Genomic DNA, 72089 nt, shown 5'->3' with positions numbered 1-72089 from the left:
TGCTGGATTTCACTCCTTTAGCTTCTACAACGCTGTGGATTACATAGACAGGCCTCATCTACAGCATGCTCTTACAGGCACATGTTACATATACTGTATATGCAAAGAAATATTACCTTGGCGATGGCCATGAGAATACAGCCACAAAGTCAGGACTCAAGGTGCAGTTTCGGAAGCGAAAACCTGGAGTGAATAAAAATAAAACTGCAAAAGTCGTATCTTGTACCATGACATCATCTGTTCATTGTGCCTGCATGGTGACATCATTATGTTTATTGTCTGTGCTGTGATGTCACACTGTACAATTATTGTATGCATTGATTGGTGTATGATATGCATCTCTGTACTGTAATCACTGTTGGTATTATACTATACTGTAACATCAATTGTCTGTTCTGTATTATCTCTGTACTTAGACATTACTGTGCCTCCACACAATCCTGTCTCTGAGCTCTACAGGCAGTTTTTTCCTCGTTGTGGCTCAGTTTTTGCTCCGATATGCATTGTCAGTTGTGAGATCAGGGGTGGATTGGCCATAAACCTTACTGGGAAATTTACCAGTGGGCCGATGCCCAGGGGGCCAGCTGAGCCCTCCTCACAGCCGGCCAGTAGAAGTTTTGGGGATTTATTTTTTGCTGCTGGCAGTATTTTGTGATGGACTGTGGTATTTGGCTCTGTTGGGGTAGTATAATGTGCTACAATATGGTATTGCTGGCCCTGCTTTCCATCAATTTGGACCGGACAAAACGGGGCCACTTTTAAAAAAAATTCCAGGGCTACTTTTAAGTTCCCAGTCCGCCCCTGGGTGAGATCTTATATTAACAGGACTGTGTCTTTCCAAATCATGTCCAGTCAACTGAATTTACCACAAGTCACTCCAAGCAAGGTGTAGAAACATCTCAAAGGTTATCAAGAGAAATGGCAGGCCCCCAGTATTCAGCAAAGAATCTGAATCCTTATGTCCATGTGAAAATGTTGGTTTTTCCTTTTTGATAAATCTGCAAACATTTATCAAGTTATCACTTTGTCATTAGGGGGTATTGAGTGCAGATTGATAAAAAAAATATATTTGCCGCAACATAACAAAATGTGGTATAAGTAGAAGGGTCTGAAGACTTTCCATATGCACTGTATGATAATAGATAGATTGTGAAAACATAGCATTTTCATGCAGCCGCCACTAGGTGGAGCGCAATACAAAGAGATTATTACTGCTTCCATGGTAGTTGTATTAGTTCCTATGCGCTGAGCTCCCCCTAGTGGTGGCTGCGGAAAGCCAGCTAGCTTTGCAATGTTAGAAAAGCAGGAGATTATCCATGTATTTTTTCTGGTTTAAATACATTATGAAATATGGTGTTCAGAAGGAGCACTATATATGTCAAACACCTGCCTGGTGCAGTTTTTTTCCGACATAAAAGTCGGATAAAGTGGGTGAGGCCAAAGGCAACTTTTTTTTATTATTATTAATTTGCATTCAATTAAAATGTATTCCACTTGATAAAAAAAAATGTAAATTCTGCAGAAATTTGGGTGTGACTGACGCACATAGATTGGGAATCTAGGCGCAGGGGGAACATACTGAGTTTTGCTATGGGGCCCTATGAGATCTAGGGACACCCCTGGATAGATAGGTAGATTTAGCATTCTATGAAATTGGAATCTGCAATGATTCACGTGGCTTGTAGTGGAATATTCCTTTCTCTATCAGTCACACATATCAGTCATAATAAGAAGCAACAAATGACTTTTTGGTGATAAACCTCAATTAAAAAGATCAGTGACCGGAGCTTGGAGTTTGCACTGCGATTAAATAGATTTATCAACAGAACACAGTCTTGGCAGGACGTCACCAGGAGACAACACCTCTTCAAGGACAGCTGAAGGATCACCTTCATAAAGTTGTTTTACAAGGATAGCCACTGCTCGGCTGCAACACGCGTTTAAAGGGGACCTCCCACCTCTCCAGATAGGTCTGTTTTAGTACATACATTCCTTGTAACAACTCTAGAACATCTTTTCTTAGAACTCTGGGCTGTGTCGCTTCTCTATTACCCCTCCTAGAAATGTATTACTAAGGCTACTTTTACACCGGCGTTTCTGGGTCCGTCTGGGAGATCTATTTCAAGGCTCTCACAAGCGGCCCAAAACGGATCAGTTTAACCCCAATTAATTCTGAAGCGGCTGCAATTTGCCTCCGTTCAGCCTCCAATCTGCTCTGGAGGCGGACACCAAAACGCTTCTTGCAGCGTTTTGATGTCCGCCTGACGATGCGGAGCCAAACGGATCCGTCCTGACTTACAATGTAAGTCAATGGGGACGGATCAGTTTTCACTGACACAATATGGTGCAATTGAAAACGGATCCGCCTCCCATTGACTTTCAGTGTAAGGCTACTTTCACACCTGCGTTAGGTGCGGATCCGTCTGGTATCTGCACAGACATATCCGCACCTATAAATGCAAACGCTTGTATCCGTTCAGTACGGATCCATTTGCATAACTTAGTCAAAAAAAGTCTAAGTGGAAGTCAAACTGATCCGTCCTGACTTTACATTGAAAGTCAATGGGGGACGGATCCGTTTTCAATTGCACCATATTGTGTCTATGTAAACGGATCCGTCCCCATTGACTTACATTGTAAGTCAGGACGGATCCGTTTGGCTCCGCATCGCCAGGTGCGGAGCCAACCTGGCGATGCAGCGTTTTGGTGTCCGCCTCCAGAGCGTAATGGAGGCTGAATGGAGCCAAATTGATGCATTCTGAACGGATCCTTATCTATTCAGAATGCATTAGGGCTAAACTGATCCATTTTGGGCCGCTTATGAGAGCCCTTAAACGGATCTCACAGGCGGACCCAGAAACGCCAGTGTGAAAGTTGGAACTGGCCGCCGGATCCGCCGATCTGCTGCTGACTGAAAGCATTTGTGAGACGGATCCGGATGTGGATCCGTCTCACAAATGCATTGCAAGGACGGATCCGTCTCTCCGCTTGTCATGCGGACAGACGGATCCGTCTTGTATCTTTTTTCACATTTTATGCGCATGCACAAGGATGGATCCGGCATTGCGGTACTTTGAATACCGGATCCGGCACTAATACATTCCTATGGGGAAAAATGCCGGATCCGGCATTCAGGCATGTCTTCAGTTTTTTTTCGCCGGAGATAAAACCGTAGCATGCTACGGTTTTATCTTTTGACTGAACTGAAGACATTCAGAATGCATGGTGATATGCCTGATCAGTTCTTTTCCGGTATTGAGCCTCTGTGACGGAACTCAGTGCCGGAAAAGAAAAACGCTAGTGTGAAAGTGCTCTAAGTCAGGACGGATCCATTTGGCTCCGCAGCATTTTGGTGTCCGCCTCCAGAGCGGAACGGAGACTGATCGGAGGCAGACTGAGGCATTCTGAGCGGATCCTTATCCATTCAGAATGCATTGGGGCTAAACTGATCCGTTTTGGACCGCTTGTGAGAGCCCTAAAAAACGGATCTTACAGGCAGGCCCAGAAACGGCAGTGTGAAAGTCAAAACGGTCCAGTTTGCATTATCATGAACCAAAAAAAAAAAAGCTATCCATTGCTTGCCCATTGTGGGCACGGCATCACAGTAGCTACTGCGCATGCATCGGCCAACGGCGAGAAACAGCGGCGAAGAGGCGGACCAGAGACACCCACAATGGGCATCGCAGTACGCATGCCCCGGCCAAGCAATGGATAGCGCAGTTGCGGGATCTCGCTGCAGAGAAGGAGGACGCAAAGGAAGAGCGGGGCGGGGATATGACGAACAGAGGCCGAACAGCCTGGGCACCAATGAGGTGAACCCCTCCCTGGGCACTTGCGAGCCCTAATTTACATATGAATAAAAGTCTGTTTTTGCCTTGGGGGAACTTCACAAGAAAACATCAAAGGTACCATTAGAATCATAGACTGCTCTGCTAGAGCGCTATGTAAGCGGTCTATAAGGTCAAAATCTGGTGACAGACTCCCTTTAATGATACAATCAGATACAACAGCCGCAGGTGCCCTCCAGAACTCAATGGTATCACCATCCTCAGGACGGTGATGCAGTTGAATACTGTGGCGAGGGCAGCAGTATTTTGTGCTGCACTGTAGTATTTGGTTCTGCTGGGGCGTCCTCTGTCATTCTGGACCCACCTACAACATAGGGTCACTTTTTGCCTTTTTGTCCAGGGCCATGTGGGTATACCACAAAGCTAAAAGAAGGAAAGGTGTACAGGCAAATACAAACCAAAGCAAATTAAAACCATCGATATAGAGTGCTAGAGCAATATCACCATGTAAGCAGGCCTATACACCATATACACACAGCTTTTCCAGTATACTGAATTGCAAATTTGACTACATATGCTATGGTACAGCTCTTGCTCAGGAACAGAGCTATAGGGTTCTCAGCGGTCTTAATTGAGACCAGTCCCCGAAGCAAGGTTGCCAGTCGTGCACCACCAATTATGTATCGCTGTCCTACAGTTAGGTGATGCTGCGGCGCAAGGGAGCAATGTCTCCTTGCCCTACCTTTCTGATAGGCTTCAGGAGTGTACAGAGGAGACCTGCACTGCATCACTGACAGCTCCATCGAGGTAAGTATTTTACGTTATTGCTTTTTATTTGGTACCATGATATTGGACCACCATGGGGAGGGGGGGACAGGAGCACTATGGGGGCATCTACCGGTGGCACTATATAGGAGTATTTTGTACCGGCACACAAAAGGGGGCATGTTCTTGTACTGAAACACATTATGGGGGGGGAAGCGCTATGGGGACATTGACTCTACTGAGGTCCCCAAGAGGGAGCTTGTGCACACTATAAAGGGGTATTTTTTGTACTGTGTAAGGGGGTATTTTTTTGCACTGGCGCACATCATAAGGAGTATTTTTTGTACTGTTGCACATTATAAGGGGGTATTTTTGTACTGGCAGACATTAGGTGGCATTTTTCCACTGGCATATATAAGGAGAATTATAACTACTGGGAAACATGATTACTAGTATGGGCACTATGGGGGCATTTTTACTTCTGGGGCACAATGAGGTACATCATTATTAGTATCGGGGGCACTGTTAAAGGGAACCTGTCACCAGGATTTTGCGCATAGAGCTGGGGACATGGGCTGCTAGATGGCCACTAGCACATCTGCAGTACCCAGTCCCCATAGCTCTCTGCGCTTTTATTGTGTTAAAAAACAGTTTTGATCCATATGCAAATGACCTGATCTGTGTCCTGTATCCGGAGATGAGTCCAGCGGAAAGGAGCCCAGCACCGCCCCGCGTCCTCCGAATCACCTCCTTGCTGGCTGACGTCACAGAGCTGGAGCGCCGAAATCTCGCGATGCGCGAGCTAGCGCATGCGTAGTTCGTTCCCTGTGCTGATGCCAGCACAGGGAATGAACATGATGCCGACACTGCGCATGCACTAGCTCGCGCACTGCGAGATTTCGGCGCTCCAGCTCTGTGATGTCAGCCAGCAAGGAGGAGATTAGGAGGACGCGGGGCGGTGCTGGGCTCCTTTCCGCTTGACTCATCTCCGGATACAGGACTCATATCAGGTCATTTGCATATGGATCAAAACTGTTTTTTAACACAATAAAAGCACACAGAGCTATGGGGACTGGGTATTGCAGATGTGCTAGCGGCCATCTAGCAGCCCATGTCCCCAGCTCTATGGCCAAAATCCTGGTGACAGGTTCCCTTTAACACCAACTGCACTCTGTTAGACAATTATTTCTATTGGTGGGACTTTGTGGAGCACTATTACTGTAGTGGGCCCCCTGGCAAAGTATCAGCTTAGCGCAATTATTTTTTGGGGACATTATGTTTACACTATTAGTGTCAGGGATACTATTTACTGTTCGCAGTTATTAGTTAGGACACTGTGTGCCAATACTTATTGAAGGGGGCACTATCTGTGTGGTACTAGTATTTTCAGGGGGGACTGTTTCTGCAGTATAGTATTGGGGAGCACAGCGGGCACAGTGTTGGGCGTTGGCAGGATGGGGTGTTCAGAAGGTTGTAGGATGATGGAAAAGTTGAAAACTAAGATGTCTGTTTTGTCAAACTGCAGAGACAAGAGATGGCTGAAAGAAATCATCATGGCGGTCAGGTCTGAAAGGAGAAGATGAGGGAAGAGAACATCTACATCAGAGGAGACATCACTGCATGTAAGAAGTATGTGGTGCTGTATTACCCTGTATGTTTTGTGGCGCTGTATGTAATGTTTTCCAAGTATTTCTTGAACAGTAGGGCTGGAGGAAAGGGGTCAGGGTGAGAATTTTTCATGAGGGGGCGCCATTTCAATTGTTGCCTTAGGCCTCATACACACAACCAGTGTTTTGGTCTACATCCGAGCCACAGTTTTTGCGGCTTGGATGCGGACCCATTCACTTAAACAGGGCCGCAAAATATGCGGACAGCACTCCGTGTGCTGTCCGCATCTGTTGCTCCGTTCCGTTTTGCGGACAAGAATAGGCAGTTATACCAATGACTTTCTGCAAAAACTTCCAAGTTTATGTTTTAATTCAGTAGTTCTGAAAACACTTTCTAGTACTGCTTCTTTAAGAAAAAAGTAGAATTTTTATTTTATTTTATTTTATTACGTTGTCACAGATTTTTCTGCCAACGTGGTAGTCATGTGTTCTCCTGCTGACCATCCCATGTGGAAGCTGGAATGACACAATATTAAATATAGTAAAACTTTCAGGTAAAAACCCCTGTAACTGTGCAGACGTACAGTCCTGAGCAGGTATTGACCAACCGTGAAGAAATATGACACATCCTGTTACCTAGAAAAACTTTCCAAGAGAGCAGCAAGCAAACAGAGTCCGCAGGAGGTATGACACACGGAGCTGTAATTATCATCACGAACTTCCCACTCACTCCACGCATGGATGCTCGTCAGGACCCTGATCACGTGCTGCGCTTCCTGTCCTCCAGGCACATGAAGGTGACACAGGAGAGGGCACCGCATACAGTGAGTGCATGTGTAAGCTTGTCTGCGCCTGGCCTAATACTGGTAGAATTCATAACCGAAGCACAGACTGGGAAACTTAGGTCTTAGACTAAGGGCTAATGCCCACGACCGTGCGCCGCCCGGGCCTATATTATGGCCTGCAAACACCGAATCTGCAAAATACGGGTCCCGTACGTTCTGGCACCGCATCACGGATGCAGACCCATTCACATGAATGCGTCCGCAATCCGGAAGCTCGGTGCGGAACGGAGGCATGGAACCCCACGGAAGCACTACGGAGTGCTCCCATCAGGTTTCTGTCCGTGCCTCCGCACCTCAAAAAAGTAGTACATGCACTACTTTTTTGCGGTGCAGACCATCAGATGCGGATCGCGGACCCAATTCAAGTGAATGGGTCCGCAATGCGGCAGCCCCAAGGTCGGTGCCCGTGCATTTCGGACCGCAATTTGTTTACCTTACTGTATATTATGTACTGTTTCCATTGCATAGATTATCTTTCTTCCTGATTTTCGGTTTGTAGCTTTTTTTTTTTGCTCCCATCCTCATATGTAAACTATTGGCTGTGCCTTTCGTGGTCCATTAACATGACGTTATACATAGGATGCCTAGCTTCACCCACACGTCCATTTATCAGTCCTTCATGGTACTGCGCAGAGTCGCCAAAAGCGTCCTGCGCATGCCCAATGTACTCCTGCTCCGTTTCTTTATATGCAGCTTTCGGGTTATGTTTCACTGTGCACATTCCCAACGCTTCCTAGGAAGTGTGCGCAGCGAAACGTATGCCCCAAAAGCTGCATATTAAGACTCGGAGCAGGAGTATATTGGGCATGCGCAGGACAGTTCCACGGGTGCCTGCGCAGATGATGAAGTCCGGGTTTGGGTCTGGGTACCAAACATGGCGATTTTTCTCACGCACGTGCAAAACGCATTAAAACGCTTTGCACTCGCACGGAAAAATCGCGCATTTTACCAGAAACGCACCCGCATCTTATCGGGCCCTCACATGCCACGCTCGTGTGAAAGAGGCCTTTAAGCTGGATATCCACCCTAGAACAACATGTCACAATAATTTACGACCGAAGTTGAGAAACTTTGTAAATGATTACTTTTCTGATCTTGTACATATCTGATTCAGATTTAAGGCCTCGTGCATACAGTTGTATTACAGATCCATGCAACCCACGAATTATACGAAACAGTAATATGCCACATATGGATGTGTATGGGGACCTACTGTATCTCCAGATCCCTTCAATTTCATGCTTTATTTTTGCCTGATTCATTCATAGATCCATACTAACCAACATGGCAGCTGCTAAATTAAGGACAAATAGCCCTCTCCCTGGGAAGCCCCTCAAATCGGATAGGCTGGCCATAAACCCCACCCTTTTAGGCCTTTTTTGCTGCGATAGACACTGCAAATTTGGGACTATTGGCATCTATGATGGATCCAATAGTAAGAAGAATGCGGCATTCTCTATCATGCATTGTATTACGGAGAACATGTGAATGGTGGGTGTGCCAATGTCCTATGTGTAGGTAGGTGGTGCCTGTGTCAAATGCAGAATCGCCATTGTATTTGCCATGTAAAAGTATTTGTCCTATGTGTGCGTTAGCTCCATGTACCCTATATGTGTGTTGTGGAAATTTTATTATGCAGACATTTTATTTTAGGATGTGTGTGTGTTTTTATAGATTGTCATCTGTCTCCCTGTGTCGGATTTAGCCAAAGAGCGCTCTAGCAGGGGGTACTTTGGTTGAATCGGGACCAGTGGTAAAACCGTCAGTACGAAAACCTTCTCATGGGCTTGGAGACTTGTTCTCAGTGTGTAGGGGGGCGTTTGCCAGTTTGTAAGCACTAAGTGCAAGCATAGGGCTTCTTCCCTTCAAATGTCTATACACATTAGAGAAGTGAAGCCTGCATAACGAGAGATACATATTATACCTCTGCTGCGGCTTTGCTATCCCTTTCTGGATACATATCTGCTTTTAAGACATGCATATCTGCCTTGTCGGTATACTCGTACCGTATACTGACAATAGCCTTAGCAATGTCTCGCAGATAATCGCAAACCTATAAGAACCAGTAGAATGATCTTTATTAGATACTGATCACTTTTGAGCAGTATTGAATGAGGTCCATGCTGACAGTGGTGGGGGGTGGGAGGCCACCTGGCTGGTCAGACAATGGACATGACTCATCCTTTCTTATACAGGGATGGGGTGTGTGCATTGTCTGGCCAGCCACATTGATTGCCCCTCCCTGTCCTTTGACATGTCATCACTTCCTGTATGTTATCACTTCCTGTATCCTTGTCTTGGGCCAGCCCCTTTTACACCTTTTGTGAGTAAATAAAAGGAACAGACTGGGCAGGGAGGGGAGGAGTGCTCAGAATTTCAAGCGAGATGGTAACACTTGGGTCTGTCTCTGACTGCGGCTAAGGGAATAGGGATTTACCTTTTTCCTCACACAAACTTTGATGCAAGCTGATTACAACTATTAACCACTTGCCGCCGCGCTAACGCTGAAAGGCGTCATCGCGGCGGCTCTCCCAGGCTACGCTAACGCCAATAGGCGTCATCTCGCGTGAGCCGAGATTTCCTGTGAACGCGCGCTCACAGGAACGGAAGGTAAGCGAGTGGATCTCCAGCCTGCCAGCGGCGATCGCTCGCTGGCAGGCTGGAGATGTGATTTTTTTAACCCCTAACAGGTATATTAGACGCTGTTTTGATAACAGCGTCTAATATACCTGCTACCTGGTCCTCTGGTGGTCCCTTTTGTTTGGATCGACCACCAGAGGACACAGGTAGCTCAGTAAAGTAGCACCAAACACCACTACACTACACTACACCCCCCCCCCCTGTCACTTATTAACCCTTTATGAACCACTGATCAGCCCATATAGACTCCCTGATCACCCCCCTGTCATTGATCACCCCCTGTCATTGATCACCCCCCTGTAAGGCTCCATTCAGAGGTCCGTATGATTTTTACGGATACATGGATCGGATCCGCAAAACGCATACGGACGTCTGAATGGAGCCTTACAGGGGGGTGATCAATGACAGGGGGGTGATCAGGGAGTCTATATGGGTGATCACTCCTCTGTCATTGATCACCCCCCTGTAAGGCTCCATTCAGACGTCCGCATGTGTTTTGCGGATCCGATCCATGTATCAGTGGATCCGTAAAAATCATACGGACGTCTGAATGGAGCCTTACAGGGGGGTGATCAATGACAGGGGGGTGATCAATGACAAGGGGGTGATCACGCATATAGACTTCCTGATCACTTCCCTGTCATTGATCACCCCCCTGTCATTGATCACCCCCCTGTAAGGCTCCATTCAGACGTCCGTATGATTTTTACGGATCCACTGATACATGGATCGGATCCGCAAAACACATGCGGACGTCTGAATGGAGCCTTACAGGGGGGTGATCAATGACAGAGGAGTGATCACCCATATAGACTCCCTGATCACCTCCGTCATTGATCACCCCCTTGTAAGGCTCCATTCAGACGTCCGTATGATTTTTACGGATACATGGATCGGATCCGCAAAACACATACGGACGTCTGAATGGAGCCTTACAGGGGGGTGATCAATGACTGGGGGGTGATCACCCATATAAACTCCCTGATCACCCCCCTGTCATTGATCACCCCCCTGTAAGGCTCCATTCAGACGTCTGTATGATTTTTACGGATCCACGGATACATGGATCGGATCCGCAAAACACATACGGACGTCTGAATGGAGCCTTACAGGGGGGTGATCAGTGACAGGGGGGTGATCACCCCATATACACTCCCTGATCACCCCCCTGTAAGGCTCCATTCAGATGTCCGTATGTGTTTTACGGATCCACGCATCTATGGATCGGATCCGCAAAACACATACGGACGTCTGAATGGAGCCTTACAGGGGGGTGATCAATGACAAGGGAGTGATCACGCATATAGACTTCCTGATCACCCCCCTGTCATTGATCACCCCCCTGTAAGGCTCCATTCAGACGTCTGCATGTGTTTTACGGATCCACGCATCCATGTATCGGATCCGCAAAACGCATACGGACGTCTGAATGGAGCCTTAAAGGGGGGTGATCAGGGAGTCTATATGGGATGATCACCCCCCTGTAAGGCTCCATTCAGACGTCTGCATGTGTTTTACGGATCCACGCATCCATGGATCGGATCCGCAAAACGCATACGGACGTCTGAATGGAGCCTTACAGGGGGGTGATCAGTGACAGGGGGGTGATCACCTCATATACACTCCCTGATCACTCCCCTGTCATTGATCACCCCCCTGTAAGGCTCCATTCAGATGTCCGTATGTGTTTTACGGATCCACGCATCTATGGATCGGATCCGCAAAACACATACGGACGTCTGAATGGAGCCTTACAGGGGGGTGATCAATGACAAGGGAGTGATCACGCATATAGACTTCCTGATCACCCCCCTGTCATTGATCACCCCCCTGTAAGGCTCCATTCAGACTGTCTGCATGTGTTTTACGGATCCACGCATCCATGTATCGGATCCGCAAAACGCATACGGACGTCTGAATGGAGCCTTAAAGGGGGTGATCAGGGAGTCTATATGGGATGATCACCCCCCTGTAAGGCTCCATTCAGACGTCTGCATGTGTTTTACGGATCCACGCATCCATGGATCGGATCCGCAAAACGCATACGGACGTCTGAATGGAGCCTTACAGGGGGGTGATCAGTGACAGGGGGGTGATCACCTCATATACACTCCCTGATCACCCCCTGTCATTGATCACCCCCCTGTCATTGATCACCCCCCTGTAAGGCTCCATTCAGACGCCCATATGTGTTTTACGGATCCACGCATCCATGGATCGGATCCGCAAAACGCATACGGACGTCTGAATGGAGCCTTACAGGGGGGTGATCACCCCATATACACTCCCTGATCACCCCTCTGTCATTGATCACCCCCATGTAAGGCTCCATTCAGACGTCCGTATGTGTTTTGCGGTTCCGATCTATGTATCCGTGGATCCGTAAAAAACGTATGGACGTCTGAATGAAGCCTTACAGGGGGGTGATCAATGACAGAGGGGTGATCAGTGACAGGGGGGTGATCACCCCATATACACTCCCTGATCACCCCCCTGTCATTGATCGCCCCCCTGTAAGGCTCCATTCAGAATTTTTTTGGGCCCAAGTTAGCGGAAATATATATATATATATATATATATATATATATTTTATTTTCTCATATTCCACTAACTTGTGTCAAAAAATAAAATCTCACATGAACTCACCATGCCCCTCACGGAATCCAAAATGCGTAACATTTTTTAGACATTTATATTCCAGACTTCTTCTCACTCTTTAGGGCCCCTAAAATGCCAGGGCAGTATAAATACCCCACATGTGACCCCATTTCGGAAAGAAGACATCCAAAGGTATTCCGTGAGGGGCATATTGAGTCCATGAAAAGATTGACATTTTTGTCCCAAGTTAGCGGAAAGGGAGACTTTGTGAGAAAAAAGAAAAATAAATAATTTTCCGCTAACTTGTGCCCAAAAAAAAATTTCTATGAACTCGCCATGCCCCTCATTGAATACCTTGGGGTGTCTTCTTTCCAAAATGGGGGTCACATGTGGGGTATTTATACTGCCCTGGCATTTTAGGGGCCCGAAACCGTGAGAAGAAGTTTGGGATCCAAATGTCTAAAAATGCCCCCCTAAAAGGAATTTGGGCCCCTTTGCGCATCTAGGCTGCAAAAAAGTGTCACACATCTGGTATCGCCGTACTCAGGAGAAGTTGGGCAATGTGTTTTGGGGTGTCATTTTACATATACCCATGCTGGGTGAGATAAATATCTTGGTCAAATGCCAACTTTGTATAAAAAAATGGGAAAAGTTGTCTTTTGCCAAGATATTTCTCTCACCCAGCATGGGTATATGTAAAATGACACCCCAAAACACATTCCCCAACTTCTCCTGAGTACGGTGATACCAGATGTGTGTCACTTTTTTGCCGCCTAGGTGGGCAAAGGGGCACACATTCCAAAGAGCACCTTTCGGATTTCACAGGCCATTTTTTACACATTTTGATTTCAAACTACTAACCACACATTTGGGCCCCTAGAATGCCAGGGCAGTATAACTTCCCCACAAGTGACCCCATTTTGGAAAGAAGACACCCCAAGGTATTTCGTGATGGGCATAGTGAGTTCATGGAAGTTTTTATTTTTTGTCACAAGTTAGTGGAATATGAGACTTTGTAAGAAAAAAAAAAATTAAAAAAAAAATCATCATTTTCCGCTAACTTGTGACAAAAAATAAAAAGTTCTATGAACTCACTATGCCCATCAGCGAATACCTTAGGGTGTCTACTTTCCGAAATGGGGTCATTTGTGGGGGTTTTCTACTGTCTGGGCATTGTAGAACCTCAGGAAACATGACAGGTGCTCAGAAAGTCAGAGCTGCTTCAAAAAGCGGAAATTCACATTTTTGTACCATAGTTTGTAAACGCTATAACTTTTACCCAAACCAATTTTTTTTTTACCCAAACATTTTTTTTTAATCAAAAACATGTAGAACAATAAATTTAGCGAAAAAATTATATATGGATGTCGGTTTTTTTTGCAAAATTTTACAACTGAAAGTGAAAAATTTCATTTTTTTGCAAAAAAATCTTTAAATTTTGATTAATAACAAAAAAAAGTAAAAATGTCAGCAGCAATGAAATACCACCAAATGAAAGCTCTATTAGTGAGAAGAAAAGGAGGTAAAATTAATTTGGGTGGTAAGTTGCATGACCGAGCAATAAACCGCTAAAGTTGTGGAGTGCCGATTTGTAAAAAAGGGCCTGGTCACTAGGGGGGTATAAACCTGTGGTCCTTAAGTGGTTAATATTTGTGCGGCATGCAGCCATTGTGTAAGACATGTGGGCCTATCAATGAGGCTGTCGCTGGTCCACTGATTGTCCTTTCTGAGACCACTTTTGGTAGGGACATCCAGTAGTGTATACTGGGAACACGCCAGAACACCTGCCATTTTGACTATTTGTCCCTTGTCAAAATTGCTCAGATCCTTACACTTGGACATTTTTCCTGCGTTCAACGCATCAGTTTCAAGGACTAACTGTTCACTTGCTGCCTAATATATTACACACCATGCCGCTGGCTGTCTCCACCCCCTGCTAACATGTGTTTGAAGTCTTGTCCCGTATTATAGCCTAGAGCTGCATTCACAATTCTGCTGATTTCAAAACTGTAAAAAGTTAGCAACCTCTAACAGCTTAGCCAGGCTTCTACAAATCACAAGAGCAACGTTAAAAGGGCAACTGAATATGTTGTTAATTGATGTCAGCTCTGAAGGCAGAATTGTGACTGCAGTTCTGGAATACAATACAGACTGTAACATAACAGTTGAAGTAATGCATTACAAAGTTGTATTACCATGAATTCTGAGACCCAGGAATATATTAGGCTTGACACGGCTTAGGGCTCATTTACATGACCGAATGAATGGGTCTGCATCCATTTTGCAGAAAGGGTGTGGACCCATTCATTTCAATGGGGCTGCAAAAGATGCGGACAGCACACCGTTGTTCCGTTCTGCGGCCCCGCAAAAAAGATAGAGCATGTCCTATTCTTGTCCGAAATTGCGGACAAGAATAGGCATTTCTATCATAGTGCAAGCCATGTGTGGTCTGCAAATTGCAGAAGGCACAGGGGCCGGTATTCGTGTTTTGCAGATCCACAAATTGCAAACTGCGAAAACACTATGGTTGCATGAATGTAGCCTTAGGCCTCATGCACACGACCGTTGTGTGCATCCGCATCCGTTCTGTCATTTTTCACAGTTTAGCGGAGGTCCCATTCATTTCTATGGAGCTGTGAAAAAAACTGATAGTCCTCCGTTTTTTTTCTCCGCGTCCGTGATCCGTTAGGAGTGCTGTCCGCATCTTTTGCCGTCCCATTGAAGTGAATGGGTCCGCAGCCAAGCCGCAAAAACTGCGGCTCGGATGCAGACCAAAACAACGGTCGTGTGCATGAGGCCTTAGGTCAGGCATGGCCAACCTGCGGCTCTCCAGCTGTTGTAAAACTACAACTCCCACTATGCCCTGCTGTAGGCGGATAACTGTAGACTGTCTGGGCATGATGGGAGTTGTAGTTTTGCAACAGCTGGAAAGCCTCAGGTTGGCCATCCCTGCCTTAGGTGCATAAAAAGTTTACTAAACTTTGGTAAACATACAACGTAAAGTACAGTCACCTATGCCGTGAACAAATGAGTGAGCTCCCTACTAACCAGTCGCCAACATGACATCTGGCCGACATCCATATGATAAAAAGAGAGGTGGCAGTAGCAAGACACATCTTACCCTGATGATGTCCTCATTGGAGCTAACCTCTTTGTTACATGCCTAGATGTTTTCTAGCTTCCTGGCCCCTCCCAGCCCCTTGCTAAAGGTCTTAAGTGTGCAGTACGCATGTACAAGTTACTTCAGACCTCAGGAAAGTGGCCAGGTACCTGGTACCACTAACCAACTAAATTTCAAGGAATTAAAATGAAAGGACCACTAAAATACCTTGCTGCACAAAGTTATTCAACATTTTATGTTCAAATGTGGACATACTGTTCAAATCTAGTTTATTTTCATTTGCTGAAGAGTTAGTGTACACTGAGGAGACCCTCCAGGTATTGTTAAACCCCTGCCCCCTCTTTGCAGAGATGTGAAGATGTCGTTCACCCTTACCCCTTCAGGTTGTTTCCTCCATTACTGGTAGTGGTTAGATGCCTATTATACATAAACTGCCAGTACTAGTGGATTATCATGTCCGATCCTTTGTTCCCATAGCAGATAAGATGAATCTGGGATGACTTATCTCCCTCTGCTCATTGTGTTTTCATTGTGTGGGCACCAACTTAGTGTGGGTCCCTGTTTTGCACACACCACACACAACCGCAGGAGTTGCCGTAAGGATTATAAGTATTTTAATGCAATCTCTGGTTCACTGTCATGTTCATCAATGGGCTGGATATCCAAAATATGTCTTCCCCCCACGATCTCTACTTTATCTCACATATGTCCACTTTTTAGAACCTCCAGAACGATTTCCTTACATAAGTGTGGATGATATCTGCTGCTCCTTTGATACATTGCTCCTTTAAGATTGTGGCGTGCATTTTTCCATTCTTTATCTTCGGCGCGGGGGTTATTTGTATCATGAGACACTTTGAACATGGGGGGTCCTGCAAAGTCATTGGAATGAGGCACAGTGCAGATTTACTTGCTGCATATTAGTAGATTATATCATGCTAAATCTAATAAGCTCTAGTGTAAATAGATTTTCCGGACGGCCAGCAAAACTCCTGGGCACCTGCTGTGTGATATTTTCCATTCTTTACAGAGGGATGGACACTCCCCAGAGAACACTGTTCCCTGTTATGTAGGCGAGCAGGAAATCATAGAGTTAAAAATGGACTTTTCAGGGAGAGGTCAGGTTGACAATAATCGCACCATGGAAATTCTCCAACTGCAGAGTGATCCGATCGTTCCGTTCTCATACAGACCGGTAGCACCCTATAGTGATTATAGAGGTTGCTGTTGCATCAGGGTCACGTGAGGGTGCCCAAAGAATTCTCTGCCTCGTAAGAAGAAACCAGTATTATAAATGATGGATGGGAGGCTATGTCACTAATTTTGTTTGGGGGCCAAGGTGTAGTAGGTGTAAAGAAGTGATCAGAAAGGGGTGGACTGGGAACTTAAAATGGCGCTGGAAAAAGAAAACTAAAAATGGCCCCATGTTGTAGGTAGGTCCAAATTGACAGAAGGCAAGCAACACATGTAGGCAGGGACAGCAACACAATAATGCAGAAAAAAAATACTGCCCCAGCAGGACCAAATACCGCAGTGCAGCACAAAATACTGCCGCCAGCACCTCAGTATGACGCTGTATCATTGTCCAATACAGTTGAATTAAGGAAGGCACCTGCCTGATGCTCCTACATTAACTAATGCTGAGAGCATCAGGTCTTTATGTACCTGGCTGAGGATGGCTTGGGGGGCCCCCCTGGGCATCGGCCCGCTGGGAAATTTCCCTTATAGGGTCTATGGTCAGTCTGCCACTTTGGTCAGACGTTGCAGCACTCAACACAACAATGGGAAGTCCACAGTCAGATCCCAGGAGTCCTCTCTTCTGTGCTGCAATGCCTCTATAAAACCTTCATGGCTCACAAGACTTTCTTGGCACCATTCTTCTCAGTAGCAGCCTTAGGTCTGATAAACAAACCCCCTTCAGGGCCACAGGCCATGCACTGAATCCTAAATAGAGGGAACAGCACCCTTTTATCATTCTAGCACTGGCCTGAGGGGCATCTCTGGCCTCCATACCACACGTGCTTGCCACTACAGAGGCCGCCATGAACACCTCCCATAACCATGCGCTGGTCTATTCGCCATTGCAAGCCCTGAATGAAGGAAAAAAGTATAGAGATACGTATTATTAACAGGGGGAGCCACTGCCATGTACAATGGTAAATCACATCCCAATAATATGCCATAAAGTGCACGTTACATTAGAAAATGGACCCTGGAAGAAAGACCACTGTCCGAAGCCAGACAGATGTTAAAGCCCACTGCACGCCAGGGGACTCGCTGTGGTGTCCCAACATTCCCCATGAGCATTAATTTCTCTCTCCGTTACACACGAGGAGTAGTTCTCCACCTCTCAATGTCAGGGCATTGTTGATACCATGGAGCACAGCGCTATCCCACCACTGCCCCGGCTCTGTGGGAATCATCTGATAATCATCTTCTCACCAGTGATTTAGTATTTTTTAATCATTATGACCCTGCTATAAATAAAATATTGTAATGCACTCATGTCCTGGAAATTTTTACATTTGTGAAAATGGCTCAGGCATGGATCCATGAGGATTTTCACACACCTCCCTCCGGCTGATGCTAATGAATAGATCTTTCATTATCGACCGTGGCTATTTGTCATCAGCCCAATGCTGCCACTGCTGCTGTCTGCCTTTATATCGTTCCATGTTATACTGCTGCCACTATTGCTACCCGTACTGTCACTACTACTATGGCTACATAGCCGCACATCTCCTGTCTGTCAGTTTCTATATTGTACTGTGTACTGCTGCAGTTACACAGCTGCACATCTCCTGTCAATCAGGCACTATACTGCTGCAGCTACCACTGCCACTACTAAGGCTACACAGCCGCACATCTCCTTTCCGTCAGGCACTGTACTGCTGCAGCTACCACTGCCACTACTAAGACTACACAGCCGCACATCTCCTGCCCATCAGGCACTATACTGCTGCAGCTACCACTGCCACTACTAAGGCTACACAGCCGCACATCTCCTTTCCGTCAGGCACTGTACTGCTGCAGCTACCACTGCCACTACTAAGACTACACAGCCGCACATCTCCTGTCCATCAGGCACTATACTGCTGCAGCTACCACTGCCACTACTAAGGCTACACAGCCGCACATCTTCTGCCCATCAGGCACTATACTGCTGCAGATACTACTACCACTACTAAGGCTACACAGCCGCACATCTTCTGCCCATCAGGCACTATACTGCTGCAGCTACCACTGCCACTACTAAGGCTACACAGCCGCACATCTCCTGCCCATCAGGCACTGTACTGCTGCAGCTACTACTGCCACTACTAAGACTACACAGCCGCACATCTCCTGCCCATCAGGCACTGTACTGCTGCAGCTACCACTGCCACTACTAAGGCTACACAGCCGCACATCTCCTGCCCATCAGGCACTGTACTGCTGCAGCTACTACTGCCACTACTAAGACTACACAGCCGCACATCTCCTGCCCATCAGGCACTGTACTGCTGCAGCTACTACTGCCACTACTAAGGCTACACAGCCGCACATCTCCTTTCCATCAGGCACTGTACTGCTGCAGCTACCACTGCCACTACTAAGACTACACAGCCGCACATCTCCTGCCCATCAGGCACTGTACTGCTGCAGCTACCACTGCCACTACTAAGGCTACACAGCCGCACATCTCCTTTCCGTCAGGCACTGTACTGCTGCAGCTACCACTGCCACTACTAAGACTACACAGCCGCACATCTCCTGTCCATCAGGCACTATACTGCTGCAGCTACCACTGCCACTACTAAGGCTACACAGCCGCACATCTTCTGCCCATCAGGCACTATACTGCTGCAGATACTACTACCACTACTAAGGCTACACAGCCGCACATCTTCTGCCCATCAGGCACTATACTGCTGCAGCTACCACTGCCACTACTAAGGCTACACAGCCGCACATCTCCTGCCCATCAGGCACTGTACTGCTGCAGCTACTACTGCCACTACTAAGACTACACAGCCGCACATCTCCTGCCCATCAGGCACTGTACTGCTGCAGCTACCACTGCCACTACTAAGGCTACACAGCCGCACATCTCCTGCCCATCAGGCACTGTACTGCTGCAGCTACTACTGCCACTACTAAGACTACACAGCCGCACATCTCCTGCCCATCAGGCACTATACTGCTGCAGTTACCACTGCCACTACTAAGGCTACACAGCCGCACATATCCTGCCCATCAGGCACTATACTGCTGCAGCTACCACTGCCACTACTAAGGCTACACAGCCGCACATCTCCTGCCCATCAGGCACTGTACTGCTGCAGCTACTACTGCCACTACTAAGACTACACAGCCGCACATCTCCTGCCCATCAGGCACTATACTGCTGCAGCTACCACTGCCACTACTAAGGCTACACAGCCGCACATATCCTGCCCATCAGGCACTGTACTGCTGCAGCTACTACTGCCACTACTAAGACTACACAGCCGCACATCTCCTGTCTGTTAGTTTCTATACTGTACTGCTGCAGCTACCACTGCCACTACTACGACTACACAGCCACACATCTCCTGTCTGTCAGTTTCTATACTGTACTGCTGCAGATACTACTGCCACTGCCAAGGCTACACAGCCGCACATCTCCTGCCCATCAGGCTCTATACTGCTGCAGCTACTACTACCACTACTAAGGCTACACAGCTGCACATCTCCTGCCCATCAGGCTCTATACTGCTGCAGCTACCACTGCCACTACTAAGGCTACACAGCCGCACATCTTCTGCCCATCAGGCACTATACTGCTGCAGCTACCACTGCCACTACTAAGGCTACACAGCCGCACATCTCCTGCCCATCAGGCACTGTACTGCTGCAGCTACCACTGCCACTACTAAGGCTACACAGCCGCACATCTCCTGCCCATCAGGCACTGTACTGCTGCAGCTACTACTGCCACTACTAAGACTACACAGCCGCACATCTCCTGCCCATCAGGCACTATACTGCTGCAGCTACCACTGCCACTACCAAGGCTACACAGCCGCACATCTCCTGCCCATCAGGCACTGTACTGCTGCAGCTACTACTGCCACTACTAAGACTACACAGCCGCACATCTCCTGTCTGTTAGTTTCTATACTGTACTGCTGCAGCTACCACTGCCACTACTACGACTACACAGCCACACATCTCCTGTCTGTCAGTTTCTATACTGTACTGCTGCAGATACTACTGCCACTGCCAAGGCTACACAGCCGCACATCTCCTGCCCATCAGGCTCTATACTGCTGCAGCTACTACTACCACTACTAAGGCTACACAGCCGCACATCTCCTGCCCATCAGGCACTATACTGCTGCAGCTACCACTGCCACTACCAAGGCTACACAGCCGCACATCTCCTGCCCATCAGGCACTGTACTGCTGCAGCTACTACTGCCACTACTAAGACTACACAGCCGCACATCTCCTGTCTGTTAGTTTCTATACTGTACTGCTGCAGCTACCACTGCCACTACTACGACTACACAGCCACACATCTCCTGTCTGTCAGTTTCTATACTGTACTGCTGCAGATACTACTGCCACTGCCAAGGCTACACAGCCGCACATCTCCTGCCCATCAGGCTCTATACTGCTGCAGCTACTACTACCACTACTAAGGCTACACAGCCGCACATCTCCTGCCCATCAGGCTCTATACTGCTGCAGCTACCACTGCCACTACTAAGGCTACACAGCCGCACATCTCCTGTCCATCAGGCACTATACTGCTGCAGCTACCACTGCCACTACTAAGGCTACACAGCCGCACATCTCCTGCCCATCAGGCACTGTACTGCTGCAGCTACCACTGCCACTACTACGACTACACAGCCGCACATCTCCTCTCTGTCAGTTTCTATACTGTACTGCTGCAGATACTACTGCCACTGCCAAGGCTACACAGCCGCACATCTCCTGCCTATCAGGCTCTATACTACTGCTGCAGCTACTACTGCCACTACTAAGGCTACACAGCCGCACATCTCCTGCCCATCAGGCTCTATACTGCTGCAGCTACTACTACCACTACTAAGGCTACACAGCCGCACATCTCCTGCCTATCAGGCTCTATACTGCTGCAGCTACTACTACCACTACTAAGGCTACACAGCCGCACATCTCCTGCCCATCAGGCTCTATACTGCTGCAGCTACTACTACCACTACTAAGACTACACAGCCGCACATCTCCTGCCCATCAGGCTCTATACTGCTGCAGATACTACTACCACTACTAAGGCTAAACAGCCGCACATCTCCTGTCCGTCCAGTTCCACACTGTACTGCTGCTTCCACACCTACAACTGCCACTACCCCTACACAGCCGCAAATTTTGACATGCACGATTCTTGTGTTCTCAGGGAAGATAAGACCTCACCAGAGATGTCTGCAGCGGCTTACTCCTCTTTCCATGTTGATAACACATTAATTTGACCATATGTTATGTGTATGGAGAACCAGAAGGAATAACCGATGGCTAGATGCTCGCTTATGTGTATGGTCAGTGTTAGGATCAAGAATTCCTATAGTCAGAGGTGGACGTTCGGTAAGAGTCAGGTGGAAGTCTGTCACTTATTCTAGCAACTCTGGATCTAGTGGCCAAGAGTGATAATCAGCCTTACGTATGACTGACACGTGGAGGAGTTTGCACACGTGCTATCACTAACTGCTCTTTACAACAGATAAAAAGTGAAGTTCGATCTTCTTCTTTACAATCTGCTAACCTGAGATACAACTTAAGGCCTTTTACATGGGTCAATTATCAGGAACATTCGTGTGAACACTCATTTCTAAAAACTGGCCTGTGTAAAGATGCCACTGATCACCCAATGAATGTGCAAGCAGTCGTTTATTGGGTGAAAGTAGCGGACAGACCCCCAAATCATCATTTCTGGGCAGCAGATTGTCCTGTGTGATGAAAAGCGATCTGCTGCCCAGGGACAATGATTCTCTATAGGGGCTGAACGATTGTGGTAGTGATCATTCATCCCCATACATACTAGATGATTGCAGCACGTAAATGCAGCTCTCACCTTCTCTGATATGCGGGCAATTAACGAACGGCCACAGGCAGGTGCTCCATAGGAACTTATCAGCGGCAGCCTCATGCCACTCAAGAGGACAGAGGCCGCCACACACTTTGGCTCCTCCGATCCTTGCTAGGGGGAAGCGGTGCACCGCCGGGAGCACGAGCTCCCAGTTTTTAACCTCCCAGATGCCATGGTCACATTTGAAGGATTAAATGTATACGATTGATGTGATCACCGATCGCATACATTAGTCCCAGATGCCTGCTGTATTAAAGTCACGGGCGCCATTTTTAAATACACGATCGCCGATCTAAATTTACATAAGGCAGTCGGGAAGGGATTAAAGGGGTAGCTGAAGTCAGTGCTGGTCATGACAACCGATCAGTGCTTTCATGATTGATTATAGCTGATTGTTTCCGATTCCTCTGATCTTATCTTTGTGACCAACCAAAGTGGACAATCCCTTTATTACCATTGGACTGAAAACAGAGCAGCATGTGTACATCAGGCTGAAGATCCAAGATAAATGCAGACTCCAAAAGCTGTAAACTAGCTCACTATCTCCAGGTAGATAACAATATTATCTCGGCATGATTGTCTCTGCTCATCCGCACACAGATGGCATTAAGACAGCCTTGTAGATGCTTACATTATCTCTTCTATTTCCCTCTCAACATGCTTTCTCTATCTATTGAGCTACTCCTATCATTCCCACGACTGCTGTTTTCATTTTTCCCCATTATCACGTTTCTTATTTTCCTGTATTATCTAAACCTAAGTTTTTACTTTCCCAAGATATTTTTCAAGATTATGTTTGCAGGCTAGCTGTGGAGCGAGGGAGTAGGAAAACATAATCAGTACAGGTCCTCCAAGTTCATGGTTTTCCTAATGTTTCTGTGTTTATCCGAAAAGGAAGAACAAAAATAGTTCTGGTTATAAGTCTTATACCACAAAAACATCTGCTGCTGAGAGAATCAACAGCAAGAACACGGTTACACCGTCCTTTAAGGACTTCCATAATATCACAGGAATATGCCATCAAAAGTGGTCCGTGCAGGACCGAATGCTGAGACCCCCCACAATCAGGAGAATGAAGATAGACAAATATGGCCCTTTTTGACTTTTACCAGATACTACCTTGCCTCTGCACAGTGTCTGGCATTGCACGTCACTTGCATGGGGCTGAGTTACTTGGCTCCCACTACAATCACTATGTACCTTGCAGATGGCAGTGCTCCTCTAGAGTGAGATGTGCTTTTTTAAGCAGATTTCTTCTTTGGTTACACGGGTTGTCTGCAATTTTAAAAAATGTGACTAAAAGCAGGATATGTGATAAAAATAATATGAAAAGTGCACTGTTAGTGGTCCCCACCGGTCATGGTTTACTTCCCTTTGGTGATAATGTGTTGCAAGATGTCATCACTTCCGGTCTGCTGGGGACCATAGACAGCAAAAGGGAGGTTGGACAACCCCTTTAAATGATAAAATCATTTCTGTGGTCAGCGGTCATTAGAGGGCCCTTACTGAATACGGTTTTAGTATACAGCTCCATATACATTAGACCTCATGCACATGACCGTTGTTTTGGTCCGCATCCGAGCCAAAGTTTTTGAGGCTCGGATGCGGACCCATTCACTTCAATAGTCCGCCAAAAAATATATAACCTGTCCTATTCTTATCCATTCTGCGGACATGATTAGGCAGTTATATCAATGGTCGTCCATGCCGTTCCGCAAATGGCGGAACGCACACAGACGCCATCCATGTTTTGCGGATCCGCAATTTGTGTACCGCAAAACACACAACTGTCGTGTACATGTAGCCTTATATGGAGAAAATTGTTGGGACACAGCTCTAAATCATTGAAATCAGGCGTTTCAATCAGTTTCATTGCCACATGTGTATAAAATCCAGCCCCTGGTCATGAAGTCTGCCTTTACAGACATTTGTGAAAGAATGGACAGTTCAGTACATAATTTTTTTTTCCATGAACTTTCTTCCCTCCTAGTGTCATGATGTAAGGGGAGGGGAGGAACACCAGAATGACAACAGAAGGAAAATGACCAGGAACTAGGCCTCAAGTCTAGGGAAAGGGAAATGGTAACCACCTATGAAAACCCTAAACCTAGCCCTGACTCAGTATGAATAGACCCTGAAGTTGGGAATATTCATACACCGGAAACCTAGGCCCTAGTAACCCTGAATAGCCCTAGGAGTAGTGACAGGGTCTGAAACTACTGGTTTCTTCCCAAATGAATGAACCAGCGTCTCCCTGAGGCCTAGTAAACAACGAGCAAAAATAGAAAATGGATGAGCAGGAACTCAGATGAGGACCACACATCAGCTCTTCCAATTCCAGGCAGAGAATAATCAACCACATGGTATGAAGTGTGAGTCCAGACTAAATAGAGGAGCAGTAATGACCACAAGCTGCACCAGAGACAAGAGGTGTGGTTATTACCAACAACACTGCAACAAGTGAAAACAGATAGAGACTGTCAGATAACCTCATGTGCAGCCAGTCTCTCAAAACTTCTAACCTCTGTCATGGGAGGGAACTGTGACCTCCGGACACACAGGACCGACCTCATCCGAATGAGCCCTGTGAAAGGCTTTCACAAGGCGACTAGCATTAACGCCGGCCGCTGGAACCCACATTCTCTCCTCTGGACCGTAACCCTTCCAGTGAACGAGATACTGAAGGGATCTACAGAGAATTTGTGAGTCCACTATCCTGGCAATCTGAAATTCAAGATTACCGTTCACCGTGACAGCGGGAGGCAAGGAGGATGGTTCAGCAGGTTCGACATATCTCTTCAGCAATGATTTGTGAAAAACTTTATAAATTTTTAAAGCCTGCAGAAGTTCAAGACGAAAGGCTACGGGTTAATAATGGCAGAGATCTTATATGGTCCTAACTTCCAAGAGGTACCTTCAACTTAATGTTTCTTGTGGACAGCCACACAGAATCACCCACTCTCAGGTCCGGACCACTCATACGTCTCTTGTCAGCCATACGTTTATACTTGTTGTCCATTTTATTTAAGTCAGTATGAATTTTACGCCAAATAGATGACAAAGAAGAGGAAAATTGTTCCTCTTCAGGTATACCAGAAGTCTCAGTAACAGAAAATGTGCCAAATTGCGGATGGAACCCATATGCCCTAAATAAACGCGACTTATCAGTGGACTCCTGCCTACGGTTATTTATGGCAAACTCGGCCAAAGACAAAAATAAAGACCACTCCCCCTGATTCTCTGAGACAACACATCTCAAATAAGTCTCCAGATTCTGGTTAGTGCGTTCAGTCTGCCCGTTGATGCCCGAGGATGAATGGCCGATGAGAAGGACAATTGTACCCCCAGGCGAGTACAGAACGCCTTCCAGAATCTGGAAACAAGCTGAGTCCCCCTGTCAGACACCACATCAGGGAATACCATGTAGCTTCACGATGTTATCATGTTATCGACAAACACTTGCGTGAGAGTTTTAGCATTAGGTAGACTTGATAATGCTATAAAGTGCGACATCTTGCTGAAGAGATCAACCACCAGAATCACAGTTTTCCCTCAGGAATTCAGCAAATCTGTGATAAATTTAATGGATAAATGAGTCCAAGGTCGGGACGGGATAGACAATGGAAGTAGAGATCAAGAAGGCCAAATATGTGTCACCTTGGCACGTGCACAAGTCTCACAAGCTGACACATAGCCCTCAACACATTTACGTGACCCTGTCCAACAGAATCTACGAGAAATGAGATTGACCGTGGATCTGCTCCCAGGATATCCTGTAAGAACTGTACAGTGATGTTCCTCAAACACCCTGTGCCATAATTCAGAAGGAACAAACAACTTCCCCGGAGGACCGAAATTCGGTGCATCTCCCTGGGCCTCTAACACCTCTGGCTCAAGTTCGGGATAAAGGGCGGATATTACCAACCCTTCAGCTAATATCGGACCAGGATCTTCCGAATCACCCCCACCCCACCCCCAGGAAAGCTATGCGACAAAGCATCCGCCTTGACGTTCTTAACCCCAGGGCGATAGGTGAGAAGGAAATTAAATGTGGTAAAAAACAACGACCATCTGGCCTGCCTTGGGTTCAGACATTTAGCCGACTCCAGGTAAGCCAGATTTTTGTGATCGGTAATTACCGTAATGGGATGAATCGCTCCTTCCAACTCAATGACCAACAACTCTCTATTACCTACGTCATAATTTTTTTCAGCAGTTGAGAGCTTCTTAGAGAAGAAAGCACATGGGCGCCATTTACTAGGTAAAGGACCCTGCAACAAGACTGCTCCTACCCCTACCTCAGATGCGTCAACTTCCACAATGAATGGCTGTGACACATCAGGTTGCACCAGTATAGGAGCAGAAGCAAAACATTTCTTCACAACTGAAAAGGCATGTAATGCCGCATCAGACCAGACTGAGATATCCGAACCTTTCCTAGTCATGTCCGTTAAAGCAGCGGTCCCCAATGCTGCGGCCCAGGACCAGGCGCTGGAAGATTGTTTGCGGGGCCGCAGAGGAGAGAGGAGCGGAGACGCCTGGCGCATCAGAGTGGCCAGAGTCAGTGGAGAAGGAGGGAGGGACGGTGGGAGGGAATCCCTCCCTCCCATGATGTGGCCGCCACAGAGCCCAATAAAATGAGTGGGCTCTGACGCTGCCCGCACCACTGCCACCAATGAATGTGTGGCTAATATTAAAGTAGGAGGAAGGACGGGGGAGGGTTTACCACTGCGCCGTCTCAGCTAGTGTGCTAGGCGAACGGCAGCAGCGTCAGCCTCCTCCTGAGTCTTGTGTTCTCCATTCCACAGCAATTAGTGTTCTGAAAAGCAGCCGGCGCAGGTACCCGGCCCATACCCCGTCCCACACACTGCAAGATTATTAGCCTGCCTCAAAATAAAGCCAGGCAAAAAACATGTATCAGGCAGTCAGCAAGATTTGGGATTAATGTGACTCATTAACGGCAATGTTGCCAGTAGCCATAATTTGAGAAGATGGGGTCTCCTATTATTAATCTGAGGTACATGGGATGGTGCTATTACATTAGTTCCCCCATGTACCTCACATTAAACGTAAGTGGCCCCATGCACCTCATCAAATAATGGGCAACATTGGGTTAACCCTAAATGTGAGGTACACATGATGAGGTTTCTTACTATTAATGTGAGTCACATTCAGGTCCAAATTGATAAAACAACGTGCCTCATATTAACAGCAAGTTATTCCAGCATGTACCTGATGCCATTAACCCAATCGTTATATAGTGTTATATATTTTAATATGCACCTTGTGTCGGGGCAGGACACAGACAGCAGAGGGCCCCCTCAAACCACACATACAGATAAACATATAAATGCCCAAAAATATATATCTTGTTATTAAAAAGACTCCAAGGACAAATCTGTATTACACACTTTATTGCCAGTTTGTGACAGAAGTAGGGGTCCATTCACATATAAACTTGGCGCTCTTCAGCAAACCCTCCAGTGTTTAGGCGAGTGATCCCTCTGGCTCCTCTCCTGAACGTTGGAGGGGTCGCTAGAGGTGCAAAATTAAAGAAGACCTCTCCCCTCTCCTGAACTGCCTGTTTTAATAGCTTCATGCATTCCCTGTGTAATAACAATTCTGGAACATCTATTCTTATGACTATGTTGTGCCATTCCTTTATTATTTCTACTAGAAGTTATGAATGAATTGCTAGCAGTCTGCAGTAAGGGTACAGAGGGGAGGTAACCAGTTGGGGGAGGTGTACCTGCTCAGTCTGACAATGGCAGGATAAAATGAGACTGTGCAGGTACACCCCCCCCCCCCCCCCCTCCCAACTGGTTACCACCCCTCTGTGCCCTTACTGCAGACTGCTAGCAATTCATTCATACCTTCTAGTAGAAATAATAAAGGAATGGCACAACATAGAGCCATAAGAGTAGATGTTCTAGAATTGTTATTACATGGGGAATGCATGAAGCTGTTAAGACAGACATGTCAGGAGCAAGGACAGGTTCGCTTTAAAATGTGAACACCCCCTAACAAACAAAGCACTGTGCTGCTGGCTAATGATGCAAATAAACAATGCTATAGGTAAACACATAGAACACAATACTATTAACCAAGGTAATAAACCAAATCAAGGGAACTGAAATTTAGTTATCAATTCAATGTAGGTTTTACAGATTGTTGATAGAAAATGTATGAGAAAAAGTGCAAATGGCAAAGAGCTTTAATATACATATAACTTTTCGGGCCTGTTTGACTGTTGGTTGATCTACTGGAAACTCCTTTTTCAGGCCTTCATTTCTGCAAATTCATCAATGACCTTTTTTAAGTCAATCATCCTAGCACGTTCATTTTCTATGGACAACATAGCCAGTCCACTCAGTCTGTCTTGCCCCATGGTAGACCTCAGGTAGTTTTTGATCAATTTTAGTTTGGAGAGCGAATGCTCGGCACTTGCCACCGTCACTGGCAGGGTCTAGAACAAAATGAACGCTGTGCATACTTCAGGAAAACTTGAGGTTAGTACATTGTTTTCAGTTTCTTCTACAGTCGTCAATTGTGAGATCTGTGGTTTTAAAGAAGCTCTGAAATAAATTAGCTGGAGAGCTGCTGAAAAGTCATTTTTGTAATGCATTACAAGTTTTTCAGCAACCTTAGGCTATATGCACAAGACCGTGGTGTGTTTTGCGGTCTGCAAATCGCGGATTCGCAAAACACAGATTGCGTCCATGCACGTTCCGCAATTTGCAAACGGCACGGGCAGCCTTTAATATAAATGCCTATTCATGTCCGCAAAGCGCGGACAAGAATAGGACGTTATATTTTTTTTTTGTGCGGGGCCACGGAACGGAGCAACGGATGCGGACAAGCACACATTGAAGTGAATGGGTCCGCATCCGAGCCGCCAAAACTGCGGCTCGGATGCGGACCGAAACAACGGCCGGGTGCATGAGGCTTTACATTTTTTTACAATCTCGTGAAGGCTTTAGGCCTGGTTCACACTTGAGCTTATTTGATACGCGCGTTTTAGTCGGATGTTTTCAGGGCATATTACAGCGCGTTTTTGGAAATAGGAAACGCACATCGTACGCGAGTTCTTGCGATTGACCACAGAGGCGTCCAATGAAAAACAGCCATGTCTATGAGGTGTCCAATGAAAGAGACTTCCTGCGAAGCACCATCACCCTTTCCTGTGTGTTTATGTACAGAGGAGAGTTCCCATTGAAGTCTATGGGCGCGAACAATACGCCCCAAAGAAGCTCCTGTACTTCTTTGGGCATAGGGCGTTTTACAGCGCGTTCGTAAAAACGTGCAGGTGAGAACCATGCCCATAGGGAAACATGCGTTTTACAACAGGCGTGTAAAACGCTCAGGTGTGAACCAGGCCTTAGAATCTTTGTTTTAGTTGTATTATAATTGTGTCTAAACAGGTGTTATAGATGTTTCTCCGGAAGTACCTCTCCGCATCATGAAGTCGCTCATCTTCACACAACTCATCCTGCTGTCGCTTCACGCGTCTTTGTCTTCTTCGTTGAAATGTAGCTTCTATGCTCCATTTTCCTGACAATCGTATTGCGCTGTTTTTCGCTCCGTCATAATCACTTCTGAAGGATTTCAACTGCGTTTTGAAGTAATTGTGTTGCTTTCTCAATATTTGTGTCTTCAGATTGCAGACACTTTGAAATGGGCCCCACAACATCCTGAATCTTTCCTTGAAGAGCAACCATCATCGCAAACTCAAAAGAGCTGATGGGTTTTTAAGCTAGAGGCGTCGTTGCTGTCGTTAGTATTTCTCTCTGATTTTGGAATGATTTTTGGCAGTGCTTTCTGTATATCAGTGTAACGATACCGCAGTGCTGTGATGGGATTTTTCTTTACTCCGTTTTACCACCGTCATGAAGTACAATATGTGACGAGAAAACAATCTCAGAATGGCCTTGGATAAGTCAAAGCGTTTTATAGTTATTAGCCACATAAAGTGACACATGTTAGATTTGCTAAAAATGGCCTGGGCAGGAAGGTGAAAAATGGCAAGGTCCTTAAGGGGTTAAAGAGCCAGAACAGGAAGTAGAATACTAACTTCAATAAATTATATCCAGAAAACCATCTACTCAGAAAAAAGGGACATACAATGTTCACATGTAGGCTGTGAAAGAGGAGCTCTCTCTCGCCTCCCCTGACTACTCGCGTTCTCCATGTAATACCAATTCTGGAGCTTCTATTCTTATGATTCTATGTTATGCCGTTTTTTCCTTTATTATTCCTACTAGAAGTTTATAAATTAATTACCAGCAGTCTGCAGTAAGGGTACAGATGAGTGTTACCAGTTGGGGTTGCACAATCTGACATTATCCAATCAGCGCTGCCAGTGGGACAACCCCCAACTGGTAACACTCATCTGTACCCTTACTGCAGACTGCTGGAAATGTGTTAATAAACATCTAGTAGGAGTAATAAAGGAATGGCACAACATAGAGCCATCAGAATAAATGATCCAGTATTATGATGAGTAGGGGAGAGGTCCCCTTTAACACGTGATACTTAAATTTGATTGATGTGTCCCTTTAACTGCTTCACGCTGATTTGTGAAAGGATTGAAATGATATATATATATCCTAGAAGCTGTGATGGCTAACCTTAGGCACTGTGGTAAAACTACGAGGTGTACCAAGATGTACATTGGCTGTTCGCAGAACTCCGTAGAAATGAATGGAGCATGCTGGGGGTCGTAGTTTCACCACAGCTGGAGTGCCGGAGGTTAGCCATCACTGTCCTAGAGCCTCCTCTTCCCCACGCATGTAATATACATGTACCTGGCCATCCGCATGATGTAAAAGGATCAGGCCGCCTCCATCCTCTGCCCCATGGTCCAGTTTTGAGGCTCACGTACCTGCTGTAGTGGACAGGGGTCAGCATAAGCCCTAAACGACACTGCAAAAGACTTCACACGCACATTTCAAGGTCATGATGTGCGGAGCCAGATTCCACATGCCTTATCAGGTTAACACGACCAGAACCTGAATTACACATAGAAAAAAAAATTGCAGAAGCAAATAAATTTTGATGCCTGAAAAACTGAACTGCGATTTAGGATGAATTCCTAGAGCGGATCTTGGGGACCATACACATCTGTATAGGTGCCATATACTGCATCCATATGACAGCCTCGGCTTCACTTCTGCATCCCCAAAATTTACAATAAATTGTCTGCTTGTGGAGTTGATTCGGGCCCAATCTACACGACTGTATCTGTTTTGCGATCCACAAATTGCAGATCCGCAAAATATGGATGCAGTCCATGTGCCATCCACATCTTTTTTTGCCGACCTATTGTTTTCAATGGGTCTGTGATCCACATTTTGTGGACGTAGTCTGTCTTTTTGCAGAAAAAAAGATAGAACATGTCCTTTACTTATCCACAAAAGGTGGACCACAGACCCATTGGCAGTGATGGCCAGTTCGCATTGTTCGCCCTCTTTACTCACAAGTCCGGCGATGCATAGGTAAGCCCGTACCTGTGCCTGCGCCGGGAGCCGGTCTGAAACAAATGCGGTCACCGGGAGCAGGCAGTTCCGAGAACAGCCACTGGGAGCCTTCATCAGGCTGTTCTCTGAACTGCCTGCTCCCGGTGACCGCATTTGTTTCAGACCGGCTTGTGGCGCAGGCACGGGTAAGGGCTTACCTGTGCATAGCCGTACTTGGGAGTTAAGATGGCAGCCCGCATGTGTTTGCGGGCGAACTGGCCATCACTGCCCATTGAAGTAAAAAAAATGTGGATGATCCTGCACTTTTGCTAAGGCTACTTTCACACTTGCGGTAGCCTTTTCCGGCAGGCTGTTCCGGTGGGGGAACAGCCCGACGGATCCGTGCTACCGCAAGTCCACCGTGCCACTGGAGATCCGCTCCGGCCCTATTCACTATAATGGAGACGGTCCGGCCGCAGCATGGCAAACATGTCGAGAGGCGGCCGGACAAAAACCTCAGCATGTTGTAGTTTTATTCCGGGCACCTCTCGGCATGTTTGCAGTGCTGCGGCCGGACCTCTGGCCCGCCTCTATCATAGTGAAAAGGGCCAGAGCGGACCTCCGGCGGCTCGGTGGACTTGCGGTAGCACAGATCCGGCAGGCTGTTCCCCTCCCGGAAAAGGCTACCGCAAGTGTGAAAAAATAAAAAGCATATGTGTTATATGTCTGGGACCGCGTAGAAATATAGCAGCAGGATCTGTAGAGAAGGGCCCCTGATGAAGCGGAGAGAAACCTAGGTCGGGCAGGAGTTTGTTTTACATGCGATACCATGTGCATGATCCTGTAAGTAGGATAACGTGTTTTATTTTAACTCTACTAGTGGGTCTGCGCTGTGTCTATGTTATCTTTAAAGGTCTGACAAAGAGGACCCTTTATCTTATCTGCTTGTGGGTTAAGAGATACTGAAACAACTGTGAAAGAATCTTAACTCCAATTTCAAGATAAAACGGGTAACGAGGAAGGGGGGGGGGGGAGTTTGATAAAATAAAAAAGTATTACTTACCGACCGGATCCAGCAGCGCCGCTCCCATGCACTCCGCCAGACTTAGATTATGATGATAATAATGTAGGAAATGCCTGTATAATTCTTTCACTGCACTGCCCACCATTGCACCGTTTTTAACTTGAAACAGGGCATCCCTTTTAACCCCTTCCCTTTTTTCTTTTTTACAAATAAAAAAAAAACATCATTGCTATGGCTGCATCTGAAAACGCCCAAACTATTACAACATAAAAGGGACAACCCCTTAAAGCTACAGCAGAAGACGAGACAGATGGACAAAACATCCGCCTTTAAGCTAAGGAAGAGAAGAAGAGGGGACAGATGGACAGGACAACCCCTTTAAGCTACAACAGAAGAAGGGACAGGTGTGCAGGACAACCCCTTTAATCTGCGGGAGAAGAGGGACTACATGGTCAGGACAACCCCTTTAAGCTACAACAGAAGAGCGGACAGATGGACAGGACAACCCCTTTCAGCTACAACAGAAGAGGGGAGAGATGTGCAGGACAACCCCTTTAATCTGCGGGAGAAGAGGGACTACATGGTCAGGACAACCCCTTTAAGCTACAACAGAAGAGGGGAGAGATGGACAGGACAACCCCTTTAAGCTACAACAGAAGAGCGGACAGATGTGCAGGACAACCCCTTTAATCTGCGGGAGAAGAGGGACTACATGGTCAGGACAACCCCTTTAAGCTACAACAGAAGAGCGGACAAATGGACAGGACAACCCCTTTAAGCTACAACAGAAGAGCGGACAGATGGACAGGACAACCCCTTTAAGCTACAGGACAAATGGGGAGAGATGGCAGACAACCTAAGTTATGGCAGACAGTCACAATAATGTGCTATGTATTATGAATTTTAGGGAATAAATCACGCCTACATCGAGTATTTTGTGCCTAAAAATTCCGTTCCATTTTCTGATAATAAAACATGAGATAAACTATGAGAACAACAGAATGAAGGTCAGATAAATCTCCAGGAAAAGCCCCAGTGAGATTCCATTCTAATGAAAGCTTATTATTCCGTTTACACAAGAGAGCGGTACGCTGTAGACTCTAGCGCTAAACGCGCAAACACGGGCTGTCTCATAGGCAACAGCTCGGGAAATCTCCGCACACCCGTCCAGCCATGAACTGTAAAGAACCCCCCTTCATTATAATGCAGCGCCCCTCATCTCATTATACGTAAAACCCAGGACCCAGATTTGGACCTTACAGCTTTATTTTCAGTATTTTTGCCTATAGGCTTCAGAGCAAGAGCGGAAAACGGCTCGCTCCCAAAAGGGGGCGGCCCATCTCATACATTGGGGCATATCTCTAGGATATGACCCCAATGTCTGATAGGTGCAGCTCTGGGAGCTCGCAAAGTGCTGGAGGGTGCACCGCGCATGCGCGACTGTCCTCCATTTATTTCTATGGGTGCGACAAAAATAGCTGAGCACTTGCTCGGCTATTTCAATCAACCCAATCAAAGTGAATGGAGCAGTGGGTGCTCTCGCTTCGTGCAATTCACATTCATTTCAATGGTACTTCTGAAAATAGCCGAGGGTGTTCTAGAGATCAGAGCGGGTCCCAGAGACATTGGGGGCATATCCTAGTGATATGCCTCCAGTGTATGAGATGGGCCAACCACTTTAAGGTGCCCATACGCATTAGACCAGGGGTGCACAAACTGAGGCCCGCGGGCCGCATGCAGCCCCCAGAGCTAAGGTTTGCGGCCCCCGTCCTGCTGAGCAGAAACACAGCTTTGTTTATGCCTGGAGCCGCACTATTGCAGGGTTACAGCTCCTGCTCCTACACTGTAGCAGGACGGGTCCCCGGCTGTCAGAGACAGCGGGGGAGCCGAGGAGAAGGCAGACGCAGTGTATCAGCGCTTCTGCCTTCTCCTCACATGGGTGAGCGGCGCGCTGTGCAGTTTAGATCCATTGATCACGAGATCACCGGGTGTCAGGGGCAGAGGAGTACAGAGCCTCACCAGCTCTGCCCTGTACAAAGCCTTGCCAGGAGGCTGGTTTTCCCTGTAATTGGGGCTCCTTTTTGATGCTCCAGTTACAGTGAAAATACCTTTTGGGTGACGAATTATTTGGTAAATATATGTATTAAAAGTAACAAAAATATATATATATATAAAAAAAAAAGTCAGTGTCCCCCAGAGGTCTTTTAAAGACCTCTTGGGGGACATACAGTGCTGCAAAAAAATATATATATATATCATATATATATATATATATATATATATATACATTAAAAAAAAAATTGCAAAAAGATGTTAAATAAATAAAATACAAGTAAAAACTATAAGGCCCCTTTCACACGGGCGAGATTTCCGCGCGGGTGCGATGCGTGAGTTGAACGCATTGCACCCGCACTGAATCCTGACCCATTCATTTCTATGGGGCTGTTCACATGAGCGGTGATTTTCACGCATCACTTATGCGTTGCGTGAAAATCGCAGCATGTTCTATATTCAGCGTTTTTCACGTAACGCAGGCCCCATAGAAATGAATGGGGTTGCGTGAAAATCGCAAGCATCCGCAAGCAAGTGCGGATGCAGTGCGATTTCCACACATGGGTTCTAGGTGACAGTCTATTCACTGTATTATTTTCCCTTATAACATGGTTATAAGGGAAAATAATAGCATTCTGAATACAGAATGCATAGTATAATAGTGCTGGGAGGGTTAAAAAAAATAAAAAAAGTTAACTCACCTTATCCCCATGATCGCCTAGTTCCCGGTCGGTCTGTTCTTTAGCTGTGGCTGAAGGACCTTTGATGACGTCAGATCACATGCTCTATCACCATGGTGATGGACCATGTGATTGGAGCATGTGATCTGACATCACCAAAGGTCATTCAGTCCACAGCTAAAGAACAGACCGGGATCTACACGATCATGGGGATAAGGTGAGTTAACTTTTTTATTATTTTTAACCCTTCCAGCACTATTATACTAAGCATTCTGTATTCAGAATGCTATTATTTTCCCTTATAACCATGTTATAAGGGAAAATAATACAATCTTCAGAACATCAATCCCAAGCCCGAACTTCTGTGAAGAAGTTCGGGTTTGGGTACCAAACATGCGCGATTTTTCTCACGCGAGTGCAAAACGCATTACAATGTTTTGCACTCGCGCGGAAAAATCGCGGGTGTTTCCGCAACGCACCCGCACATTTTTCCGCAACGCCCGTGTGAAACCAGCCTAAAAAGGAAAAAGTGCAAAAAAATTTGTTCACTGTCATGTTATGTGGCAAAAATATATTTTAAAAATAAATAATAAAGTGATGATAAAAAAAATGTAATAAATAAAAGGAAAAAAAAAGGAAAATGTGCAAAATAAAAAAGTCAGTGTCCCCCAAAGGTCTACAACTATCACCCCATTCATGTGAAACTATACATATTGTATAATAAAACTATCCAACACATATAGGGAACTAATTATAATAATTTGCATATAGTTTGAATAAAAATGACTTAAAAAAAAATATTGTACAGTTCCCCCCTAATAAAACAAAAAAATATATATTAAAAACCCCTATGCTATGTAATAAAAAGCTGCAAAAGTTATTTTGGTTGTCCAAAAAAATAAAAAAGTTACAAGTGTTTGAACCACGTGTGCTAAATCACAAAAAAGTGACTGGTCATTAAAGGGTTAACCCAATAAGTGCTTTCCCGGCTGGTAAGGCCTCATACACACGACTGTGCCTTTTCTTTTGGTCCGCTGGACACCAGCCATGTGTGTTCTGCATTTTGCAGAACGGAGTAACGGATGCGGGCAGGACATGGAGTGCTGTTCGCATCTTTTGCGGCCCCGTTGAAGTGAATGGGTCCGCATCCGAGTCACATAAAAAAAAAAAACGCGGTTCAGATGCGGACTAAAACAATGGCCGCGTGCTTGAGCCTTCACGGAAAGCGCTTACTGGTTATTGCAGGGTATCTACAGTATATCTGGGGGTGCAGGAGGCGGTAATAACTGGTGAGCGCCGTCCTCTGCGGTGAAGGAAAGCGCTCATTTGGGAATGGGAGGAAATATCGCCACTTAAAGGAGTTTCCTAGTTAAAATAATGTTTAGCCAGTTCCTGCAGCGTGGCCCCTGACACAGAAGTTTCCTACTTTCCCGCTCCGTGCTGCTCTCGCTGTCTCCATCTTCCTGTCCAGCAAATGACTGGCTTAAGCGGTGACACGCTGATTGTAGCCACATCACCACTGAGGCCAGTCATTGGCTGGAGAGGTACAAGTGACTATGCCCATATCCAACCGGATGTAAACAGCGCCGGGACTGGAAGATGGAGGCAGCGGGGGCGGCAGGGAGCAGGAGAGTATGGATCTTCTGTTTCAGGCTGCAGGAACGTGTTAAAAATCATGTCATGTCTGCTGCATTGCGGCTTAGACTGGGGCTACACGATGATCTTTGCTGCAATGCCCGATGTGCAGCCATTGAAAAGACTGGGGTCAGTCAGCCTCCCATAACGCTGATTGGTTATGTTGGCCGCCATCACTGCTGATTGGTCATGTTGGCCGCCATCACTGCTGATTGGTCATGTTGGCCGCCATCACTGCTGATTGGTCATGTTGGCCGCCATCACTGCTGATAGGTCATGTTGGCCGCCATCACTGCTGATAGGTCATGTTGGCCGCCATCACTGCGCACAACACATCACAGACTGGAAATACAATCCTCTGTTCAACCTGTCAGCAAATGTCTTTCTCCATACACGATTGTTCCCGCTATGTAACGTGTATGTTCAATGTTAGGACATATTCACATGTGGCAGCTGAGGCGCGGTCAGAATCGCACGTGATAAACTATGGGGCACATTTATCAAGCTCGCCTAAACTTAGAGAGGCGTATTTCATTCGGCCGTCACCCCTCGATGCAAGGGAGGCTCGTCACCGTCACCACCTGCCATTGGCTGCTGCCCCCGACACCGGAACGTTTTCATCTTCGCATGGGGAGAAGCAGCTGCGGCGGTGCGGGGACCAGGAGCGGCGTAAGTATATTCAGTGTGAGGGGCCCGCCATATGGGGGAGCTTTTTATAGTCTGGGATAACCCCTTTAAATGTGGCACAGCCGCTGATGAATCAGATGAGGCGTATTGGTATTAGTCTGACCTCTGGTGGTTGTTTTTAAGTACAGCAGGTTCATATTCACTAAGACTGTGCATAAAAAATGGTTGCATTTGTGCAGAGAAAAGTCGCACATCTACCTGAAAGTGCAGCTTTTAATGCAAAGAAAATCACACTTTACCACTCGGAAGAAAAGTACGGCAGTGGAGTAGAAAATTTGATTGTTTTTGCGCCTAATTCTTGTGTAAGAAAGGCACAACTCCTAAACTAGTCTAAAACTTCAAAATGGTTGGCGAGGCGCAAAAGTCTCTAAAAGAGGCGCAATTTCAATTTGAAATTTTAGACTAAGGCTACTGTCACACTGGCGTTTGGTGCGCATTTGTCATGGATCTGCACAGACGGATCCATTTAGATAATACAAACGTCTGCATCCGTTCAGAACGGATCCGTTTGTATTATCTTTAACACAGCCAAGACGGATCCGTCTTGAACACCATTATAAGTCAATGGAGGACGGATCCGTTTTCTATTGTGCCAGATTGTGTCATAGAAAACCGTCCCCATTGACTTACATTGTGTGACAGGACGGATCCGTTTGGCTCAGTTTCATCAGACGGACACCAAAACGCTGCAAGCGGCCTCCAGAGCAGAATGGAGACTGAACGGAGGCAAACTGATGCGTTCTGAGCGGATCCTTATCCATTCAGAATGCATTAGGGTAAAACTAACCCTGTTTTGGACCGCTTGTGAGAGCCCTGAACGGATCTCTCAAACGGAAACCAAAACGCCAGTGTGAAAGTAGCCTAAGAGTCCATTTATACGTCCACAAGTGTTTTGCGGTCCTCAAAGCACGGACACCGGCCATGTGCGCTCTGCATTTTGCGGACCGCACGTGGCCGGCACTATGATAAAAGTGCCTATTCTTGTCCATGGCTGCGGACAGGATTAGGACACGTTCGTTCTTTTTGCAGGGCCGCGGAACGGAAGTGCGGATGTGGACAGCGCACATTTTTCCCCCATTGAAATGAATTTTGTGCAACGGATGTGAACGTGTGAATGCAATTGCCTCATTTTGCTGTCTAGTTTTTCCATCCCCCCAGGGCGGACATATTTTTGTCAGTGGTAAAGTGCGACTTTTTATTGCTTTACACAAAGTGTCCCTTTGAGGCAGAGGCGCGACTTTTCTCCGTACATTTGCTGCATTTGTTTTGGCGCACAGTGGAATTACACCAGTCTATATGAAACTGACCCCCGGAGATCCGACAAACACAAAGGCGCCTCAATCATCAACTCCTGGGCGACTTTTAAAAAATAACCTGCTCCAGTCTAAAAGTCTGAAAAAAAAAAATAATAAATCTGAGGCGCTTGATAAATGCGCCCCATTTACTTTCCATATTTCCCCCGTGTGGCCAATAACCGCCGCTGTGTGAACAGCCTCTTATGTAGCAGCTCCTCGGCGCAGGGCTGTGACATTACACAATGCTGATGGCGGCGGGTCACCCCCTGCAGGAGGCCACTGCTGTGAATCCCCCTCACCCCACTCATTCCGCCCTCCCCTTCTCGTCTCTCCTCGCCCACCGGCTCCCTCCTCGCGTGACGTCACCAGTGACGCCTATCAGCCTCCCCTTAACCCACCAATCGGCGCCCTTAGTGGGCGTGGTCAGCCGTGGCTCGTTCCCATTCCCATCCCCCCTGCTCCCCCCGGTATTCGGTTTTCCTCCTCTCCCCTCGCACCCGGTGACCGTTACGTCACCTCTCTGTCAGCAGCTCCATACGTTAAGCCCAGCCGGTGACTCCCGCCCCGAACCGAGCGGCGCTGAGGCTGCTGGCAAGGAATGAATGACAGCTGGGCGGGGCTCAGGCTCCGCCCCCTGGTTGTCTCTTATATTACGCACACGAGGTCGTGGCTCTTAATATGGCGCAGGCGAAGATCTGACAACCGGCTTCTCACCGACTGTCAGGACGCGGATCTAGGACCTACCGGGCATCCAGTGGTGAGTGCTGCGCCGGCGTGTGGGGGGAGCAGCCCGGGCAGGGCCGGGATTAGACTCTGCTCACATCCCTGCTGCTTCTCATAATTACCGATCGCGCCCGGCCGACCAAAATCTGTTCCGATCTCTCGGTCACGATCAGCCTCTGACTGCCATCTGTGAATCGTACGGACTTTATAGAACCGTTTTATATTATAGTGGCAATATGACAGCTCGCTGCGGTTTCTGTGCGGTAATTGACCACTAGACGCTTATGTGCTCAGGGCAGATAATCGATGTATGGAGGGGGGGGGTGACCTTTATTAGGAGTTATAACCTTAGAGGACCCCCATATAGCAGTTGGTAGGTATGGATTTGTATATTTTTTTTATTTAGGGGAGGGGGTTACTATCTGACGTCCAACACTGGCAGGGGCGCTCCGGTGGCACCGCGGGCTCGGAGCTGTCTGTGTGCACACGTGGTGCCCCCTGGGAGCCTCCCATCCATCCTTTTATTAGTGGCCCTCTTCCTTTTAATCGGTAAGGGCTCGTTCACACAACCGTATGGATTTTTCAGTGTTTTGCGGGCCCTTTAATGCATCCATTTTTGTGTTTCCGGTTCAATTCCATTTTTCTGTATGGCGTATACGGTATTTACATCGAAAAAATTGGGCTGGGCATAACATTTTCAATAGACTGTTCCGCGGAAAAATGGCTACAGAAGACATACGGAGTACATTCCGTATGTGTTCCGTTTTTATTTTGTGGACCCATTGACTTGAATGGAGCCACGGAACGTGATTGGCGGGCAGTAATAGGGCATGTTCTATCTTTGAACGGAAATACGGAAACTGAATGCATACGAAATGTAGTTTTTAAAGGGGGTGCGCTCTAGAAGGGGTAGTATCTGCCCTTTACGCTGGGTTCACACCTGAGCGTACCCGATAAGCGCTGTTTATCGGGCGTTTACATACGTGCGAGGAAACAAACGTCCATTGTCGCGCGTTCCCGCTAAGTCTATGTGCGGGAACGCGCGACAATACGCCCCAAAGAAGCTCCTGTACTTCTTGGGGCGTAGGGTGTTTTTACAGCGTGTTCGAACGCGCTGTAAAACGCTCAGGTGTGAACCCAGCCTTATACATAATCACCTCTCCTTTTTATAATCCACACTTGTTTTAGTATCAAAAACCTGCAGGTGTGGATGGGCCCTCCCACGGTGGAAGGACACGTCCACAGGTGGCGGCAGTGGAGTCCGGCGCGTATTTATGTCCATGAATAGTTGCGTCAGAACTAGCGCTGTGTGAACATATCCCTAGGGTGGGTGGGGTTTCGAATACATCCATTGCCCCCCATGTTACCAGTTGAGGGGGAGGTGGAATAGCATTGACTGCCTAATGGACAGGGTCAGGCAGTTAGATTCCAGCATGTCCAATCCTTTTATTCTCTAGGCAGAGGAGCTGCTGCTGCATACCCCCTATCTCCCCCCCCCCCTTTGGTAGCAGTCGGAAGGATCGGCTGTCGGATGAACGAGCGTTGGATCATCAGCCATCAACTGTGCGATCAGAATAACACCGGCCCCCCAAAGCTGTCGTCTTACAGCTAATAATAAATTAAAGGGGCTCTCCGGGCCTTTATACTGATGACTATTAATATCTGATCCAACACCCGGCACCCCCCGGTGATCAGCTTTTTAGCGTGGCTGCAGTGACCGGCTCTGACCACTACACAGTGAAAGGCGCTGTCCCGTCATCGGTGCTGCTGCTGATTGGTGGGGGTGCCAGGAGCCCTAACATGAGCTCCAAGCCTCAGGGCCCTCGACATGTGGTCGGTGTGATGCATCATGCACGCTCTCTAGACCTCGTGGGCCGCACACTACAATCACACATGTGACTACAGCTGGCATGGTGGCATGTAATGAGTTACATATTTGGCCTCCTGGCACCGATTGTGACACAAGTTGAGTAACTGGTGCCCAGGACCTTGGGCTCACGATGATCTCCATTGCCCTGGAGGAGCCGTAATAAACTTACAGCTGGGAAGCGTGCGCTGCCGGTTGTCGCTCTCTGGTAGCGCGCAGATCCGCTTTATCTATCAGGCTGCTAAGTGCTGGCGGCTCTTTGTCGCATAGTTATATATTAACCTGTAGTTTGTGAATCGGAAACGTGTCTACAGTTAACTCCAGACGTGACTACCTGCAATTGTCTATGATAGACGCGCCCTGGGGGGGGGGGGGGGGGGGGTAGCTGCCCTAAACTGCTCGGCTAAACCTACACGTTCTGCAAGTTTGTCTGTAGGAAGTCGTGGAGTCAAGTTCATCCCACCCTCCTCCTGTGGTCATGGCTGCACGTGAACCACTGCAGGGGACGTTCCCTCTTCTGAAGGGCACTTTCACCGTCCTCTGGTGAATTTAGATTGCCCCTTTGTCATGTGGCCTTGGGAGAGGCACCCAGCTAGGGGTGGGAGGGGGTGCTGCCTCGGAGTACTGGGACATCCAGACCCAGCCGGCTGCCTCTTTGTGTAATAGAGGAAATGTCGTCACCTGGAGTGAGTCAGCCTGTCCTAGCCCACCCGGCGGAGCACAGCCTCTCTGGTGCAGGAGAAGTCATGTCCGTCTTCTCCATCGACGAGCTGAAGACATTGTCTTATCGATGGCCGCACCTAGCGTCACCTCGGGGGCCGCTGCTCACTGTATTATTATTTATTATTAAAGCGCCATTCATTCCATAGCGCTGTACATATGATAAGCGGTGCACATACATAATACAGACAACTGCACTAATCATAAACAAGACGAGTTACAGACTGGTACAGAAGGAGAGATCTAAGCTGTTCTCAGAAGTCGTACCGGGGCTGGCAGCAGCTGCAGTTATCTGCCAGCACGTGCATTAGCGCGCCAGCTGCTGCCAGCTCCCACATGACTTGCAGGGTGCATTGGGGTCTGTTAGTGCACCCTTAAAAGTTTAGAAGTGTTTGTGAAACTAGATAGTTATAGCTATAGTTGTTTGGGGGGGGTTATAGCTTGCTGCCCGGGGGCCCAGATTACACTGCCCTTGGATGGGCATTGTACTAGATGCTGTGCCTTGCTGTCAGACATCTCCTGGCCCCAACTTTAGTCATATTTTGCCCATAGGGTTCCATTACAAAAAAACTGTGTGGCGCTGTATAAAGTGGCCCTCTGTATTGGAAAGCACGGCAGATGCTGGGGTATGTCCACGTAGGTTGGAGAAAAAAAACTTTATTTTTTTTTGTGGTGCATCTTTGGGCAGACCCCTCCATGTGGCAACCCCGCTCTCCTGGGCAGAACTGCGAAAGGAAGTATGTTTGCCTGCCTGCTGGCGCTGGTCACTGCTCTCCTCAGGTCCCTGGCTGGTTTGACGCCGCTGCAGCCATTCGCTGGTCTCGGCAGTGACCTGCTACCCTTGTGCCATGTGACTGCTTGTCATGAGCAAGAGGATTGGTGGCAAAATGTACGTTTTATATCCAGGGACATGAGCAAAACAGCGAAGGCCTGAGAACACCAGAGCCGGAAAGCAGGTAAGGGTACTTTCACACTAGCGTTTTTGGTTTCCGGTATTGAGTTCCGTCACAGGCGCTCAATACCGGAAAAAACTGATCAGTTTTATTCTAATGGATGCATCGGTTCAGTTGCTCTTAAGTTTTTTGGACGGAGAAAATGCAGTAGCATGCTGCAGTTTTCTCTACGGCCAAAAATACTGAACACTTGCCGGATCCGGCATTAATTTCCATTGAAGTGTATTAGTGCCGGATCCGGCATTAAGTGTTCCGGCAAAACAGATCCGGCTTGCGCAGACCTTTTTTAAAAATGCATTAAAAAATTTATACTGGATCCGTTTTTCCAGAGAGACTGATCCGGTAATTCAATGCATTTGTCAGACGAAGCCGCATCCAGATCCGTCTGACAAATGCCACCAGTTGGCGTACGGATTGACAGAATCCTCTGCCGCAAGTGTGAAAGTACCCTAAGAAAGCTTTCCTTCGCAGGTCTGGCCGGGAAGGGGTAGGAGGTGCAAACACGCCCCCCAAATGTGCACAACCCTGGAGGCCTAAAGGATGGTGTGAATGGAGCCCTATGGTTAGAACCTATAGCCAGTGTATACAGAGGCGGCGTGCAAGGAGCCCAATTACCGGGAGACTGCTGGGCGGTCTAATGGTAACGGAGGAATGCAAAAGGAATATGGCAGACGCCCTGTCAGTGAATGTGACCTACATGAGTGCAGGGTGCGTCCCTTCAGGCTTTTATAATGTGTCAATGATCCTCATAAATGACTTGGCAGCGTGGTCATGCTGGCTTCAGCTCCTAGCCCAGGTGACCAGTTACAGGCCTGGGCCGCACCAGTAATGGCCCCCAGAGGCTGTATTGTTTGAGGGGATTTTGCAACAATGTATCTGTGATGTTTATTGCAAATACAAGACATGACTCATACAGAGGTAGTCATGGGAGCTGTTACTTCTGCAAAGGAGCGTATGAATCACTGGTCCTGACCACATGCATCCTACACTGGTCAGGGTGTAGCCTTGGCTACCCGGTGTCATCACAGGAGCGCCTGCGCAGACTGTGCTCTGGGGTCTGTGATGCTAAAAGCAACCTGTCATATAGACTGCTGAGGTAATGGGGAGCAGTGTGTATAGGGGTCCGGGGGGATATAGACTGCTGAGGTCATGGGGAGCAGTGTGTACAGGGGTCCGGGGGGATATAAACTGCTGAGGTAATGGGGAGCAGTGTGTATGGTGGGGGGGATATAGACTGCTGAGGTAATGGGGAGCAGTGTATATAGGGGTCCGGGGGGATATAGACTGCTGAGGTAATGGGGAGCAGTGTGTATAGGGGTCCGGGGGGATATAGACTGCTGAGGTCATGGGGAGCAGTGTGTACAGGGGTCCGGGGGGATATAAACTGCTGAGGTAATGGGGAGCAGTGTGTACAGGGGTCCGGGGGGATATAAACTGCTGAGGTAATGGGGAGCAGTGTGTATGGTGGGGGGGGATATAGACTGCTGAGGTAATGGGGAGCAGTGTGTATGGTGGGGGGGGATATAGACTGCTGAGGTAATGGGGAGCAGTGTATATAGGGGTCCGGGGGGGATATAGACTGCTGAGGTAATGGGGAGCAGTGTGTATAGGGGTCCGGGGGGATATAGACTGCTGAGGTAATGGGAGGCAGTGTGTATAGGGGTCCGGGGGATATAAACTGCTGAGGTAATGGGGAGCAGTGTGTATAGGGGTCCGGGGGGATATAGACTGCTGAGGTAATGGGGAGCAGTGTGTATGGTGGGGGGGATATAGACTGCTGAGGTAATGGGGAGCAGTGTGTACAGGGGTCCGGGGGGGATATAGACTGCTGAGGTAATGGGAAGCAGTGTGTATAGGGGTCTGGGGGATATAAACTGCTGAGGTAATGGGGAGCAGTGTGTATAGGGGTCCGGGGGATATAAACTGCTGAGGTAATGGGGAGCAGTGTGTATAGGGGTCCGGGGGGATATAGACTGCTGAGGTAATGGGGAGCAGTGTGTATAGGGGTCCGGGGGGATATAGACTGCTGAGGTCATGGGGAGCAGTGTGTACAGGGGTCCGGGGGGATATAAACTGCTGAGGTAATGGGGAGCAGTGTGTACAGGGGTCCGGGGGGATATAAACTGCTGAGGTAATGGGGAGCAGTGTGTATGGTGGGGGGGGATATAGACTGCTGAGGTAATGGGGAGCAGTGTGTATGGTGGGGGGGGATATAGACTGCTGAGGTAATGGGGAGCAGTGTATATAGGGGTCCGGGGGGGATATAGACTGCTGAGGTAATGGGGAGCAGTGTGTATAGGGGTCCGGGGGGATATAGACTGCTGAGGTAATGGGAGGCAGTGTGTATAGGGGTCCGGGGGATATAAACTGCTGAGGTAATGGGGAGCAGTGTGTATAGGGGTCCGGGGGGATATAGACTGCTGAGGTAATGGGGAGCAGTGTGTATGGTGGGGGGGATATAGACTGCTGAGGTAATGGGGAGCAGTGTGTACAGGGGTCCGGGGGGGATATAGACTGCTGAGGTAATGGGAAGCAGTGTGTATAGGGGTCTGGGGGATATAAACTGCTGAGGTAATGGGGAGCAGTGTGTATAGGGGTCCGGGGGATATAAACTGCTGAGGTAATGGGGAGCAGTGTGTATAGGGGTCCGGGGGGATATAGACTGCTGAGGTAATGGGGAGCAGTGTGTATAGGGGTCCGGGGGGGTATAGACTGATGTAATGGGGAGCAGTGTGTATAGGGGTCCGGGGGGGATATAGACTGCTGAGGTAATGGGGAGCAGTGTGTATAGGGGTCCGGGGGGATATAGACTGCTGAGGTAATGGGAGGCAGTGTGTATAGGGGTCCGGGGGATATAAACTGCTGAGGTAATGGGGAGCAGTGTGTATAGGGGTCCGGGGGGATATAGACTGCTGAGGTAATGGGGAGCAGTGTGTATGGTGGGGGGGATATAGACTGCTGAGGTAATGGGGAGCAGTGTGTACAGGGGTCCGGGGGGGATATAGACTGCTGAGGTAATGGGAAGCAGTGTGTATAGGGGTCTGGGGGATATAAACTGCTGAGGTAATGGGGAGCAGTGTGTATAGGGGTCCGGGGGATATAAACTGCTGAGGTAATGGGGAGCAGTGTGTATAGGGGTCCGGGGGGATATAGACTGCTGAGGTAATGGGGAGCAGTGTGTATAGGGGTCCGGGGGGGTATAGACTGATGTAATGGGGAGCAGTGTGTATAGGGGTCCGGGGGGATATAGACTGCTGAGGTAATGGGGCGCAGTGTGTATAGGGGGAAGGGGAATATAGACTGAGGTAATGGGGTGCAGTGTGTATAGGGGTCCGGGGGATATAAACTGCTGAGGTAATGGGGAGCAGTGTGTATAGGGGTCGGGGGATATAGACTGCTGAGGTAATGGGGAGCAGTGTGTATAGGGGTCCGGGGGGGATATAGACTGCTGAGGTAATGGGGAGCAGTGTGTATAGGGGGAAGGGGAATATAGACTGCTGAGGTAATGGGGAGCAGTGTGTATAGGGGTCCGGGGGGGATATAGACTGCTGAGGTAATGGGGAGCAGTGTGTATAGGGGTCGGGGGGGTATAGACTGATGTAATGAGGAGCAGTGTGTATAGGGGTCCGGGGGGATATAGACTGCTGAGGTAATGGGGAGCAGTGTGTATAGGGGTCCGGGGGGATATAGACTGATGTAATGGGGAGCAGTGTGTATAGGGGTCGGGGGGATATAGACTGCTGAGGTAATGGGGCGCAGTGTGTATAGGGGGAAGGGGAATATAGACTGCTGAGGTAATGGTGAGCAGTGTGTATAGGGGTCCGGGGGGATATAGACTGCTGAGGTAATGGGGAGCAGTGTGTATGGTGGGGGGGGGGGGATATAGACTGATGAGGTAATGGGGTGCAGTGTGTATAGGGGTCCGGGGGGGTATAAACTGCTGAGGTAATGGGGAGCAGTGTGTATAGGGGTCCGGGGGGATATAGACATGTAATGGGGAGCAGTGTGTATAGGGGTCCGGGGGGGTATAAACTGCTGAGGTAATGGGGAGCAGTGTGTATAGGGGTCCGGGGGGATATAGACATGTAATGGGGAGCAGTGTGTATAGGGGTCCGGGGGGGATAGACTGCTGAGGTAATGGGGAGCAGTGTGTATAGGGGAGAAGGGGCATATAGACTTCTGAGGTAAAGGATGGCAGTATGTATAGGGGGTCTGGGGGGAGGGGTTTATATTGAGGTGTATATCCATTATATTGTATGTATAGTTATGGAGGGTTGTACACATAGTATAGCGGGAGGAGCTGTACACCTGGTATACACTATAGTACGGGCTGAGGTGTACACGTGGTATATAGAACACTATAGGCTGGAGGAGCTGTACACTGTGGTATACACTATAGTACGGGCTGAGGTGTACACGCGGTATATAGAACACTATAGGCTGGAGGAGCTGTACACTGTGGTATACACTATAGTACGGGCTGAGGGGTACACATGGTATATAAAACACTAGGCGGGAGGAGCAGTACTCTGTGGTATACACTATAGTACGGGCTGAGGTGTACACGCGGTATATAGAACACTAGGCGGGAGGAGCAGTACTCTGGTATATAGTACGGGCTGAGGCGGCCCCTCCCCCATCACTCAGCGATCACTGGATTGTTCGAACAGACGCGTTTTGGCGCCCAGACCGCAGTCCCTCCTCCCGGTGCCTTCAGTTTTGCGCCTTTGTGCCAAAATCGAGCGGGAAGTGAAGGCAGCGGTCGCCGGGAGAGCTCAGCCGTCAGTCTCCGGTCCGTACACGGTAAGAAGCTCCGCCGCCTGAGGGCAGGAGGACGCGCTGTCGCCGCAGGAGAGGGCGGCAAGGTCAAAGCCGCTGCGGTACCGTCTTTCTCCGGGAAAGCCCCGGGACTTGTGTGGCCGTACATCTCCCGTCATCGGATAGCTCTGCTGAGCCTTGTAGTGCGTCTCGCCATTCAGCGTCCACCTCTAGTGACGCCACAACTCTCATCATCCTGCCCAGAGCTGGTCCCCCCCTGACTCCTGTATGGCAGAGCTGGACTGTACCGGTGCCCATATATTCTTTCAGGGACTGCTCTTTATTCTACATGCCCCTCATGTGCAGGTCCACCCCCCCCCCCCCCCCCCCCCCATGGCTCCGGGCATGTGCCCACTGGTCCAGCTTATGGGAGGGATGGCGGGGGCCCCAGGAGGCTGGCGGGCTTTAATTTAAACGTTCTTAATTGCTTGGCAACTGTAGGAATGTATTTTAAAAAAAAGTCATGGGATTAAATGATTAGAGTAAATCCTCCCCCTCCAGCCCGTGGCGCCTATAGCACGGCGGCGTGTAGGTGCCTCGCAGGGGGTGCAAAACGGACAGGTATAGGACATGGACGCAGATGGCACGCGGTGCTGATCTGCGGGAAAAAAAGGTTGGATGCAGAACAAAAATAGACTTGTGCATGAGGCCCGAAGCTGTATCCCCCATCGGGACGTCTGTGGCTACTTTCACACTTGCGGCAGAGCGATCCGGCAAAACGTATGCCCACTGTTGGCATTTGTATGATCAGTCAGAAAAATGCATTGAAATGCCGGATCCGTCTTTCCGGTGTCATCCGGCAAAACGGATCTGGCATTTATTATTATTATATATATATATATATATATATATATATATATATATATATATATATATATATATATATATATATATATATATATATATTTTTTTTTATTTATATTTTTTTTTTAAGGGGTTTTCTGGAAGTAGAAAACTGACTTGTCTTTAGGGTAGGTCGTCAGTATCCAATCAGTGGGGGGTTAATTGTGTAGGATCACGACTCGCAGTAATAGAAGGCAGGTATGGGATATGGCTGGCACATGCAGGTTACGTTTATATTCAGGCATACTAACTATATTCATTGGTGGCGCAGTGACCACAGCCCCCCCTCCTCCTCTATGTATTATATTAGTTGTGTTTGGGGCAAAATGATCGTAGACCATCAATGGATCCATCAGCGCCCCTTTGGTCGCCCTGCTTTTAAGGGCTCATGCATACAAATGTGTGTGCCCACAAATAACTGTCAGCAATGCACCAGCCGTGTGCCCGGTTGATGCACTTATATTTTTTTTCTCAGTTGTGGAGGTACTGACTGACATCCCACAGAAGCGCTTCATAGTGCTTCCATGGCCTGCTCCATAGTGTTCGTTCCGCATCTCAGGATTTGCGGACCCATTAAAATGAATGGATCAGCGTCCATTATGCGGAATGGCCACAGAACGGTGCCCGTGTATTGCAGGTCCGCAATACGTCAACGGGCATTACACGTTCGTGTGAGATTGCAGCAGAGTCCTGAGCTTGCAGGGAAGCCGTCCAGGTCGCTCTGCTTCTAGCGGATATTTACTGCTTGTTTTTATGGTTACAGGATGTTTGTGGCTGATCATTATACCGCCGCCGGTTATTCTCCGCTGTAATCCCTAATCCCTTTTATTGGGGTCTATGGCTGATTTATAGCACATTCTGGGTTCAAAACCAATCCACCTGTTGGTCAATTTCAGTCATTTCCTCTGCTTATGGTCTGGAGTGGCGCCAGATGATGTACACACCTCAAATAATTGTGCCAAAGTATTCCCAAAATGCCTATAAAAAGGGCTCTGCTGGTGGCATGGCTTTATCTTGGCGATAGCCGTTCACCGCTCATCTCCAGTGTCCGCTCTTTCTCTGACGCCTTCTTTCTCGTCTTCTTCCAGAATGAAGAGTCTGCCGGATTCCTTGTTTTCTGCATCATGGAAGTTTCTTCACCTATAACCCACCAGAGCCAAAGGAACTCTCAAAAAACAATTTCCATACAGAGCAAATAGCAAAGACTTCAGTCCGAGACTCTCGGCCCCATTCAGTTTACTGCATATTTAATTTTATAGTAATTTATTGAATTATTTTCATACCTCTACGTTGTTTTGTTTACATAGTATTTTATTTTTTATAATCTATTTTCACATTGAGCCAAAAAAAAGAGAAAATTATGGAATCGACAACCGTTTTCAGCGTAGTTACCAGTACCCTCGGCATCCAGGAGGGGGGTCCAATGTCCGACTACCTGTGGATGCTGGTGGTGGGTTTTATCATAGCCTTTGTGCTGGCTTTCTCAGTTGGTGCCAACGATGTAGCAAACTCCTTTGGCACGGCGGTGGGCTCTGGTGTGGTGACGTTAAGGCAAGCTTGCATTCTGGCCTCCATCTTTGAAACCGTGGGATCTGTTCTCTTGGGCGCTAAAGTGAGTGAAACCATCCGGAAAGGACTGATTGACGTCACGATGTACAACACGACTCAGCAGCTGCTAATGGCGGGTTCCATCAGCTCCATGTTTGGTGAGTACACACAGGGTTTGTAGCCAGGCCCTGCTGCATGGACACCTTTCTTATGATGCTCTCCTCCATGCCAAGATCATTTTTATAGTGGTTTTCTGGGATTTTCCTATTGATCCCCAAGAGCTCTAGTGAGCGTCACAGCCTCCTCATAGCTCAACGAGCACAGCGCCATCCATTGTATAGTGGCTGTGCTTGATATTGCAGCTCAGCGCCATTCACTTGAGTGGGACTGGCCTAGGACAGGGATAAGCAACCTTCGGCGCTTCAGCTGCAGAGAAACTACAAATACCAGCATGCAGACTTGCTTTGCTGTTCTTGTAACTCCCATACAATTGAAGTGAGCACTCTGGGAGTTGTAGTTTCAGAACACCTGTAGGTTGCTGATGCCTGGCCTAATCGCTCAAGTAAGCACAGTGGCCACTTTATACAGCTTTTCGATGGAGGTGCTAGGATTCAGACACCCAATGATTTGATATTGATGACCTCACAATCTCAGAGGACCCCCCCCCCCTTCCCATTAAATCGCTGCCACATTGATATTGCACATAGACTCTGTAGGACCCGGAGAAGGTTCCCGTTTGGTTATGTGACGTCCCCTATCAAGCGTACTTAATTTTTCATGTTGGTTTTCAGGCTCTGCTGTGTGGCAACTTGCAGCTTCCTTCCTGAAACTGCCGATCTCTGGGACCCACTGCATTGTTGGAGCCACGATCGGCTTCTCTCTGGTGGCTAAAGGACAGGAGGGCGTGAAATGGACAGAGCTGCTTCGTATCGGTAAGTCTTTGGCCCTCTTCACACGTGCCACCTCACCCTGTGCCTTTTATGATGTGACTAAGGCTTTTTGCTGATGAACATCGAAATAGGTCACCTTGGTCTATTATATATAATTTTTTTTTTTTTTTTGTGGCTTGCTTATTGAAGAAAGTGTTCTTATCTAAGGTAATCCTGTGTCTGGTCTTTACCTGAGTAAGGGTCTGTTTCCCACGGAAGGTAAACCAGATCCAGCCTGTCAGATCCGTCCTTGCTGTGCGCTGCCAGTAGTCCGCTCAACCCCATTGACAATAAGTGGAGTGGAGATCTAGCAGCAACCTGGCAAATATGCTGAGGACTGGCCAGACAATTACGCTGCATGCATTATCTGCCGGGTTGCAACTGGATCTCCCTGGACCCCATTATAGACAATGGGGCTGGACAGATTGCCATCAAGAACGGATCCGGCAGGCTGTTCCCGGCCGGAACAGCCCGTGGTATTAATTTTACCATTGGTGTGAAACTGGTCTAAGAGATCCAGAGATGACCAGATGTGAAAAATAAAACCTTTTGCTATGTTAGCCTTGAGCTAAGAAAAAATGAGTTTGTCCCGTTTTACAAAGTCTTCTCCCATATCTTGTGGATAAAGGGGGTCCGACCACCGGGGCCTCCGCTGATCACAGAAACCCAGCATTCCCCAATTAAAACTCATGCACGCTGCCACTCCATGCATCTCTATGCCACTGCCGGAGATGGAGTACATGCCCGTGGCGATCTCCAGCAGCCGCATAGAGATGACTAGAGCGCCGGTGTGCGTACCTGGCTGTCACACCATTCCACCAGCGAGTACAGGGACTGGTTCTTATGATTGGCGGGGGCTCAAGCAGTCCCTTAAGTCTCTGTAATGGGACAACTCCTTTAACATCCAGGATCTCTCCAGACAAGCAGGTTTTATAGTAGTCTTTTGGAACGTTTTTTCGTGGGCTTCTCACTTTGATTTATGTGGATTGTAAAGTTGATCCTTTTACAATGGGATTGTGTGTAAAAATTAACTTCAAGAAGGAACTTGTGGTAGCTGTACACATCGTCATGTGACACTTGCATGACTTTCATGGGAAAGTAATTGCCCTAATCTTACTAAATATTTCTAATCGCCAGCTACACATGACCTTCACAGGCCTCTGCTTCTATGTCCGATTTTAATTCTCTGAGACACTGAGGGTAAAGCTGCTTTTGGAATGGGACCAGTCAAGCGATGGTTTTCTGTATAATGTAGTGATTGGATCTGTGTGACACCTTATCCGTGCGTGCAGTAAATATACTTTTATTTCTTCTCCTAGTGCTGTCCTGGTTCATCTCTCCTCTATTGTCCGGCATCATGTCTGCTCTGCTGTTTTTCCTTGTAAGAAGGTTCATCCTTCGCAAGGTAAGGACTCAGTATTTTTTGCCACAATGTCTAACGTATTTTAAAGAATAGCTGGTATTGGCATGTGTAAAGAGCGCAGAGTCTAGGGCCTCATTCACAATTTGAATTCCATTAAGCCTTTTACGGCTCAGGATCAGATTACCAGAGCTCACCGAAGAGGACCGCGTCGTGCTGGATCCCCATTGACTATAGGATCGGATGTTGATCTGGCCACTTTCCTGGCTGTTGTTCAGACAAATGCTGCTGCACACAGAAGTTTTTGTCCGCATGGCATTTATGCTAGAACAGCCAGTTGGATCAGGCTACCAGATTCACAACACTACTGTAAATGTAGCCTAGGGGACAGTCCTCCCAAAAATAATGCAGTTTGGAGGGTGGCTGATGGAAGAGCCACTGAAATCAAATCTGTGTTGTGGACCTATTGTCCTATTCACAAACCTCTATGTAAACTACATGGATCGTACAGGAAAGGTGTAATATTTAGGGATTGATTAGAGTCTATTTCGTTACATTTATAAAGGCTGCACCGAAACTTTGTCCTATCCCAATGTCTAGAGTGTCAGAGTTGCCACACTGGGCTTCACAAATGTTTTTAATTAAAAACTAAATTCGTATTCAAGTGCGACACGTCAAGTTTGGCACTTTTTTGAGGTTGTCCCACAAAGGAAATGTCACCTGTAGGCCTCATGCACACAACCGTATATATTTTGTGATCTGCAAAAAATATGGATGACTTCCGTGTGCATTCTGTATTTTGCGGATCGGAACAGCTGGCCCCTAATAGAACAGTCCTATCCTTGTCCATAATGGGACTAATGTTCTTTTTTGAACTGAATGCACACGGACTAACTTCCGTTTTTGAGGACCCATTGAAATAAATGGTTCCACATACAGTCCGCAAAAAATAAATAAAAAGGCATGGATAGAGAAAGAAAATGCATTTGTGTGCATGAGGCCTTGTAGTATTGGTGGTTAGGGCCTCACCAGTAACTAGAATGTGGGTTCCTCTCGTGTTACTATTTACTACACAACTGTAGTGGAGAGGAGTTTGGTGCGGCGATCACATTTTGTGGTGCTCCATGAAAACTCTAGAACTTACTGAGGCGGGGATGGCCAACCTGCAGCTCTCCAGTTGTTGCAAAGCTACAACTCCCAGCATGCCCTGACTGCCTACAGCAGGGCATGGTGGGAGTTGTAGTTTAACAGCTGGAGAGCCACAGGTTGGCCATCCCTGGTATAAAGGGTTGTGTAATGTGCTGTTTTTGTATATTTCTGCATAATATATTAGAGCCTGTTTCGCATCTTCCTGAAACATTCTCATTGCATATGTTGTTCCTTTGCACTTTTACACCTCTACCTGTCTGTACAACACTTTCCTTTTCTTTAATCTCTAATCACAATGGATGCCTAGATTTAAAGGGGTTATCCAAGTAAATACAATGATGGCCTAACCTCAGGATAGGTGGTCATCACATCAGCTGTTACAGGGAGCCGGAGCTCTGGTGAACCATGCAGGCTCCCTGCAGCTTCCAAGCACAGCGCTGTACATCGTATAGTGGTTGTGCTCGTTATTGCAGCTCAGCCCCATTTTCCTCAATGGGGCAGTGTTGTAACTAGGCCACGTGACCGATGATATTGCATGGCTTAGGAAGAGGCTGCGGAGCCAGGCACTTGTGACAGCAGATTGGAGGTGGCCCCAGGTGTTGGACCTCTGCTGGTCTGATATGGATTTCCTATGCAGAGGATAGGCCATCCATTTAAATTGTCGGTTAACCCCTTTAAATTGGTTTCTGTACAGTCCATATGACAAAGGGCTAACAGTAGTTCGCTATGTGTTTGCTATACTTTTCACAGCAATCTTTCACAAGAAGCCATTGAGTAGATGGCTTTTTCCCCTCGTTTGCCTCTGTCATGCATATTCTGATAATTTTGGCTTGTCGGAGGTTGAAACTACGTAATCGTGTTATTCTGTGATCTTAGTACTTCATATGGTTCTGGGTGCAGACTGTCCTGCTTCTCTAACCATATACAACCTAAGCATTGCCGGGCTTGCACAGTCCTCAATGACCATGAGAGGGCATAAATTGAAATCCCAAGCGCTGCATCTGTGCAGGATTAAAATAGCAGGCCTGTCTTACTAGCCGTTATACCTGCAAGACGATAACCGCTTTTAATCGGTGTAGACTACAACCAGGAGACAGATCGGTAGTCTTTTTTTAGTATTTTCATTGGCTTAGTCTAGTACTTCCACTAATGAAGCGCCAGTGAAAATTACCGTTAGACCTTCTCCTATTTTTAGTAGTTGTAGACCTCCTTGTTCATATGCCCATGTTGATCTCTTGCTTTTTTGTTTTTGCAGCCTGACCCTCTACCCAATGGACTGCGTGCCCTGCCAGTGTTCTACGCCTGTACGATCGGCATAAACCTGTTCTCCATCATGTACACCGGCGCACCTCGTAAGTACAATTTACAAAGCACTAGGTCTTTTTGCTTCCTTTTGTTCTTGAGCCCGCCATTAAATCCACAATTTACTACTTTTACTTTGCAGGACTGAAATCTTCTAGAAGTCTGCTGGCCTGTGCCCATTACAGAAGGCTGCAGGCTAGTGTATGCTGACATTTCTAACCCTAACTAGTTAACCCACTTGGCTGGATCACTACAGCCATTTCCTCTCAGCTCTCCAACAGTGCAGTTATCCCCAAACCCCCTCCCCTTCAGCAGTGGCGATGGCTATGAAGATCCTGCAGAAGAATTTCATATTTATACCCTTTTTTTATTTATTTATTTTCTTTTTCCTCTCTCCCCTCCTACAACTACTATAGCTGGGGCAGTTGTCAGAAAGGGTCCTCCTAAGGGCCAGTTCCTGCACTGTACACAAGAAAATAGAAATGGAGTATGTGGAAATTGTCCAACTTTCTGATCTCAAATTGTGAGCTGCTTGCTGTCAGAGTGGAAACAGTTTTGTTTAGGCTACTTTCACACTAGCGTTCAGGGCTCCGCTTGTGAGTTCAGTTTGAAGGCTCTCACAAGCGGCCCGAACGGATCCGTCCAGCCCTAAGGCATTCTGAGTGGATGCGGATCCGCTCAGAATGCATCATTCTGTCCTCCGCTCAGCAGGCGGACACCCGAACGCTGCTTGCAGCGTTCGGGTGTGCGCCTGGCTTTGCGGAGGCAAACGGATCCGTCCAGACTTGCAATGGAAGTCAATGGGGGCGGATCCGTTCGAGGGTGACACAATATGGTGCATTTTTCAAACGGATCCGCATTTTTCAAACGGAACTCTGCAAAGATCTGCAGCTGTTCTGCGATTTTAACCCGCACCTTGGAATAGAGGGGGGGGGGGGGGCACACACAGGCTTACCACTAGATGTGAACACAATGGTTTCCATTCAGTGATTGCAAGCAGATCTTAAACATGGTGGGGAGATTAAACTCAAGGTATATTAGAAAGAAAGCAGAACTTTTTTCCCTTAGGGCTCATGCACACGACCGTATGAGCGCACAGCACCATAGGTTACTAAGATGCTATGCGCATTGTGCCGCACGTTGGACTATTGTCCCACACTCATATGATATAAGTGCGGGACAATAGCTCTGTGGGCTTCCCGATGCGCACAGCATCATAGTAACCTAGGATGCTGTGCGCTCCCATGCACACTATGTATGCCGCTCTGGGACATATGGCCCGCATGTCTCGGAGGGGATATGGTCGTGTGCATGAGCCCTTAGATTGAGAAACCCCTTTAAAGAGGGACTGTGATCCCTGCTGCCATATCTGTGAAGGCTCATGCACATGACTGTAGTCTGTATTGCGATCTGCAAATTGTTGGTCCTCAAAACAGATACTGGCTGTGTGTGTGTTCCGCATTTTGTGGAACTGAACGTCTAGCCCATAATAGAACTGTCTTATTCTTGGCCGTAATGCAGACAAGGATAGGAAAGGACATGTTCTATATTTTTGCGGATGGAAGGGATGTTGACAGCACATGATCTGCTGTATGTGTCTTTTCTGGCCCCACAGAAGTGAATGGGTCCGCATCCGACCCATAAAAATTGCGCATTGGATGTGGACAAAAAATGCGTTCATATGCATGAGCCTTCCCCTGTGAAATTCAATAGAATTTATTTTTAGTTCGCTCTGGTGACCCTAAGTGGGGGGGAGGGGGGGGGGTGTTCTGCACACTGATTGTTCAATCAGTGCTAAGTGTCTGGCTAGACTAGAGGGACAAACCCTTTCATAGGGAGGAGGTAGCACATAGAGAATGGAGAAGTGGTTATGCAAGCGCAATCCTGCTCCATTCTCGAGGGATCTCCATTCTTCTGTTTGTGGTACCAGTGATCAGATAGTTCTCCCCTATCTTGTGGGTGGGGAAACGAGAACTGGGAACCACCCAAAGTTATCCCCCTATCCACAGGTTGATGTGGTTTCTGCTGCAGGTTTGCAAAAAATTGCAGCCAATCAATGACCTGTGAATACAGCCCAAGGCCCCTTTCAGACGAGCGAGTTCCACGCATCTGACTCGCAGCGTTGAGCATGCAACAGCTCCTGTCCTTGCCTCCCAGCACTGCAAGGGTCACATAGCATTATAATGATTTTATGATGGTATGTAACCCTTACAGTTCTAGAATGTATTGGATAACACGAACAACATTATCAGTGTTCTATACACTCCAGAACTGTAATGGTTACATAACATCATAAATCAATATAATGCTAGGAGACCCCCATCAGTGCTGGGAGGTGAGGACGGGAGCTGCTGCAATGCGTGGAACTCTCTCGTCTGAAAGGGGCCTAAGGCTAGCTTCAGACAAGTGTGTGCTATGTGGATATTGCACTCCGTTTGAGCATGATTTCCCATTCTGAACACTGCTCGTTTCACCGGAGTTCACGGCAGTATACTAATTTTTTTAAGTGGCATCTCTGCATGACCTGTATCTACTGAATTAGGCTTGTTGCACACGACCGTATGCCTTCTGTGACATGTGGGCCATATGTCCCGGAGTGGCATTGATCGTTTGCACTGGAATACACAGCATCATAGTTTACATGATTCTGTGCACGTGGGGCTATTGTCCTTCACGCATATGATCTTGAGTGCGGGACAATGGTCCCGCGGGCGGCCCGACAGTGCACAGCATCCTAGTAATCTAGGATGCTGTGTGCTCCCATGCGCACGATTAATGCTGCTCACGGACTATGTCTCTGAGGGCATATGGTCACGTGCAAGAGGCTTTTGACTGACTTAAAGGAAACCTGTCAACAGGATTTTGGGTATAGAGCTGAGGACATGGGCCGCTAGCACATCCGGAATATCCAGTCCCCATAGCTCTGTGTGCTTTTGTGTATAAAAACAGATTTTATACATATGCAAATTAACCTGAGATGAGTCAGAGCTTGAAAATATGACTCTTCTCTGGCCATGCAAGTAAGATATGACTCTTATGTTAATTTGCATATGCATCAAATCGTTTTTTTTTTACACAATAAAAGCACACAGAGCTATGGGGACTGGTTATTGCGGATGTGCTAGTGGTCATCTAGCAACCCATGTCCTCAGCTCTATACCCAAAATCCCGGTGACAGGTTCCCTTTAATGCTGTCAGTATAATTCTGTAGCAGTGAGGTTATGGACAGACATACAGCTTAATAAATCAGTATAATGCAGTGAAACGAACAGTGTCTAGAATGGGAAATGACGCTTGAACGGAGTGTGATTTCCGCACAGCACACGCTCATCTAAAATGGGCCTAAGCGTTGTACATATCGGACTCCTCAGTCAGTGGTCACAGGTTACTATAGCTGTAAAAGCTACAAATGTGTTTTTCTCCAGTTGCCTACTCTCAACTATGTAGAAAACCAAACAGAATCCTTCATAATTGTCACTAAGTCACATTTTATAATATCTCGCTCGTAAATCCATTGTATTGGGTCCAGCCAATTGAGTACAGTTTTTTTTATTTATTTTTTTGTTTTTTTTTCAGAGGCCAATATGAGATTGTCAACCGCTAAGACATAACCTCCAAAGTTCTGAGAATTCATCTAAAATACGTTGTTTCTGCCAAATTTACAGGTTATTCTGGTTGCTACTGTTTAAAACCTATCCAGTGGATATGTGGCTAACTGATCAGTGGGGGTCTAACCACTGGTATCCTCGCTGAACAGTGGTCCTGTTCCCCTGTCCTAATGGACCTTCCCCTTTTTTATTGAGTGGGGGGTGTTGGTTAACTCCCATCATTGTCTAAGTGGTACCCTGTAGTTACCAGAATACCCCTTTTAAGGTTGGCTGAAATACTGCATTTTGGATGAAAAAAAGTCTCTTGGCCCTGGATGTCATTCCTGAGCAATAGTATAGCTGAAAAGGACCAGGCCCAAAAGCCAGATGTTTGCTAGGGTGCTGCTTTTCAGCTCTGTGTTGAGGGTGTTTTTTAACGAGACCCCACCAGCAGCTTACAGTTCCAGGTGACTAGCAGCAGACCCCACTAAGTCTGTATGACTTCTATAAGACCAAGTTTCTCACCTTGTCAGTCAGGTGTTAATGAGGACCCCTGTCAACCCTTGTGACATGTCTGTGATTGATCATCTGCTTGGGCTTATACAGCCGGCAATGTACACCGCAGCTTTTCTCCTTTTGATTTGACTAGCTAATGCGATCCTAATGTCAGAGCAGATGACTGACTAGGGTATGTTCACATGCCACAGATTTCTTTTCGGAGTCTCTTTTATTCAACTAAATGGGAGGTTGTTTTGGTGGCAATCGGTGAATAGGGCAAATTCCAACCACAAATCAATATCTGACCAGAGACTGGAAACATGTTGCATCAGCCCCACCTTACCAAGCCATGGTTCAAGGCTGGAGTAGGTGGCTGGCAGTAAAAATCGACATGCCAGACTTGTTAGATATGAAGCCTTCTAGCTGCTTTTTTTTGGTGTCAAGTCACGTTTCACCAGTATTTCTAGACTCTGACAGGAAGGTTGTAAAACCATTGGTTACACCTATGAAATATCTGCCTCAGTAACATCGTCAGGACCTTTGGATTCCAGAGCTGCTGACTCCTCTCTCATTTGGAAGGTACTCCTGAAAGGGATAGCTTTCATATGTGTCTATTTTTTGTTTTCCAGTGCTTGGATTTGACAAGATTCCCCTGTGGGGCGTCATCCTAATCTCTGTGGGTTGTTCTGTGATTTGCGCCCTGGTCGTGTGGTTCATAATCTGTCCCAGGATGAAGAAGAAGATAGAACGTAAGTGCCTAATTGTCCCCTTGTATTCTGGATTGCATAGAGGTTTTTTTGTGCTGAGCGTTCGATGCGACTCAAATGAAAGCGAGACCCACCAGGCAAACGGGCCTCTATGGGGGCATTAGTGGATTCTCAGACAGCTTATAACCTATCAGTTTGTGATGGCGTCTTCTATTAAACGTCTGCTAATTCTGTGTGGTCTTTTTCTATTTCTCAGGTGAAATGAAATCCAGTCCGTCAGAATCTCCCTTGATGGACAAAAAGAATATGGACCAAAGCCACATCCTAAATCCAGAACCAGATGTGAAATTGCCTATCGAGTGCGGTATCTCTACAGAGGCCAAGGTGCCCATTTTGGACATGGTGTCTGCGCCATCACGGGCTGCAGAGGAGCGGACAGTGAGCTTCAAGATGGGTGACTTTGAAGTCCCAGAGAGGGAGAAGTGTCGGAGCATGGAGACCAACATTGACCAGCCAGTAAATGGTAATTTGAAGTAGGATGTAAAACTCTTAAGGGGAATCTGTTTGGACTATTATCCACTGTAACACATGAGTCCAGATCACTATTTATTTTCCTACTGCCCTGTGTTCCCACAGTCAGCGCTTAGAGCTGCACTGAAATGCACAGTCCGAAGTGCTGTGGGCTTAAAGGGGTATTCCGATTAGACTAAGTTATCCCTGATCCACAGGGGCATGAATGTGGCCACTCCATTTCTATGGGAGTTCTGGAAATAGCTGAGCCCTGTACTAATTCCCATAGAAGTGACTGGAGCAGTTGCATGCATGCCTGACCCGGCCGCTCCATTCATTTCAGCAGTTATCTCTGTTGTGATTGGTGGGGGTCCTAGCAGTAGAACCCCAACTAGTCTTATAGTTATCCCTTATTCTGTGCATAGGGGATAACTTAATCTAACTGGAATACCCCTTTTAAGTAAAATTAAAGGGAAACTGTCATCAGGATTTTGGGTATAGAGCTGAGGACATGGGTTGCTAGATGGCCACTAGCACATCCGCAATACCCAGTCCCCATAGCTCTGTGTGCTTTTATTGTGTAAAAAAAAAAAAAAAAAAATTTGCTACATATGCATATCTTACTTGTGTGACCTGAGAAGTCATATTTTCAAGCTGACTCATCTCAGGTTGATTTGCATATGTATCAAATCTGTTTTTATACACAATAAAAGCACACAGAGCTATGGTGACTGGGTATTGCGGATGTGCTAGCGGCACAGAGCCTCAGCTCTATACCCAAAATCCAGGTGACGGGTTCCCTTTAAGCAAATTGGTTCATCTCACCAGCGAGTCTTTATCCTGTGAGGGGCTATCCCCACTGCTGAAGATAGCCCCACTCTTGCTGTTTGACCCCCCCCCCTCTCTTGCTGCTTGACAGGGCCTGGCATCTTGCCTGTGCCTTCTTCAGCAGTGGAGACATCCCTCACAGGTGAAGAACTCTTGTTGATGAGACAAATCAATTTGCGTATCCCTCCCTTTTTTCAATGGTTTAACCAACCAGTAGTAACGTCATGTGAACTTTACTCGCACTTCACTGCGCTTTCAAGAACCGCCCACCATTCCTTGGATTTTTGTGTGCACTTTTAGTCACGTAGCCACAAGACAAACCTTGCAAAGTCTGTTTCATTCAATTCTTGTTCCATGTGATGCGTTCCCTTCAGTGTGTTTAGCCGCACAGATCTCTCGCTGTAATTCTGTATGTAGTGTGTCCCTGCTTATTCGGTTAGGCATCATTTAATATATATATTACATTTACTGCAGCTAATCTACCTGTGCCTGATCGAGCAGTAAATTCTCTAATTTAAATATAACCGAGAATGGATTTGCAGCAGCGAGTTTTTGCCTTTCACCCACTTTCTGCAGTTGAGCAGGTCACTTGACAGGTTGTTTACCCATTCAATAAGTGACTTCCACGTGAGGCATGACTTATCTCTGTGCTAAACTTTCAAGTTAACATAAAAGCTGTTTATATATAGACATGTTAACTGTTCCCACACCTTGTAAAAGTAGTTGCCCTGCAGGCCAGTGTGGTAATTGCTCTTGACCTGGCTCATCCAGATCTTAAAGGGACAGGAAAATTGTTTTTTTATTTTATTTTTTTGTGGGGGTTGGCTGCAATAAATTTATAATACGTGTATGTATATATTATATCTTATATTTTATTTTTTTAACAGCCGTGCAGTTGCCAAATGGAAATCACGTACAATTCAACCAGACCGTTAGCAACCAGATGTCTTCGAACGGGCAGTATCATTATCACACCGTGCACAAAGATTCTGGTCTGTACAAAGATCTGCTGCACAAACTGCACTTGGCCAAAGTGGGAGACTGCATGGGAGACTCCGGTGAGAAGCCGCTGCGCCGCAACAACAGCTACACCTCCTACACCATGGCGATCTGCGGGATGCCTCTGGATTCCTTCAGAAACAAGGAGGCAGAGGCACGCCCAGAGGAGGCTGAAAAATTAACCTGGCCCGGAGCTGACGGGAAGAAGCGCACTCGCATGGACAGCTACACCAGTTATTGTAACGCAGTGGCAGACACACACCAGGATGTTGGCGCAGAAGGGCATGAAGAAGTTTGTGCAGTAGAGGAGGCTGCCAACAGGAAAAGCAGCAACTCCTCACTAGAAGAATGGCATGATCAAGACAAGCCCGAGGTGTCTCAGCTCTTCCAGTTCTTACAAATCCTTACTGCTTGCTTTGGCTCTTTTGCACATGGTGGGAACGATGTCAGGTCAGTAATGGCCGAAATTACTTGTTTTTCTGTTTATTTTTTATTTTATTTTTCACTTAAAAGCATTGTAACTGCTCTCGGCTACTGCATTGAGAGGTTGGTGGACAATGAGATTCTTTTTATAATGGCCTGATTTCTGGTATTCTAGAGCAATGCTGTATACATGTATTACGTGTGTCTCATTTATTAGCTTGAAGTAACTTTGTTCTTCTTGTCACCTGCAGCAACGCCATTGGTCCTTTGGTTGCACTTTGGCTGGTTTATGAGACTGGAGATGTAACCACCAAGGCTGAGACCCCTATTTGGCTGCTCCTCTTCGGAGGGATTGGTATCTGTATTGGTCTCTGGGTTTGGGGACGAAGGGTTATGCAGACAATGGGTAAAGATCTGACCCCAATTACCCCCTCAAGGTAAGTCTTTACACTTAGAAATGAGACTATGTATGCTGATTTTGTGTGTGTGTGTGTGTGTGTGTGTGTGTGTATGTGTATATAGATCCCGCAGATCGAATCCCCCATGGCAAAAAAGCAGGGCAATGATCATTTGCTGCAACAGCCTGGGACCTTGTGAAGGCATAGTGAGCTGTCTACAGAGCCGTAAAAATTAGTGCAATAACAAAAAAACTTAAATTTAAAATCGCTTCCCATTCCCAATTGTACATAAAAAAAATAATCAGCTATTGCAGTGTCCTAACTAGTAAATAGAAGTGATTTCCCTATGCAGTGAATGCTGTAATGGAAAAAATAAGATACGCCAGTTTTTTTTGTCATGCCACGGACCCTCGCAAATGTAAATTTCGTATCTCTGTAATTGTACTGACACAGAATACCCTCATGTCGTGTTTTTTTTTTTTTTTTTTTTAGCATAAAAAAAACATTGTGGAAATGTATCTTGGTGTACTTTCACACTAGCGTTAAAGTTTTCCGGTATTGCGTTCCATCACAGCAGCTCAATACCGGAAAAAAACGGATCCGGTTTTTTTCCCTAATGCAGTCTGAATGGAGAGCAATCTGTTCAGGATGCATCAGTTCAGTCCCTCTTATGTTTTTTGGACTGAGAAAATACCGCAGCATTCTGCAGTTTTCTCCCCGGCCAAAAATACTGAACACTTGCCGGATCTGGCATTAACTTACATTGAAGTGTATTTGGTATTAAGTGTTTCAGCAAAACTGATCCGGATATCCGGTCTGTGCATGTGCAGACCTTTTAAAAATGCAAAAAAAAAAATGCCTGATCTGTTTTTCCAGATCACACCAGAGAGACGGATCCGGTATTTCAATGCATTTGTCAGACGGATCCACATCTGGATCCGTCAGACAAATGCCAACAGTTTGCGTCTGGATTGCCGGATCCGGCAGGCAGTTCCAGCGACGAACTGCCTGCTGGAATCCTCTGCCGCAAGTGTGAAAGTACCCTAAGGCCAGCAAAATGCAACTTGTCCTGCAGAATAATAAGGGCTCATGCACACAAACGTTACCCTGCAGTGGCCGTATTCATTTGATTAGGTCCGCAAACCTGAAAATGCGGATTGGAACCCCACGGAAGCTTCCGTGATTCTGGCTGTGTCTCTGCACCGCAAATAAGTAGTGCATGCACTACTTTTTTGCAATGCTGACCCCATTCAAGTGAATGGGTCCGCGATCTGCATGAGGCTGAACTGAAAAGATAAAAAGTTGAGGGCCTTGGAAGGCAGGGAGGATGAAACTAAGGCGCTAAAATTAAAATCTCTCCGGTCCTTTTATTTTTACCTGCCTATATGGAACCATTCTTTAGCATGTGATAAGTTACCTTTTTTTTGTCATCTACAGTTTGCTTGGGTTGTGAGGTAATATTTTGTGTGCTCTTGTATTCCAGTGGTTTCAGCATTGAGTTGGCATCTGCCTTGACAGTTGTAATTGCTTCAAACGTTGGTCTCCCCATCAGCACGACGCACTGTAAGGTGAGTGTCTGTCACTTTAGGTTAGAGGTGCACTCCCTGCCCTCAATGGTAGCAGTCTCGAAATTTCTGGGGGAGCTATTATTAGTTGGTTAAAAACAAAAAACTGCATTCAGATAATTGAGCCTTCCCTCTCCACAGGTTGGGTCTGTTGTATCCGTTGGATGGCTTAGATCCAAAAAAGCAGTGGACTGGCGTCTCTTCAGAAATATCTTCTTGGCTTGGTTTGTCACCGTGCCAATTTCGGGCCTCATCAGCGCTGGTATCATGGCACTCTTCAAGTACGCAATCCTTAAAGTATGATTTGATGCTGAATTCCCTGCTATCTGAAATCTCCGCTCAGGACTGCAGATCCACTGCACATATCTCATCAGTGCAATGCAACTATCAACAGGATGCAAGCGACTCTGCTTCCCCCACCCCAGTCCCTGCATGAGGGGCTTGAGTTAACAGACCTGGAATATGCAATGTGCCCTCCCTGATGGGTGGACGAAAATAACTTTCAGGTGTAGAAAGTGGATTTAAACAGGACTCTCTCCCCCTCCTCCCCTTGTGCTGTACAACTGCTTTAATGCGCCAGAACAGGGATGCTCAACCTGCAGCCCTCCAGCTGTTGTAACACTACAACTCCCACCATGCCCTGCTGTAGGCTCTCCGGACATGCTGGGAGTTGTTGTTTTACAACATCTGGAGGGCCGCAGGTTGGGCATACCTGCGCTAGAATATTACAAATCAACCCAATCTACCTGTATGCACATGGCGATCATTCCTCAGTATTAATGTTCTCTGTATATAGACCTGCCTGTATGTCCGCCTGTTTTTTCCACTGTAAATGTTTGTGCATCTTGTTTTTATATCACAGGAGGATTATCATTATTTTTTTATTTTTTTTTTCACATATCCTTTTTCTTCGCTGCCTTTTAGGCTTGCAAATCAGCTTGGCCGTAGAATGGATGAGGAGGCTGAAGAGTTATTTCTTCAAATAGTATCTAGATTTAGCATTTATTTTTATGTTTTATGCAGATCTAGGAAACCATGATTTTTTTTTTTTTTTCTTTTTTTAAATATATATTTTTTTTAAACAAAGAATCCAAAGTGTCGATCTTTGAGGATGTGCTGTCTATAGGATGTGTGTACTCCAGGTGAAAGTGCAGTGCCAGTAACTCAGGATCTGGCCACGCCGATGGGGAATCTTGTCCAGCATAGTGTCCATTTTACTGGTTTGTCATCAGCTTTTGTTACTGGTGAAGTCAAATAAAATAGCACTAATTCAGCAACTGCTTTTTACAGACTTGTCGTCATTGCACACCGCGTACTACATTGCAGGCACTAAGAGAATATGCCTATTCTTGTCCACTATTGCGGACAAGCATAGGACATGTTCTATTTTTTTTCAGGATCAGAATTTCAGACCGGTGCGGCTCCATAGAAACGTATAAGTCCGCAAATCTATTCCACAAAATATGGAATTGTGGATGTGTGAATGGACCCTAAAGGGGTTTTCCTAGACTTTTTAATACTGATGACCTAGCCCCTGGATAGGGTCATCAGTATCTGATGTGTGGGGTCCAACACCTGGGACCTCCCCCCAATCAGTTGTTTTAGAAGACACTGACACACTTGTGAGCGCCATGGCCCTCTCGCATCACGTTTATGCGCGTCACGTGGCCTAGGTGCGCCTCGACCCCTTAGAAGTGAATGGGGCTGAGCTGCAATACAAAGCACAGCCACTATACAATCTACGGTGCTGTGCTAGGTGAGCTGTGAGAAGAATGTGGCGCTCACAGGAGCACCGGTACCTTCTCGAACAGTCAAACCGCAACTGATCAGATACTGATGACCTATTCAGAGGCTAGGTCAGGCATGGCCAACCTGAGGCTCTCCAGCTGTTGTAAAACTACAACTCCCACCATGCCCTGCCAATTGCTGTAGACTGTCCAGGCATGATGGGAGTTGTAGTTTTGCAACAGCTGGAGAGCCTTAGGTTGGCCATGCCTGACCTAGCCTCTGGATAGGTCATCAGTATCGGATCAGTTGCGGTTTGACTGTTCGAGAAGGCACCGGTGCTCCTGTGAGCGCCACATTCTTCTCAGCTCACCTAGCACAGCGCCATAGATTGTATAGTGGCTGTGCTTGGTATTGCAGCTCGGCCCCATTCACTTAATTGGAATTAAGCTGCATCTAGGCCACGTGACACACGAACATGATGTCAGATGGCCTAGGTAAAGCTGCAAGAAGGCCATGGCGCTACTGTGAGTGCCTGATGCCTTCTCAAACAGCTGATCAGTAGACGTCGGGGTCACCCTCTGATGAGATAATGACTAGGCTTGAGCGACTCTAACTTCGGATAATAGATCTGAAGTTGATTTGTTAAAACACTTTTTTGTGTTAATGCCATTTCCATACAGCATTAAGATGTGTTGGTTCCATAGAGCCAGAGTCGCACAAGACTTCCATGAATTATGGTATTCCTATCTGTGTCTTTAAAAACATTTTAACATAGGAATCCGAAGTGCGCTTTGGTACCGAGTTACCAGCCAGTACTAAAGCTCACTTTGGATTCCTGTTATCTAAAGATGCAGATAGGAATATGTAATTCACTGAAGTCTTGCAAGATAAAGTTTGGCTCTGCAGAGCCAATACATTTTAATGCTGTACAGAAACTGCATTAAAGGGGTTATCTAACCCCTAAAATGCCTCCCTATACGTCTGGGCCCCTCACACATATAGTACTTACCCCACACCCAGGCACCTGCATTGCTTCTGACGCCCACCACTGCATCTGCCTGTCGCGCGGATAAAAAGTTCTGGCTGAGGGGGGTTCATTCCCATCATGGCCTGCTACTGGCTATCCTCAAAGCACCCACCCTGAATGGTTTTTATCCGCATGACAGGCGTCTGAAGCAATGTGGGTGCGTATGTACTATCCGTGAGAGCCTGGGCTTATGGGGGAGGCATTTTACTGGTAGAATAGCCCCTTTAAGGCCTCATGCACACGACCGTTGTGCCGTTTTCTGGTTTGTTTGTTTTTTTCGCGGACCCATTGACTTTCAATGGGTCCGTGGAAAAATCGGAAAATGCACCGTTTTGCAGCCGAGGCCGTGATCCGTGTATCCTGTCCGTCAAAAAAATAAGACCTGTCCTATTTTTTTTTTTGACGGACAACGGTTCACGGACCCATTCAAGTCAATGGGTCCATGAAAGAACACTGATGCACACAAGATTGGCATCCGTAGGTTACTTTTATACAGACGGATCCAAAGATCTGTCTGCATAAAAGCTTTTTCAGATCTAAGTTTTCACTCCGTGAAAACTCAGATCCGACAGTATATTCTAACACAGAGGCATTCCCATGGTGATGGGGACGCTTCTAGTTAGAATACACTACAAACTGTGTACAAGACTGCCCCCTGCTGCCTGGCAGCACCTGATCTCTTACAGGGGGGCCGTGATCAGCACAATTAACCCCTTCAGGTGCTATCATATCCCCCTGTAAGAGATCAGGGCTGCCAGGCAGCAGGGGGCAGACACCCCCTCCCCTCCCCAGTTTGAATATCATTGGTGGCCAGTGCGGCCCCCTCCTTCCTCCCTCTATTGTAATAATTTGTTGGTGGCCAGTGTGCGCCCCCCTTCCTCCCTCTATTGTAATAATTCGTTGGTGGCACAGTGTGCGCCCCCCATCCCTCTATAGCATTAACAAAATTAGTGGCCAGTGTGCGGCCTCCCATCCCCCGATCATTGGTGGCAGCGGTGTTCCGATCGGAGTCCCAGTTTAATCGCTGGGGCTCCGATCGGTAACCATGACAACCAGGATGCTACTGCAGTCCTGGTTGCCATGGTTACTTAGCAATAGTAGAAGATTCATAGTTACCTGCTTGCTGCTGCGATGTTCGTGTCCGGCCGGGAGCTCCACCTACTGGTAAGTGACAGGTCTGTGCAGCGCATTGCTAAATGAACTGTCACTTACCAGTAGGAGGAGCTCCCGGCCGGACACAGACATCGCAGCTCCCAGGTAAGTATGAATCTTTTACTATTGTACTATTGCTAAGTAACCATGGCAACCAGGGCTGCAGTAGCGATGGGGGGCGCACACTGTCACAAACGAATTATTACAATAGAGGGAGGAAAGGGGGGGGGGAAGCACACTGTGCCCCCAACGAATTATTACAATAGAGGAAGGGGGGGCGATAGGGGGCCCTGAGGGGTTAATTGTGCTGATCACGGCCCCCTGTAAGAGATCGGGTGCTGCCATGTACACAGTTTGTAGTATATTCTAACTAGAAGCGTCCCCATCACCATGGGAACGCCTCTGTTAGAATATACTGTCGGAAATGAGTTTTCACGATCTAACTCATATCCGACAGTATATTCTAACATAGAGGTGTTCCCATGGTGATGGGGACGCTTCAAGTTAAAATATACCATCAGATTGGAGAAAACTCCGATCCGATGGTATAAAAGAACTCCAGACTTAACGTTGAAAGTCAATGGGGAAGGATCCGTTTTGAAATGGCACCATATTGTGTCAACGTCAAACTGATCCGTCCCCATTGACTTGCATTGTAATTCAGGACGGATCTGTTTGGCTCTGCACGGCCAGGCGGACACCAAAACTACTTTTTTTTTTTTTTCATGTCCGTGGATCCTCCAAAAATCAAGGAAGACCCACGGATGAAAAAACTGTCACGGACCTACGGACCCTGTTTTTGCGGACCGTGAAAAAATACTGTCGTGTGCATGAGGCCTAACACTGAAGTTTTTAATGAATCGACTTTGCATCTATAATATGACGCTCTATTTGCTCAAGCCTATCTAGAGGATGTCATCAGTATAAAAGTCTCAGAAAACCCCTTTAATGTGACATTTAGGGAATGCAAATAGAAATTTGGTGTGGGTTGTACACCCTCTTTAGGCTCGGGATCGCATGCAGAATGCAGAGCTCACTATGTCTGCTATAGCCAGATGCTGCCACGCAACGCCAGATTCATGGCTGGTCCTGTCCACTGCGCAGAAGACTGCGGGACAAGGTATGGAGTATTTAAAGGGGTTGTCCAGGTTCAGAGCTGAACCTGGACATCCCTCCATTTTCACCCCGGCAGCCCCCCTGACATGAGCATCGGAGCAGTTCATGCTCCGATGCTCTCCTTTGCCCTGCGCTAAATCGCGCAGGGCAAAGGCATTTTTCTGAGTTCCGGTGACGTACCGGGCTCTCTATGGGGCTGACAGGCACCCCGGTGACGTCACCGGCACTGATGGGCGGGATTTGGCTCTGCCCTAGCCAGTAAAACGGCTAGGGCAGAGCTAAAGCCCGCCCCTCAGAGCCGGTGACGTCACCGAACACACTGCTGGGCGGAAGTTACCGCCCGGCAGTGTGTTATTGTAAACACAAGAGCCTGTGCCCTGCGCGATCTAGCGCAGGGCACGGGAGCGCATCGGAGCATGAGATGCTCCGATGCCAGGCTCAGGAGGGCTGCCGGGGTGAAAATAAGGGTATGTCCGGGTTCAGCTCTGAACCCGGACAACCCCTTTAATGAAGACCCAATTGATGCGGTATTCCAGTAATTTTCAGTTATCAGGCCTAGGCCAGTGATGGCAAAACTTTTAGAGACAGAGTGCCCAAACTGCAACCCAAAACCCACGTATTTATCGCAAAGTGCCAACACAGCAATTTAACCGGAATACCAATAGAATATATCTTCCATGTACTTCATCATTTAGCTATAATAGCCTACAATCAGTGCACTGCCCTGTGCTAAGGCATATTGGTAATCATAGACTTTTTCCAGGGTGTGGGTGCACACAGAGAGGGCTCGAAGTGCCATAGGTTTGCCATCACTGCCCTATGCTGATGCCAACATTAAGAAACCCTCACTGGAGGACCACTGATCTGTAGAATTGTTTTTTGTGTGATGTGACTTGATCCCATCTAACGAAACATCACCAGGCTAACAGAGCTACAACTTGCAGACATTCTGAAGGGAACGGACACAAAGAAAATACATTTGTGTGCATGAGGCTTAATGCTGTGTGATCCTGTCAGAGGAGCCAGAACAGGACCTCTCACTGAGGGGCTGCAAGTGTATCTTATTCAATTCTCTCATGTGTCTGGCCTTAACCACCTCAGCCCCCCTAGCTTAAACCCCCTTAATGACCAGGCCACTTTTTACACTTCGGCACTACACTACTATCACCGTTTATCGCTCGGTCATGCAACTTGCCACACAAATGAATTTTACCTCCTTTTCTTCTCACTAATAGAGCTTTCATTTGGTGGTATTTCATTGCTGCTGACATTTTTACTTTTTTTGTTATTAATCGAAATTTACCAACATTTTTGCAAAAAATACATTTTTCAAATAAAACTACATTTCTATATACATTTTTCTCTAAATTAATTGTTCTACATGTCTTTGATTAAAAAAAGTGTATATTTCCGCTTTTTGAAGCAGCTCTAATTTTCTGAGCACCTGTCATGTTTCCTGAGGTTCTACAATGCCCAGACAGTAGAAAACCCCACAAATGACCCCATTTCGGAAAGTAGACACCCTAAGGTATTTGCTGATGGGCATAGTGAGTTCATAGAACTTTTTATTTTTTGTCACAAGTTAGCGGAAAATGTTTATTTTTATTTTTTTCCTTACAAAGTCTCATTCCACTAACTTGTGACAAAAAATAAAAACTTCCATGAACTCACTATGCCCATGACGAAATACCTTGGGCTGTCTTCTTTCCAAAATGGGGTCACTTGTGGGGTAGTTATACTGCCCTGGCATTTTAGGGGCCCTAATGCATGAGAAGTAGTTTGAAATCAAAATGTGTAAAAAAAAAAATAAAAAAATAAAATAAAAGTGCTCTTTGGAATGTGGGCCCCTTTGCCCACCTAGGCTGCAAAAAAGTGTCACACATGTGGTATCGCCATACTCAGGAGAAGTTGGGCAATGTGTTTTGGGGTGTCTTTTTACATATACGGCAATACCAGATGTGTGACACTTTTTTGCAGCCTAGATGCGCAAAGGAACCCAAATTCCTTTTAGGAGGGCATTTTTAGACATTTGGTTCCCAGACTTCTTCTCA

The 72089-nt window shown here is 47.1% G+C and overlaps 1 protein-coding gene across 2 annotated transcripts; it reads left to right on the top strand.

The window, feature by feature from the left end:
• Window positions 1-39892: 39892 nt before the first annotated feature.
• SLC20A1 (solute carrier family 20 member 1) lies at window positions 39893-66292 on the top strand. Of its 2 annotated transcripts, none has more exons than XM_044279167.1 (11): window positions 39893-40045; window positions 50301-50918; window positions 51552-51692; window positions 53009-53094; window positions 55454-55550; window positions 60215-60334; window positions 60549-60815; window positions 62518-63079; window positions 63304-63489; window positions 64934-65018; window positions 65157-66292. In XM_044279167.1, exons 2-11 carry the CDS (start codon window positions 50573-50575, stop codon window positions 65316-65318), a joined length of 2052 nt encoding a protein of 683 aa, XP_044135102.1. In that variant the 5' UTR covers window positions 39893-40045; window positions 50301-50572; the 3' UTR covers window positions 65319-66292. The 2 variants fall into 2 exon arrangements, with proteins under 2 accessions (XP_044135102.1, XP_044135103.1); XM_044279168.1 differs by lacking the exon at window positions 39893-40045 and adding an exon at window positions 48199-48354.
• Window positions 66293-72089: the final 5797 nt, after the last annotated feature.

The sequence above is a fragment of the Bufo gargarizans genome, chromosome 2 (genome assembly GCF_014858855.1).
Source record: "Bufo gargarizans isolate SCDJY-AF-19 chromosome 2, ASM1485885v1, whole genome shotgun sequence".
In the NCBI taxonomy this organism is placed as follows: domain Eukaryota; kingdom Metazoa; phylum Chordata; class Amphibia; order Anura; family Bufonidae; genus Bufo; species Bufo gargarizans.
Note: the sequence above shows the minus strand (reverse complement) of the source record. Positions and strands in the feature narration are given on the sequence as shown.

What these genes read in the sequence shown, in the direction of transcription:
- SLC20A1 (XM_044279167.1), top strand. Translation starts at nt 50,573, where the DNA reads ATGGAATCGACAACCGTTTTCAGCGTAGTTACCAGTACCCTCGGCATC. An exon ending in TTCCATCAGCTCCATGTTTG is followed by an intron (nt 50,919 to 51,551) that starts GTGAGTACACAC and finishes GTTGGTTTTCAG; the next exon opens with GCTCTGCTGTGTGGCAACTT. An exon ending in CATGTACACCGGCGCACCTC is followed by an intron (nt 55,551 to 60,214) that starts GTAAGTACAATT and finishes TTTGTTTTCCAG; the next exon opens with TGCTTGGATTTGACAAGATT.